We start from the raw sequence: 66,564 nt of genomic DNA, 5'->3' as shown, positions 1-66,564 counted from the left end.
GTGTGCGCACGCAGCATGCGCGCGCGTGTGCGGAGACACGTGGGTGCGCATTCGCGTGTCAGCGCATGGATGTGTGCAGTTTTCCCAGCGTGCAAACCCATGCACACACGTGTGCAGGTGTGCACGGAGCCGTGCGTGCGTGCAAACGTGTGCACGGAGACCACGCAAACGCACACGGAGGTGCGCGCGTGCCGCGCCGCACCCTACCGAGCACGGTGAGCCGGATGAGGCCGACGCTGGGCGCCTGCTGGTCGGGCGGGTTGGTGACGCTGCACTGGTAGACGCCGGCGTCGGAGGCCCGCGTGGCGTTGAGGACGATGGCGGCGCTCCGCGTGGGGGCCGAGGCGAAGGCCACGCGCCCCGTGTAGGGCGAGAGGCTCTCCCGCACCTCGCCCTGCTCGTACGCCAGGATCTGGGGTGCAGAGCGGGGCCGGACTGCCAGCGCGGGCACCCCTTGCGCCCGGGCACCCGCGCTCCCTGCTGAGGGGCTGGGTGGGGGCACCCCGCGCCCCCCCCTGCTGCTGCCTGACCCCCCCCCCCCAGCCTGCAGTACCTGGGGGGTTCTTGGGTGTTGGGGTGGGGGCACCCAGGGACCCCCCCAGTCCCTCCTCACCCCCCAAACTGCAGCACCCTGAAGGTTCTCTGGCACCGTGGTGGGGGCACCCAGGGACCCCCCAGCACCTCCTGCTCCCCCCAGGCCTGCAGCACCCAGGGGGCTCTCGGACACTGGGGTGGGGGCACTCAGGGACCCTCCAGTCCTTCCTGTCCCCCCCTAGCCCTTCAGCACCTGGGGGGCTCTGGGGCATTGGGGTGGGGGCACCCAAGGACCCCCCAGCACCTCCTGGCCCCCCCCAGCCCTGCAGCACCCAGGGAGCTCTGGGGCATTGGGGTAGGGGCGCCCAGGGACCCCCAGCACCTGCCCCCCCCAGCCCTGCAGCACCTTCCAGCACCCTGCAGCACCGGGGGGGTCTGAGCCACTGGGTTGGGAGCATCCAGGGACCCCCCAGCACCTCCTGCCCCCCCCAGCCCTCCCTACAGCACTGGGGGGCTCTGGGGCAGGGCTGGCCCCAGGGGTCCCCAGCCCCTTGCGGGTCCCCTGGTCCCAGGGGTCCCCGGGTGCTGCCCGGCCCCCCCCTGGCACCCACCTGCTGGGGGTGGGCGTGCGGGGTGGCGGCGGTGGCCGTCCAGACGATGTTGAGGTGCTGGGGGCCGGTGGTGGTGTGGAAGGAGCAGGGCAGGGTGACGCTGTCCCCCCGCAGCACCCGCAGGCTGCCGGTCCCCACGGACACCCGCACGGCGCCCGTGCCTGGGGACCGGCGTGAGGGGGGTGCATGGGGCACCCTACGCCCCGTCCCCCCGCCCCGCTGTGTCCCCCAGCCCCACGTCCCCCAGCCCTGCCATGTCCCCCTATTGCCACCACGTCCCCCCGCCCTGCTGTGTGCCCCATCCCCACGTCCCCCAGACCTGCTGCATCCCCCTGACCCTCCTTTCCCACCGTGTCCCCCCATCCCTGCTCTGCCCCCATCCCTCCCGTGCCCCCCATTCCCACGTCCCCCATCCCCATTGCGTCCCCATCCCCATGTGCCCAATCCCTGCCGTGTCCCCCATCCCCACAACGTCCCCCCATCCCCTCCGTGTCCCCATCCCCATGTCCCCCAGCCCTGAGCTGCCTCAACCCCTTGGGGACCTGGGGGGGGTCCCGGTGCCCCGGGGGTCCCCAGCCAGGGTGAGGAGGGAACAATCGGCCCCTTGTCCCCCGGCTCGTTCCCACGGCCGCTAACGAAGGGGGGGGGGGAGTCCTGACAGCTCCTCACCCTTAATTGCTGCTAATTGGGGACGGTTTGGGGCCAAGGCCATGTCGGGGGGCCCCGAGCCCTGTTGGGGGGCTTCGCCCAAGCTGGGGTCCCGCACACCCCATCTTGGCCGTGGGGCACTAGGACCCCTGATCCCCCCCCACCCCAGCTGGAGAAATTGAGGCAGGGAGCGGGGCACTGGCGGGAGGGCCCAGGCGTCCGGGCAGGCCCCCCCGTGCTGTCACCGCTGCCCCCCAGAAGTGTCCCTGGGGGTCCGGAGCCAGGGAAGGAGCAGAGGGATCCGTCCCCCTAACCCAGCCAGCCCCATGCATCCCCTGCGCCCCCCCCCCCGGCTCAGGGCCCCCTATGCGGTGCCAATCCCGTGCCCCCTCCCCGGCGAGGGCGCAGACCCCCATGGGGGGGGTCCCCCCCGGCCCCCAAAGCGAGGGGACGCGGGTACCTGTGAGCAGGCAGAGCAGGAGGAGCCCAAGGCCGCGGGGCGCCGCCATCCCTGGCCGCGCTGGGGGGGGCCGCGCTGGGGGGGCCGCGCTGGGGGACGTCCCCGCTGCGAGGCAGCACCGAACCCTCCCCTTGGCCGTGGGGCAGCCTGGGCCCCCCCCCCCCGCCTCGGCTGAACCCCCCGGAGACCTTCGGGTGCCCGGGATTGGGGGTGACCCACCCCCATTTGGGGACCCCCCCTGAGCCAGGTTGAGGGGGGGAGGGACCCGCAGCCCCACATCTGGGATTGGAGACACTGCCCCGGAGCCAGATTTGGGGTGATCTCTTTTGGGGGGGCCCTGACCCACAATTTGGGCTGAAGAGACCCCTCCAAGCCCAGGTTTGGGGTGACCCCCTTTTGGGGGGGTCCTGACCCTCAATTTGGGGTGAAGAGACCACTCCAGGCCCAGATTTGGGGGGGGGGGGCATTCAGAGGGCTCCAACCCACATTTGGAGGTGGAAGGTAACACCCAGGGAGGGGGGTCGCACACTTTGGGGGGGTGTCACACACGCAGGGGAGGGGTTGCACACTTTGGGGGGGGGTCGCACACCCAGGGGAGGGGTTGCACACTTTGTGGGGGGGGTCACACACCCAGGGGAGGGGTTGCACACTTTGGGGGGGGGTCGCACGCCCAGGAGAGGGCGCTGCACGCCATGCGCTACCTGCCCCCCCGCGCGTGGATTTGCCCCCCCCGCACTACCCTCTCCCCAGCCCGGGGGGGCCGCGGCCGCCCTCTCGGTGTCCCGGTAGCGCCGGGGCTGGAGGCGGCGCTGCGGCTGCAGCCGGCCACCCCCGGGGCCGCTCCGGGGCCGAGGAGCCGCCGCCGCCGCTGCCGCTGCCGCTGCCGCTGCCGCTGCCGCTGCCGCTGCCGCCGCCGCTGCCGCCCTGGTCTCCCGCTGCCAGGCGGGTGGCGGGTCGGGCGCGAGAGGGGACACGGGGACAGCGCGGCCGGGGGACACGGCCGGGGGCAGCGGGGGCAGCGGCGGGACCGGGAAACTGAGGTACCCCAGGAGCCGGGACCCTGGGGAGGCGTTGTGTCACCCGTGTCCCCGCAGAATCACCGGATGGTTGAGGTTGGAAGATCTCTGGAGATCATCTAGTCCAACCCCCTGCTCAAGCAGGGTCACCTACAGCACGTTGCACAGGATTGCATCCAGGTGGGTTTTGAATATCTCCAGAGAAGGAGACTCCACAACCTCTCTGGGCAACCTGTGTGACCACACCAGGATGGGGAGGCATCCCGTGTCACCCACGTCCCCACACAAGGATGGGACCCTGTGTCACCTGTGTCCCCACACCAGGTGGTGGAGTTGCTCTTTATGTGAGAGAGCACCTGGAATGTATCGAGCTGTGCCTAGGGGTGGAAGAAAAGCGAGTCAAGAGCTTATGGGTAAGGATCAAAGGGCAGGCTAGCATGGGTGACACTGTTGTGGGTGTTTACTACAGGCCACCTGATCAGGAAGAGGAAGTCGATGAGGCCTTCTACAGACAGCTGGAAGTAGCCTCACGATCCCAGGCCCTGGTTCTCATGGGGGACTTCAACCACCCTGATACCTGCTGGAAAGACAACACAGCTAGGCAGAAACAGTCCTGGAGGTTCCTGCAGAGCATTGGTGACAACTTCTTGACACAGGTGGTGGAGGAGCCAACAAGGAGAGGTGTGCTGCTGGACCTTGTACTAACAAACAAAGAGGGACTGGTGGAAGATATGAAGGTCGGGGGCAGCCTTGGCTGCAGTGACCATGAGATGGTGGAGTTCAGGATCCTGTGAGGAGGCAGCAGGGCACTAAGTAGGACTGCAACCCTGGACTTGAGGAGAGCAAACTTTGGCCTCTTCAGGGACCTACTTGGAGGAATCCCATGGGTTAGGGCCCTAGAAGGAAGGGGGGTCCAAGAGAGCTGGTTAATATTCAAACATCACTTCCTCCAGGCTCAAGATCGGAGCATCCCTATGAGTAAGAAGTCAAGCCTAGAGGACAGGAGACCTGCATGGATGAGCAAGGAGCTCCTGGCAAAACTCAACCAGAAGAAGGAAGTCTACAGAAAGTGGAAAGGGGGACAGGCCACTTGGGAGGAATATAGGAACGTTGTCAGAGCGTGCAGGGATGCGACGAGGAAGGCTAAGGCCCGTTTGGAATTAAATCTGGCAAGAGATGTCAAGGACAACAAGAAGGGCTTCTTCAAATACATCAGTAGCAAGAGGCAGACTAGGGAAAATGTGGGCCCTTTGCTGGATGGGGCGGGTGCCCTGGTGACGAAGGATGCAGAGAAGGCAGAGTTACTGAATGCCGCCTTTGCTTCAGTCTTTACTGCTCAGGCCGGCCCTCAGGAACCCCAGACCCTGGAGGCAAGAGAGAAAGTCTGGAGAAAGGAAGACTTTCCCTTGGTGGAGGAGGATCGGGTCAGAGATCATTTAGGCAAACTTGACACCCACAAATCCATGGGCCCTGATGGGATGCACCCATGAGTGCTGAGGGAGCTGGTGGATGTTATTGCTAAGCCACTCTCCATCCTCTTGGAAAGGTCATGGAGAACAGGAGAGGTGCCTGAGGCCTGGGAGAAAGCCAGTGTCACCCCAGTCTTCCAAAAGGGCAAGGAGGAGGATCCAGGGAACTACAGGCCAGTCAGCCTCACTTGCATCCCTGGAAAGGTGATGGAGCAGCTCATCCTGGAGGCCATCTCCAAGCATGTGGAGGAAAAGAAGGTGATCAGGAGTAGTCAGCATGGCTTCACCAAGGGGAAATCATGCTTAACCAATCTGATAGCCTCTATGATGGAATGACTGGCTGGGTAGATGAGGGGAGAGCAGTGGCTGTTGTCTCCCTTGACTTCAGCAAGGCTTTTGACACTGTCTCCCATAACATCCCCATAGACAAGCTCAGCAAGTGTGGGCTAGATGAGTGGACAGTGAGGTGGATTGAGAACTGGCTGAATGGCAGAGCTCCGAGGGTTGTGCTCAGTGGCACAGAGTCTAGTTGGAGGCCTGTAGCTAGCGGTGTCCCCCAGGGGTCAGTACTGGGCTCAGTCTTGTTCAACTTCTTCATCAATGACCTGGATGAAGGCACAGAGTGCACCCTCAGCAAGTTTGCCGACGACACAAAACTGGGAGGAGTGGCGGATACACCGGAGGGCTATGCTGCCATTCAGAGAGACGTGGACAGGCTGGAGAGCTGGGTGGAGAGGAACCTCCTGAAGTTCAACAAAGGCAAGTGCAGGGTCCTGCACCTGGGGAGGAATAACCCCATGCAGCAGTACAGGTTGGGGGTTGACCTGCTGGAAAGCAGCTCTGCGGAGAAGGACCTGGGAGTGCTGGTGGACACCAAGTTAAGCATGAGGCAGCAAGGTGCCCTTGTGGCCAAGAAGGCCAATGGTATGCTGGGGTGCATCAGGAAGAGTGTTGCCAGCAGGTCGAGGGAGGTGATTCTCCCCCTCTACTCAGCCCTGGTGAGGCCACATGTAGAGTACTGTGTCCAGTTCTGGGCTCCCCAGTGCAAGAGAGACATGGAGCTACTGGAAAGAGTCCAGTGGGGGGCTATGAAGATGATTAGGGGACTGGAACATCTCTCTTATGAGGAAAGACTGAGAGAGCTGGGCCTGTTTAGCCTGGAGAAGAGAAGGCTGAGAGGAGATCTTATCAATGTGTACAAGTATCTGAAGGGAGGGTGTCAAGAGGATGGGGCCAGACTGTTTTCAGTGGTGCCCAGCAACAGGACGTGAGGCAACGGGCACAAACTGAAACACGGGAAGTTCCAGCTGAACATGAGGAAAAACTTCTTCACTGTGAGGGTGACAGAGCGCTGGAAGAGGTTTCCCAGAGAGGTTGTGGAGTCTCCTTCTCTGGAGATATTCAAAACCCGCCTGGATGCGATCCTGTGCAACGTGCTCTAGGTGACCCTGCTTGAGCAGGAGGGTTGGACTAGATGATCTCCCGAGGTCCCTTCCAACCTCAACCATTCTGCAATTCAGTGACCCTGTGTCACCCTTGTCCCCACATCGGGTTGGGGTGGGACCCTGCGTTCCCACACCACGTTGAAGTCCACCTCATGTCCCCGTGTCCCCGCAGGGCCTGTAACTACAGCAGCAGCTACAAGGACCAAGCAGGAAGGGCAGTGACGGCACGCAGCCAGGCTGACCCAGGCACTGCCCTTGGCATGGGACACTGGCAGCGACATGGAGACAGGACATGAGGACACCAGGCATGGGGACACAGAACATGACACTGGATGGATACCTGCCATGGCCACCACTGTGTCGTGGCCCTTCTCCTTCCTGGAAAAATCATGTGAAAAAATACACCGTCACTCTCTGCTTTGGCTTGTTTGGGGTTTTTGGCTGGCTCCAGGCGCGGCGCAATATCACTGTGGTGTGATGTCGCTGTGGCGTGATGACATGGCAGCGTCACGTGACAACACCATGCCCTGACATCACCGTGACATGACATCACCATGGTGTGACATCACCACAATGTGATGTCACTGTGGCATGACATCACCATGGTGTGATGTCTCTATGGCATGACATCACCTTGTCATGATATTGCTGTAGTGTGATGTCATCAAGTTGTGATAACATGGTGGCATGACATCACCATGGCATGACCACACTATGGCATGTTGTTGCTACAGTGTGACGTCACCATGGTGTGGCATGGCTGTTGTGAGATGTCCCCGTGGTGTGACATCACCATGGCGTGACATCATCGTGTCGCAACACCCCGGCAGCAGGGGGCGCTGCCGGGTTTCCCCGGGAAGCTTCCCGCGGACCGGCGGCGATGGCCGCCCCGCGAGCCCAGGCCCGTCGCCATAGCAACGCCCGGGCGGCCCGCCTGCGGGGCCTCCGCGAGGCGCGCGCCCATTGGCCAGAAGTTAGAGCGCTCTTTCTGATTGGCCAGCGCCTCCCGCCCTCTCGACACCTGTCGCTCGAGCGTTTCAGCCAGTGGCCGCGGAGCCGCGGGTCAAACGAGCCAGTCAGGGGTAGCGGGGCGAAGCCGCGGGCCGCGCACGAGGGCGGGGCGTGACCCCGCCTTGACGAGACAGGAGGCGCAGCCAATGGAGCCCGGCACAGGGCGGGGCTTCTCCTTCACCTGGCTAACGGGGCGTTCCGGGTTGGCCTGGCTCCAAAGGGGGCGGTGCCGGGCGGCGGTGCCGCCCTATCGGCGGGAGGGGGCGGGGCTCACCTGGGCGGGGCGGGGCCGCGGCCGCACCTGCGGGCGGGGCGCGCGGGGCGCTCAGTGCAGGCGGCGGCGCGGCGGGAGCGGCCATGGCGGCGACGGTGGCGGCGCGGCGCGGCGCGGGGCTCGGCCCGCTGCCGGTGCTGCTGCTCTGCGCGGCCGCCGGTGAGTGCGGGCCCGCGGAGGGGGGGCGTGTACCGGCCGCGGGCTGCTCGAACAAAGGGGCCGTGGGCAGCCCGCGCCCGGCCGGGGGCCACTGGGGAGCCCCGGTCCCGGGGAGGGGGGGCGGTGGCGGGCACTGCGTCGGTCCCGGCGGGGGGTCCCCGGGGTCGGGCCCGGGACTGGGGGGCAGCGGGGGGCCACCGGGGTCGGTCCCGGGCCCGGCGGGTGGTGGCGGGCCCCCGGGTCGGTCCTGGTCCCGGTGATGGGACCCTGGATCGGGCCTGGGCCCGGGCCCGGGCCCGGGGGGGTGGCGGTGCCCGTCTCTGCCGCCGTCAGCCCCGTGCCGACCCCCGGGGCAGGTTCCCGTCGCGGGCAGCCCCCGCCACCGGGGCCGTCGTCACCCCCCAGCACACGCAGCCCCGGCGGAGCCTGGTTTCGTCCCGGGGGCGCCCCGGCGCCGCGACTCGTCAGCGCCGGCGATAACGGGATATTAATAACCCGCCCGGCGCTCTCCTGCGTCACCCCGGGCCTCCTCCCGCCGCGGCGGGGAAAACCCCCGGGAAGGAGCTGGCCGCGCTCCGTTTTGGGGTGACGGGGATAAAAGGGGGTCGCCCGCAGGGGGCCCCTCGCTGCGCCCCTCGAGCCTGCGCTGCGGGGGGCACGGCCCGATTCGGGGCGTTCAGGGCCCTTTGGTGGGACGCAGAGCCCGGCTGCGTCCCCTCCTCCGGCCTTGTGGCGCTCGCCGGAAGATCCCGGCCCAAACCTCCCGTATCCGATGTTTCCATCGACGGGGACATCCTGCCGGGACTGTAGCGAGCCCCTGGGGTTCCCGGGGTTTGGGCCCTTGGAAAGCGGCAGCGGGGTGCCGGGGCTGGCAGCCAGCTCGCTCCCCTCTGCAGGAGCCAGGTAACGTTCCCCTCTTACACCAGTGCCGGGAAAATCGCGCCTGGCTTCGAGATGCTCCGAGATAGTTGCCTAGTTCCGCTTTGGCGTTGCCTTCTGGAGACGAACGCTTTTTTTTTTCTTCTCCTTTAAAGAAAGAGGTGAATTTAGGTTCGAAGAGGTGCACGGCAAGAGGTCGGTGGGGGATAAAGTCTGCAGAGACTTTTTGGGCTGGTGGGGCAGTTTGGCAGCGCCTTAAACCCTGCTGGCCGTTCCTGCCTTTTATACCCCAAAACAGTCCCTCTGATGCCCTTGCGCCTCCTGTGTGGTGATGCCTGGCGGGACCTCGACAGTGTCCCGGCACGGGGAGCCGTAGCGGTGCCCCCTCTCTTGGGGACGATGCCCAGCCCTGGGAGGACACCGTCACGTGTCCCTGCCACGGTGATGCTGGGGGGAGCTTATAGAAATGCTTTGGCCAAAGGGTGACGTGGGAAGAGGTGCCGGTGAGCCTGGCAATAGCCCCCGGGTCCTGGATGTGGAGGAATTGGCCCCAAATATCATCTGGGAGTCGGGACCGCCGGAGGGGGGCTGCCAGCGTCACCGCGAGGTGTGACCGGCCCCATTAAATGCAGCTTAGCTCCTTCCAAACCGGTCATCACTCCTCTCTGACACCCTGCAATTTCGCATGAGTCAGTGACCCTGGGGAGGGCCGTGCGCTCCGGCGAGGCGCGAACGCCGGCCCGATTCACGTGGGAGCTCGGCCGGGGGTGACTGCCGGCCGCTGACCGTCCCCGATGTTCTGCACCGGGGAAGTTTGGTCTCGGCTTCACCCTTCTCCGCTGGGCGAAGGGCTGCTGGGACCGTTCCCTCTACGGGGACAGGGACTGCGTACGTGTAACCAAGGCCGATCGCGGGGACTCTCCGCCGTGGCAGGATGCCTGCAGGCTCGGGCTGACGTTTGGGGCTTTTCCAGCGCAGAAGGCGCTGCTGCACCCTCTTGCCCTGCTGCGGGCACGTTCCTCAGCTGGCCGAGCCGGTCTGGACACGCTTTTGATTTTGCTCTGAGCGGCCCGGGTTGAATCTTTGCCCAGGGTGAGCTGGGTGCTGCCGCAGGGCCGCGGCGAGGGCTGAGCCATGCGGGCTGCCGTGGGGAGCTCGTTTGGAAACCCACAGCAGGAACAAGCCCCATGTGGGCTTTTAGCCCTCAAGCTCTGCCCTTGGGCTCATTTCGAGGGTGCAGGGGGATGGGGCCGCCCAGGAAACCTGGTACAAACAACCCTGCTCGCTCTGCCTAGGTTTTAGCCCAGCAGCTTCTTGTTAAACAGCTTTTCTTGTGTTACAGATGTTTTTACATCCTTTAGACACGGGTCAGTGGAGATCCCGGCGCCGGCAGCTTTAGTCCCCGTGCTCTTCCGTCCTGCCGGCCTTTTGTCCTCTGTTTACCAATTCCAAATCTCCTCCAAATCGGCCTCGGAAACCAGCTGCGCCTCCTAACGGCGTTCCCGGCGGGCAGGATGGCAGCACGGGTGTCTCTGCCCCGGCTCGCTTGCAGCAGCAGTGAGAGTTAACTGCTGCTCCCGGTGTCTCGGGTTAATATGTAGCTGCTCTTACACTGCCCTATGCTGACAAAGGCCAAAGTTAAATTGTTACTTCAGCGTCTTTCTCGGCCGCCTTTGGAGGCCGGGTGAGAGCAGGCGCGTCCCAGCCCTTCTCCAGGGCCAGGCGTTGGCCCCGCCAGCGCCCAGGCGGCCATCCCGGTCCTTCCCAGTCGCACGACTGGCCGTGTTGGCCACGCGCGCTGCGTCTGCCCCGTGCCTGGGGCGCGGGCTGAATTTTCCTGGGGGTGGATTTGATTTCAAGCGTTGCACGCTTCGACGGGCACCCGTTGCTCTGCAGCCCGCGAGACGCGGGGCGGACGGCTACGAGTCGGCTCGGCGGTCGCGGCCTTCCTGTTGCCATGCCGTGCCGTCCCCTCCATTGTGCGGGAACAATTCTGAGAGCGGGCACAGAGTCGGCTCCAAATTATACAGGATAAAATGCTTTTATTCCGCGGTAGCCTGTAGCCGTCTCCATCCCGTGCAGTGGACTTGGGGCAGCGCCTGGGGGTGGACAGCAGCGATACCGTCCGCGTGAATTTGGGTTTTACTAAATCTTGGGGCTTGCTTGGGGGCTGAAATCCAGCCTGGAGCGAGCCTGCGTTATGGCTGCCGGGCCGGGAAGTCTGCTTACAGTGAGGCTCTTGTATTGCAAGGAAGGGGAAGTGGGGCTGTTTCCTGGAGGACAAGCTCTTCCTGGTGAGATGGGGAGGGTGGCTTGCTCCGCTCAACAGCGGATCGTTTTGCTGCGGCGCCGGCTGGAGGAGCCCACCCGGCTTCGGCAGCGGGGAGAGATGGGGACCGGCCCGCACCCGTGGGCCTCGATGCTGAGCTGCCCGTGCACCTCTCGGCCAGAGGGAAACCGAGGCAGCGTGGCGCCGCGGGTCTCCCCACGACGTCCTTGTGCCAGGACCGTCGGGTTGGGAAGTCCCGTTGTCTGGGCTGTGGCTGCCTGGCCAATCTTATCTAGGCTGAAACCAGCCTGTATTTACCGGACGTGATACCCATCTCGTGGGCCAGGTCGCTCCTGGGGCTCGCCGTGAGCAAGCCTGTGCGTCGAGGCCAGCGTCGCCTCTTCCCTGCTGGCTCGGGACCTGTCCCCTGTGTGGGATGGGGCAGGGACGTCACCTTTTTGCTCTTCCCTCCCCCAGGTCCATTGAAAGAAACCCCGAAGCGCTTCTTTCCTTCCTGCCCACCCGCGTGGCTCCTGCTGAAAGCCACAAAATGGCTTTGAGCGGCCACGCGGTGCCTGGCCAGCGCCGCAGGAGCGTTTCTGCCTCTTCATGTTGATGTTAAACCGGGCGGGCAGGGAGCCCTAAGGATGCGATGCTCCTTGGGGGGGGATTTCTTAATGCGACGGCAGCAGCGGCAAAAACATCCCAACGCTGGCGTCTGCCACAGCGACGGGAACATGCACCTCCCCAGGGAACAAGCATGAGCCTTTTCCGAGCTCGGCTGTCGCTCCGCTGCGTGGCGATGTCATTGCATCCGGCAGCTGAGGGTTTTTTCCTGTGCCGGGGCTTGAGCAGTGTCCTCTGAAAGGGCCGTGCCATGCGGGATGGGCTGGGGACCTGGCCGCGAGCCCGGGCGCAGGGTGTGTTTGGTCTCCCTTCCTCTCTCCGTTTCCTGCAGGAAGCCTGTGCCGGGCTCCGAATCGGGAGCTTCGAGTCCCGAAGCTGAGCCATCTCCGCACGACAAAAACGCAAGGGAGGGGAGCCAAAGCCACCAGCCCCCGGCCTGGGAAGGGAATGCATCCCGCATTGCTGGGGCCGTTCCCGGGTGCTCCTGCCGTGGCGGGTGCCCGTGGCGCGTGCCGAAGTTTCCAGCCCTTGCGCGGGAGCGGGAGGGTGTGCAGCCCTTCTCTTTGTGCGGCACTAATCCCGGCAAAGCCGCCCATAAATCATGTGGTCGTTCGCTTGGCATCGCACGAAGGTGATGTCCGGCCCGGCCGGCCCCGCTGCTGCCTGCTCGGCTTGCGTTTGCCCTGTGTTTTCGGGAGCCGGCGTTTCAAAACGCCCCCCCCTCCTCGATGCTTTGTGTTTGGGAGCTGCGGCCCCTGACGCCTGCTCTCGTGACTTTTTGTTTGTCTCCCACGTGTTTCACCTCCAAATCTCGATTTCTGGCGTCGGGCCCCGTCGTGCTTACGGAGGCCCTCCCTGGTTTTGGCAGGGGTCACTGGAGGCTGAGCCCTGCTCCCCGCTTCTGGCAGCGTTCGCCACCTCGGCGCGACTGGTTGAGGTGCAAAACGCGCCAAGGGCAGGCGGGGACGGCTTGGGGACTCCGCGCAGGGGAAGGGCTGTCCCCATGCACGCGCCAGCTCCGATTTCCGTCTGCTTCGAGCTCGGGGGGCCGTTCACCTGCCTTTCCTCGGGAAGCCAAGCCGCTCTGCTCCGACCTGCTCGGGTTTCATTTGGCAGCCGCTCGGGGTGCAAAGGTACGTTCCCCTCGAGCGACTCGAGGCCAAACCAGGTTCAGCTCCCGGTCGCCGCAGCCTGCCCGGCCTTTCCCTGCAGCGTGACTCACCGGCGCGGCCGTCCTCCCCCGCGTCCCCAGAGCCCGAAACCCCGGTGTGGCTCTCGCTGCCTGGCTGCCGCTCCGTGCTCTCAGCGGCGCTGCCTGTTGTGACATCGAGCCGGCAACCGGGGCTGGTTTTCAAGCCGTTTCCTCTGGCAGCGATTGCAGCCGCGCTGGCAGGCACGGCCTCGAGCCTCGCTCCCCGCTGCCTCCGTAAACAGCCTTGTTGACGAGGGAAAGGGGCTGGGTGTAGCACCTGGGCGTTTCGCTCCCGCGAGCCGGGAAACTGGTACCCCCTCGCCTCTGCGAATGCGCTCCCGAGGGATGGGCTGGTAGCACGAGCCCGCGCTGGCCGGAAGGACCAGCTGCCGGCTCTTGGTTGCCCCATCGCCAACCGCATCCCGCCGGCGACGTGGCAAAGCAGCGAGCTGGATGTCTTGCAGGGCATGGGGAACAGCCAGGTTTTCTTCCCCTCCTTGCCCTGCCGCTTTGGCTTGGGATGCTCCCAGGGGTCGGTCTCTGCCCGTGGCAGAACCGGGGTCCCCAGGGGAGCTGATGCAAAGGTCGATGCCTCGCGGGTCCTCTGCAAAGCCCATTCGAAACAAATGCCTCCATCTCACTGCACGCCTCCAGACAGGCGGTGTGGGATAGGAGGCTCCCCAGGATGAGCTCTTGCCCACTCCGGTGGGACATCCCTGTCCTGGAGACGTGCCCCGTCGCCAGGGCTGATCCATCCTTGCCGCGGCTCAGGTACAGCTCCGGACTGAGTGGGCGATGCTCGCCACGGTCTCTTCTTGCCTTGCGCTGCCTCCGGGGAAGACCAAAACCACCTGGTTGCTGCTGGCTCCCAGCGCCTCCGGAGGTCAGTCCTTGCTAGAAAATCCCCAGCGGGGGATTCATGGGATATGTGGGATCTCTGGGCCTGGGACTGTTGAAGTCCAGCAGCCCTGAGCCATTTCTGCTCTGAGCAGCCAGCGTACGGGCAGACGTCTCCCTCTGCGCTCTCTGTCGAATGGGGGGCAGCAGGGAATAGGACGGGGGATAAAGGGGGAATTTCTGGTGCTTTCTTTCTAGGGACAGCGCTGCCCGGCTCCCAGGCCCAATCTGCGACTGCTCCATCGAGGCGCTGGACAAAAACATGGGGGAGCCCAGAGCAGATGCCAGGTTTCTGGCCACGTTATGTCGAGCCGCCGGTTGTCACAGATGGGGGCTGCGGGCAGCCCCCGACGGGGTCTCTGCAGCCACGGTCTTGCTTTTGCCGTTAATCCGACAGACCGAGCGGGTTGGGATGCGTCGCTTGGGGTTTCCTCTTGGTATCTCCGTGTGTGCTGGGCCTGGAAAAAGCAGGCTTTAAAAGTCCTTGTAAAAGCAGCTAGAGGAGGGGGAGTGAGTGCGTGCGCGGGTGTAAACGGGAGCCGTGTGTGCGGACGGAAGAAGAGGTGTGTGCACGGGTGTCGAGGGAGGCGCATGCGTGGGTGCAGAGGGAAGAGGTGTTTGTGTGTGTGCGTAGAGGGCAGGGAGTTGTGAAACACCCTCGGAGGCCGTCCTGGCTGGTTTCCTGCGAAACTCGGGCAGGGAGTGACGGCAGGGGCAGCGCGGGAGCAGGTAGGACGAGTCTTTCCAGCTCCTGCGGCCCGTGACGCCAGGCAGTGCAGCACAACGTGCTGGCCTTCCTGCCCCGTTGCCCGTCACCGTGGCCTTGGGGCCATCACCTCTGCCCTGCAGCCCATCACCACGACCTTGTGGCTCCCAGTAGCCTCCCCAGCTTGGTGGTGGCAGCAGGGACCGGGTCTGGGCTCTGCTTTGGGACCCCAGACTGCTGCGTTGTGTGGTTGTCCCAACGTTCTCCCCTTCCCGTAGCGCCGGGACCTGAATGCAGGCAGGCCCCGAGGCAGCGAGATTTTGACTAAAATCTCCCTTGCTGCTTTGAAATCGCTTCCAGGATCTGCCTCCCAGATCCCTCCTGATCTCGGAGCATGCGGAAATTCACCCAGCTGGCACCATGCCTGCATCTTATAGGGGTGCCCTGTGCTGGCTCTTTCCCTGTGGATACCCTTCCTCGCCTCCCGGTGACCTTGTCCCGTCCAGCCTGGAGCACTGCCACCAGCCCCTGCTCCCCAAGGATGCCACACCGCATCCCGGGCCCATTTTTAGGGTATTCGAGAGAATCTGGAGCTCCCCAAACACATGTCCCTGGGGGACTTCTCGCTGCTCCACGCTTTTCTGGCACACGTCCTCTTTGCCCTGCACGCAGTCGCTGCCGGAGCCCACGAGCACCCAACGGGCAGCGCCTGGTGCGGGCAGCGCCGAGTTGGGCTGCTTCCGCCTCCGGCGGCAATGAGCCGCGCTGATAAACCCCGGGCCTCGAGGTCGAGAGGTGCTGTTAAAAGCTAACTACATTTGTAAACTGATTAACAAGCAAATCAAGCTAGCGCGAGGCGAGAGGCGAAACCGGAGTGCGGGGCGAGCTGGGTGGAGCGGCAGGCAGGGGGAGGCTTTGCCGTAGGGCTATGCCGGTGAGATAATTTGTCCATGGCCCTCCCCGGCTCTCGGTCGCTGTATCTCGGGCGCTCGCACGTGGGGATATAGCCCTTATCACCGGCGCTCAGCTGGTCTCCCAGGGAAGGGAAAGCTGCGGTGTCTGCACAGGCCCTCACGTTGCTCCAGCGGCCGGTGGCAATGGACCTCTCCATGCGGAGCGTCTCTGAGCATCTCGTGGTTGCGTTTTATCCCTGGTGCATCTCAGTTGTGCCGTTTTTTCCCCTTAGGGTCCCTGGTAGGAGCCCAGATAACTTCCGAGACGAAAGAAGTGCCTGAAAACCAACGTAAGTGCGGTGCCGGCTGGGAGGGCTCGAGGCTAAATATGGGGGCAAGGCACCCTGGTTTTTGGCTGTGAGGTACATCTGGAGCATGTTCAAGCTCGCGTACTGCAGCCTAGTTCTCCTGACACTTTTGGGAGACAGATGAGAGAACGTTTGCCCGTGCCTTGGGTTCGTCTTAAGGTCTCCGAACCCTCAGAGGATGCTTCATCCGATGCTCGGGGTAGATTTCCCCTGTGATGGGGCTTGACCCCGTCTTGGAGGGGTTTCCCATTTCGAAGCTGCTCCCAGAGCCGTGTGTCTGTGCACGTGGGGTCTGGGCATGCAGCTGCTCAGCATCTGCTCTCTCCTGCCAGCCGTGGACATCCCCTGCTTGGCGTATTCCTCTCATTGGAGCAACCCTCGCATCGAGTGGAAGTTTCAGAAGGGCTCCTCACTCGTGCTGTTCTACTATGGGGGTCAGCTCACAGGTACGTGGCTCCCCGCGTGTCCCAGGGTGTCCCCTGGTTGCCTGAGAGCCAGGCACCCTCAGGTTTGTGGTTTGCACCTGCTTTGGTTGGCACATCCCGTGGTTTTGCCGGTGATGCCGTGATGGCCGTCCCTCCATCCGCCAGAGCTCACTGCCTACGTGGCCTCTCTCCGCAGAGCCGTACAAAACCCGCGTACAGTTCTCGCGCACTATGATCCACTTCACAACAGTGACACGGGCCGACACGGGCAAGTACATCTGCGAGGTGGTGGGGGACAACAGCCAGATCGCCAAGTCGGAAGTGAACCTCATCGTCCAAGGTACGGACTGCTGTGCTCTCACAGCCACTGAGTGCTGCTTGTTCCCGCTCATCCTGCTGGGAAGATGTGTGGGTTTTGTTTTCTGTTGTGTTTTTTTTTTCCGGTTGGTGTTTTTTTTTTGTTTTTTGGGTTTTTTTTTTTTTTTTGTCCTGGAGAGCCTGTCCTGATACCTGTATTTTGACCTCCTGCCTGAGCTTGTCTCTGAAGGTCACTTGCAGGGGAGTCAACCTGGCCAAATGAAGGGAGGGGAAGATCCTAAAACAGCTCTTGCATGTTGGCAGTGGGCTCTGGAGCCCGCAGGGTCAGGTTAACCGAGCATTTCCAGTCCAGCGGCTCCTGCAGATGATGCTGGCCATTAGCAGAGCTTTAGGGAGCATTATAGCCCATGGCCCTTCTGAACCTTGGGAGACCCCTGAGTCTAGGGGTCGATATTGGGCCCGTGGTGGCTTGGTGGGGACACTGCTTTCGGTGACATGGGATTCAGCTGATGGGGCTGTCTTGGCCTGTTTCTCGGAGAGATGCTCCTGGCAGCCAGGACTCTCCTCCATTTGGTGCTTCTCTCCATAAAACACTTGTTCCAGGGGTGAACATTAAATGTGAAGGTGACTGTGCTCCAGGCTGTGTTTGGTTGATTCTGGGATCAGGGAGGGATTGAGCTCTTCTTCCCTCTTTTGTGTGTCTTTGGGCACCAGCTTTTGGTGTAGCTTTGGGTGCCTCGAGGACGAGACATGAAGCAGGGTGACAACCTGTGTCTGGTGACTGGGCTTCGAGCCCCCTGCTCCTTCCTGCCACCAGGGCGGCTGGTTGTCGCCTACCAAGCAGGTCTGAGACCTGCATGCAGCTGTGTCTCGGCATCGGGGCGAGCCCTCATCCGACCCTCTTCCGACAGTGCCTCCTTCCAAGCCTGTGGCTCACGTGCCCACCTCAGCCACCATCGGCAGCAAGGCCCTGCTGCGATGCACCGAGACGGACGGCTCGCCGCCCCCCACCTTCCAGTGGTACAAGAACAGCATGCTGATGCCCATAGACCCCAAGACCAGCCTGTCGTTCAGGAATTCCTCTTACACCCTGGACCCCACCACGGGGGTGCTGGTGAGTGCAGGGGGGGGTCCTGAGCTCCAGGAGCCCAAGCTTTTTCCCCAGGCTACCTTCATGTCTTCTCTCCCATCTAGACTTTCGAGCCCGTGAGCAGCTTCGACACCGGCGACTACTACTGTGAGGCGTCGAATAACGTGGGGTCCCCCCAGAGATCGGAGGCCATCCACATGGAAGCCAGTAAGAAGCAGTAGTGGGGGCAGACAGCGTGCGTCCATACCCACGTGGGGCCCTTCTAGGCCTTGCCCGATTTGAATGTCTGGCACAAATTGTATTCTGGGGTATACCAGTATCTAGGTTAAAATATTACCCCAAACTAGTTTATCTTTCCAGTGCTCAGGGTTCAGAGACACATTAATTAGCTGTGCTGTTAATGACGCTGCCGTATGCTGTCCTGGGCTGAAATGAACATTTGGAATGATGCTATGGAGGGGGAATGGGATAAAGGTGTCCTTGGGGAGAAACTTGCCTGAGCCAGGTTAGGGCAACCTGATCCAACTCTGAATTGGATCCAGCTTTGATGTTGGCCCTGCTTTGAGTTGGGGTTGGACCTGAGGCCCCCAGATCCCTTCTGACCCCTGTCATGGTTCTTAAACGGTGCTTCTGCGTGTTCATGCTGGGTTTATGAGTGTTAAGCTGAGTTTCCATGTCATGCCCAACATAAGCCAGTCTTGCGCCCCGGGCTGGGATCCAGCTGCCCTCCGACAGCCCAGTTCTCTCCTGCCAGGTGAAGTCAATGTGGGTGGCATCGTGGCTGCTGTTGTGGTCCTGCTGATGGTGCTGGCACTCGCGGCCTTCGGCATCTGGTTCGCCTACACGCGGGGCTTCTTCAGCAGTGAGTACTGCACTGCATGCTGATCTCCGGGCGCGCGGCGTTAGCCGTGGAGCCCTGGGGCTTGCTCACGTCTATGCCGGTGCCCGTTTTCTCTGCCACCCCCTGACAATCCTGTTCTGTTTCTTCTTTTCAGAGAGAAGAGAGTAAGTGAACCCATAATACTGCTGATTCCTTCCCTGCTGGTCCCTCTGGATCCCCGCTAATGGGAGTGGGTGGTATCTCTCTGGGGTTTGCCCTGGCACAGCGATTCCTCTCCCAACCTGGTGTCCCCTCGTGGGAGCAGGCATAGGGCTGTGCCCAGCGCTGGGTGCCAGCGCTCCTGCGGGCCTGGGAATGTGGCCTGGTGTCACCAGGTGCTTGGGGGCGGCTGAGGAGCTCTGGGCGGTGTGAGGGGTCCTAACGTTCTCTCTTCTAGCACCACCGGCAAGAAGGTCATTTACAGCCAGCCCTCACACCGGAGCGAAGTGAGTATGCCGACTGCGAGCTGTTCGCCCTGGCGACAGTGTTTGCGCGGTGTTGGGTGTGGGGTGTAAAGGATGGGTGGTGACGGGAACCGCATGGTTGTGTTGTGCCTGTGACGTGCTGTTACCCCAGAGCATGTTCCCCAGGGGGTTCCCCTCAAACCCTCCTTGGCGTCTGAGCCATCTGCTTCACTTAAAAACCCTGTGCCCAAAGGGACAAGCGGGAACCCCGGTGCTGTACTGGTCTTATGGGTGCCATCGCTGTCTGGGGCTCGAGGGCGACCGTGGAGCCTTTCTCCAAGGGTGCCCAGGAGCTACAAGGCTGCTGTGAGCCCCGAGCCGGCGGTGGGTCCCCCTGTGCTCTGTGACATCTCGTGCTGCTGGTGGCTTTTAAAGCATTCAGTGCAAGCTGGGCTCCTTGGGGCCCAGGAACTGGTCCCACTGGGGGGGGGCAGTGGCCAGGCCTCCCGCGGGCATCGCCTGTTCCTGACCCACCGCGGGGCCTCCCTGGCCCTCTGCCTCTTCCGCCTGCAGTCGCTGCTGCCAGCGCCGTGTCCGACGGCAGGGGCCCCTCGCGGGCTGGAGATCCGCAGCCTGAGGGTTTCCCCGGCTGCCTGTAAACCGGCTCGCTGTCCCCATCTGTCCTCAGGGAGACTTGCTCCTTCTAACGCTTATTATGCAAAGTACGGAGGGAGGGAAACTCTGCAGCATGCAAAGAGAGGAAGACCGGGTATTTTGGGTCGCTCGGGGTGATAGTGTGCAGCACAGCGAGCGCGGGCTGGGCGGAAGAGCGGCGTCTACGCGCTTCCCATCCCTCCGGCCAGGCCCGGCGGGTCAGTACCGCCGCCCGGGGTTCATTCCTGAGCTAGCTGTGGGGAACAGCCGCCAGGTAGCCGAACCCCCTTCTCCAAGCAAATCCCAGCAGCTGGGAAGGGGCAAATTCCCCTTGGGATGTGGCCAGGCGCCCACGGCCTTGGGGGTACCTGCGGGTATTGGGCGGTTTGCTGCATCTAGCAAGCATCGCGCTCCCTCATCCCACCTCGTGTCCCGTCCTTGTCACCTACCGCCGCTGACGTCCCCCATTTCCATCCACAGGGAGAGTTCAAACAGACGTCGTCCTTCCTGGTGTGAAGTCTGCGGGAGCTGCTCCTGCCTCACCAAGAACTGTTGTAAATGTTTTGGAATTACTGCAGCTATGCCATGATTTTAACTTTTTTTTTGTTGTTTTTTTTAAGTGTCACATGGTGTCTTTTCAGTGTCACTTCAGACCCCCCTGATTTTTTTTCAGGGTAGGTCTTGCCTTTCCCCCCGGCAATCCAATGCCTTATTCCCTTCCCCTGCGTCCCAGCTGGACCCATGTCCTGGCTGGGACCCAGAGGGGCCCGTTCTGCCTGTCCTCCGTACCCGGCGCTGGGCTCGTTCCTCCCGGCGCTCTGCTTATCGCAAAGCACCGGCCGCCGCTAGCGGCCTCGTTGCCGCTGCTGCGGGTTGAGGCCAGCGCCGCGGCCGCTGCGGGTTTCTCCGCCGTATTCTTGCCCCGCTCCCAGGAGAGCTCGGGGACTCCGGCCACCCTCGGCTCCCCCTGGAACGAGGTCCGAGATGCCCCTCGGAGGGGACGGATCTGGGGTTGGGAGCGGGTGTAACCCCGCGTCCCACCTCGGGGGCCGGGGCTGCGTCACCCGCGGCTGCTCTTGCTGCTCCTGGGGCTGAAACAGCCACTGGTCCCAGTTGCCCTCCGTTAACTGGGCGCACCAGGCCCTCCGGCCTGAGCTGTTTCCTCTCCTAAAATAGTCGTAACCACTTGTGTGATGACTTCTGGTTTCCGTTGCTGGCAATAAATAAACCTGTGTTCCTTGTACAGAGTCCCTGGTGCCCTTTCCTGGGGTGGGGGGGGGGACAGGGCCATGTCTTGGGGACGAAGTGGGACAAGGCTCTCCTGACCCTGAGCCTCCCTCGAGGACGTGGTTTGGGGGGGCTGAGCTGCAAGCAGGAGGGGAGCATGTGCCCTGCCAGCCACTGTGGGGACACTGGTCCTGGCAGCTGTGACGCACGGGGACAACCCAACCCGGACCCCTACAGCCAGGGACCCCCTGGTCCCCTCCTAGTGTCACCACCTGTCCGGACCCCGAGCATCCTCCGGTCCAGGAGCGAGCGGGTGCAGCAGAGCCCTTCCCGACTGCGAATATAACTTTTATTTAGTAATTCTGTTTTTCCCCCAAGTGCAGGAAAAAAAACGACGGGCCCCTGGCAGAAGCAGGGCATTTAGTGAGCAAGTCTTTCCAGTGGGTCAAACATTTCTTCCCAATTTATATATATAGACGTGGATATATATATTAGTGGAACTATATATATATATATATATATATATATGTAACGTGGACTCAGTGCAGCGAGGGATTAACAGGCCCTACAACCCAAGCCCCAGAGCGGCGGTGGTTTTCCCGGGGTAAGGACGCGTTAATAGGCAGCGGCTCTACGTTAGCAGCAGCGGGGTTGCTCGAGGGCCGCGGCGGCTCCGGCGTGGCCCCGTCCCCTCCCACGGGGCTGCGCCACGTTCCGTTTTCGGTGGCCGTCCCTGGGGAGGGAGGAGGGCCCCGCTCGGAGGAGATCCCGGCTCTGGGAATGTCCCTCGTTTGGCTCGGGGCGCGGGAGCCCTCCTGCTCGCGCGTGCACGCTTGCGTGCAACACCCCGGCCATGGGGACTTGCCCGGTGGTGCCCCGTGGTCCCCAGCGGCTCAGGTGTCCCCAACCCGCTGGGGGCTGGCAGAGCAGCCCTGTTCTCGCCCTGGGTGTGTGGGGTGAGACGGGACCCCCCCCCTCGGCCTCATCCTGCTCCGAGCCTGCTGGGGGCCGCGGCTGAGCTGCAGGGAGGATCCGGCACTGCCGACCTCAGCCTGTCCGGCTCTGCCGCAGGGTCCCCGAGCAGCGGTGGGGGCAGCTCCTTCTCTGCCTGGCCCCATGTGGAGCAGTCAGAGCTTCCTTCTCCCCGATGCACACGTGCAGCGAGTGGGTCGGGTCTCAGCACCTCCCAGCTCAGCCCCAGCCGGACCGTGGTGGGGTCCTGGACCTTCCTCCGGGGAATGAGGTGGCTCCGATTCAGCAGAGACCAACGGCCAGAAAGCGTGGCCATGGATGTCCCCAAGGGCCAGAGGTGTCCGTGTCCCCCTGGGGGCCAGCATCTCCCAGCAGGATTGTGCCCACCATCCTCTGAAGCACAGCACCAGTGCTGTCCCCGTGGCCATGGCCAGGGGCTGGGAATCTTTCTAGCTGGCATCAGCAGAGCATTAGGTAGGAGGGGGACAAAGACAGACCTGTCCCTGGCCAGGCTGGAGTGGGGGACACCGTCCCACCGGCTAGCGAGCGGCCGCGGGGCTCCCCAGCAGCCCCAGGCCAGGGCCTGAGGGAGCTGCCCCGTGCGATGAGGAAGGAGAAAGGCCTGGGAGGACGGTGAGAACCAGGATGGGGGGAAGAGTTGGCGGCATCTCCGGGCGCCGGCGGCTCAGACGTTGCTGATGCGGACGCTCAGCGGCGCTCCCTCCCGCTCCTCCGCCTCCCGGAGGGACTCCTCCAGCTTGATCTTCTCGGGGTCCCCGAACCGGACGGTCTCGTGGACGCAGCAGGGTGCCGACACCTTCACCACCTGGTCAAAGAGGCTGAAGTCGGCCACGTACTTGCCGCTGGCTGAGAGGGAGATGGCTGGCGTGAACTCGTAGCCCCAGAGGATCTCCTCGGGCAGGTAGGACGTGCGCACCTGGCATGTAGCGCTGGTGGACTCCACGGTGCCGCTGAGGATCACCACGAGCTCGAAGTCACCTTCGCCCGTCCGCAGGGCCATGTCCCGGAAGGGGCTGGCATCATCCACCACGTGGTAGAAGGTGAGGGGCAGGATGAGGAAGGGGCTGTCGGAGGATGTGTCCACCTGGAAGTCCACGTTGACCTGGTTGAGCCGGATGTTCTCACCCTCCTTGGTGAGGTGGGTCTGGAGGAGTTTGCCTGTCACCTGGCAGCCGATGAGGAGGCTCTTGCGCATGTTGGCCACGCGGATCATGAGGCAGGTCTTGCCGTTGTGCTGGGCCACCACAGCGTTTTGGCTGAACTTGATGGTCTCCGCTCGCTTCTTGGGCCGGGCGATCTTGGCCAGGAAGGTGCCGGTGATGAAGATCTCCATGATGGTGGTGAGGACCAGCTGGGTGATGAGCAGGACGATAGCAAACGGACACTCCTCGCTGATGTAGCGGAAGCCATAGCCGATGGTGGTCTGGGACTCAAGGGAGAAGAGGAAGGCACCAGTGAGCGTGTGCACCTGCATGACGCACGGCGTGTGGTTGGCCGGTGGGTCGAACTCCAGCAGGTCCCCGTGCATCACGGCCACCAGGTACCAGATGACGCCAAAGGCAAACCAGGTGCCGGCAAAGGTGGCGGAGAAGAGCACCAGCTTGTACCGCCACTGCATGTCAATGAAGGTCGTCCACAGGTCCTTGAGGTACAGGAAGCGCTTGTCAGCAATGTGCTCCATCCGCACGTTGCTCCGGCCATCCTTGGTCATCACCCGGCGCTTGCGCAGGCCCGAGCCGATGAGGGGGCGGCTGTCGGTCTGCGTGGTCTGGCTGTAGTACACCTTCGTGGCTGACGTCATCTGGAAGAGATGGCAATGGGGCACAGTGAGGAGCTGCCGTGAAGGAGTGGGGCTCGCTGGGGTGGGCTCGTGGGGACCTTGGGGCCATGGAGGAGAGGGAGGATGGATGGGACAGAGTGGTTGGATGGATGGATGGTGTGTATTGAGCGGATGGACAGATAGGTGGATGGATGGAGAGAATGGATGGCATGTGTTGGGTGGATGGATGGATGAAGATGGATGGATGAGCAGATGAATGGATGGGACATTGGGTGGATGGAAAGGCAAGGATGCATGGAGCATGCTGAGAGGATGGATGGGTAAATGAATGGATGGGCCTGGCAGAGAGGTGGATGAATGGAAGGTGAGGCTGGATGTACCGGGCTTCTTGAGCAGCTGGGGTGGAGTGAAGCGGATGGGCAGACGGCGAGGGAGGCCACGTGGAGTGGAGTGGGGGAAGGTTGAGCCACGGATGAACGGGTGGGTGCAAGGAGGGCTGGGCTGGATGGGCGAAAGAAGAGGAAGGAGGGGGTGGGAGGATGGAGCGATGAAGAGGATGTGGGGGGGGGGTGGATGGAGGGATGGGTGGGCGGATGGCTGGAACGGAGGACATCTAAAGAGATTCCCTGGGCTCAGCGGTCTGCCCCCTCCCCAGTGCCCCCCATTAGGTCACGCGGCCACGGCACTGTGGTGAGCACAGCAAGGGCCGGGGGGGGGGGGGGGAGGGAGGGGGCTGAGACCGGGGGACTCATCCCACCTTGGAGGGGCATGGAGCGGGGGGCTGAGACCAGGTGGATTCATCTCACGTCAGAGGCCCCCCCCCCAACCATGGTGCAGTCACCCCACAGCGTGGGGACACCAGGTCCCCGAGGTGTTTTTTTTTTTGGGGGGGGGGGAGGCAGTGTGGCCCAGCAGGTGGGAGGCCTGACGGACTCGTGGCACCTCAGTTACGGCGGCTGCTGTCGCTCCCGTTCCTCCAGCAACCAGCTGCTCCCCAGCTGTCTGTCTGTCCATCCATCTGCCCACCCACCTACCCAGCCATCCTTCTGCCCGCTCCTTTGTCCACCTGTCTGTGCATCCATCTAGCCAGAATCCATCCATCTGTCCATGCATGCATTTACCTATCCACCTGTCTGTCCATCTGTGCATGCATCCATCCGTCTATCCATCCATCCACCCAGCCGTCCATCCATCCATTTATCCACCCATCCATCCATCCATCCACCTATACATCAATCCAGCCTCTGTCCATCTATCCATCCATCCATCCACCTGTCTATCTATCCATCCCTCTACATCGATTTATCCCTCCATCCATGCGCAGAGCTCTCCATGTGTCCATCCATACGTTTATGCACATATCAATTCACCAGTTTGTCCATGCATCCGTCTGTCCATCCGTCCATCCCTCCCCTCCACTCATCCATTCAGCCCTACATACCTGTAGCCATCTCCCTATCCATTCCTCTGTCCATCCATCCATATGTGGACACATCCATCCGGCTGCCTGTCCGTCCATCCCCGCACACTTTCACCCATCGACTTATTCACCTCCCTCCCCAGCGCCCAGCCGGGTGCGGGTGCCGGCCATGGGTGCCCGGCGGGTGCGGGGGGGTCCCAGTTCCCATCGCACCCCCGACCCTGGGACTGTCCCCAGCTGTCCCCAGCCACATTGCTGTCCCTGCGCTGGGCGCCGCCGGCTGCTCCGTGCCTCAGTTTCCCCTGCAGGGGCTCGTGCCGAGCAGGGGCGGCACACAGGCTGTCAGGGACCGGAGAGGGGGCCCAGGCGTCCTGGCTTGGCTTTGCCCACGGTGTCGGGGAGGGCGAGAGGCTTGAATCGCCCCAGGGAGGAAGAGGACGGTGGCGGTAAATAGGAGGTGACAGAGACGAATCGCTGGTGGTGACACTGGCCCCTTTTCCGGCCCCGTTCCTGGCAGCACAAAACCCCGTGGCGGGTGCGGAAAAGGCCCTTGGAGTCGCCTCAATGCCTGGCCGCCACCGCGGTCCCCCCCATCCCGGGCGGGAAGGTGACCCGGAGGTGGCCGGGCCGGCGGGCAACGTGCCGGGGACACCGGGGACACGGTGGCACCTCCGGGGGTGCCGCCGCCGTGGGTGGCCCTGCCACCGGCACCGCTGCACTGCATCCCGTCCCGCTGCCTCCGGGCTGGTCCCCCCCCCTTCCCAGGACTTTCCCGAACAGGGGGATGCGGGGACAGACGGCACACGGGCACCGCGGCCGAGCTGCAGCGTCACAGCCACAGTGTCACCCTGGCCTGCGCTGGCCCCAGCATTGCTGTGGCCTGTCCCCCCCCCCCCCCTTGACCCGGTGTCCCCATCCCTGCTGGACGCAGCCCCGCGGGTGTCCCTGCCCATGCCACCTTGCCACCCCCGCGGGGACACAGGGCAGCGCGCAGGCTCGTGGAGGGGACGGTGGCAATGGGGACCTGGGGACGCTGGCGGCATGGACCTGCCGCATCTCTGTGCTGGCCTGAGCTGCTGTGTGTCCCTCAGCTTTGCATGTCCCCAGAGCCACCACGTGTCCCACAGCTACCATGTCCCCAGGGCCACCACATGTCCCCAGAGCCACCGCATCCCTAGAGTCACCACGTGTCCCCAGAGCTGCCATGTGTCCCGGGGGCCACCAGGTCCCCAGAGCCACTGCATATCCCAGAAGCACCCTCCTTGGGGTCCTTGCACCCATCTCTGGGGTTCTTGCACCACCCCCCCACAGATTCCCTGCACCCAATTCTGCAGGTCCTGCACCCCTCTTTGGGGTCCTTGGTCCCCTCTTTAGGACCCCTGCACCCTCTCTGGGGTCCTTGCACCCACCAGCAGCCTTGCACCCCTCCCTGCTGTCCCTGCACCCCTCTCCAGGGTCTTGGCACCCATCTTTGGGGTCCCTGCACCCCTCCCCAGGGTCCCAGCACCCTCCAGGGGTCCCGGCGCCCCAGCGCCAGTGCCATCTGCTTCATGCCCTCCGGCCCCCGCCGGTTCCCGCGCCCTGGACACAGGTTGTGACAAGCTGGCGCTTGTTCCCCGGCGCCCGCGGGGCACAGCCGCGCGGTTGCCACCCGCCGCCGCCTGTGCGCGCCGGTTGTACATTAACCCGCCGCCCGGCACGGCCCCGCCACTCCGTGCCTCAGTTTCCCCGCCGCCGCCCCAAGCCGGGTTCAACCCCGCGCACCCCCACCGCCGAGGGCCCAGGCGTCCGGCCGTGGCACCCCGACCCTGCGCGCGGGGGGGTCGGGGACGTACCCGGGCGACGTTCCCACGCATCGGAGCGACGCCAGGCGCGTCCCCCCCCCCTTTCCCACCCCCACGGCAGCCCCCAAAGCAGGATGCTGGGGATCAGCCCCCCTTTCCCCCTTTTAACTGGGGGTAACTGGGAAGGACCCCGCTGCCCATCCCCGGCGTGGGGCAGGTCCCGTGGGGCGGCGCGAGGGAGGGGGAGGCTGTGAAAGCAGCCGGGCGCTGGAGGGGGGGGGGGGGGTTGTGGTGGGGGGGGGGGACCGGGGACAGTGGCGCCTTTGTGCGCCCCGCAGGAGAGGCCTCAATGGAGCTGCCGGCGCACAAAGGCGCTTTGACGAAGGGCGCTTCGTTAGCATGCACGGCGCGCAGCCCGTGGCGAAACACCCCCCCCCCCCCCCCACGGAGGGTCCCGCCAGCCTTCGCCACCCACCCCGCTTTGCAAAGCCGCCAGCAGGCCCCCCCCCCCCCTCCCCCGGACGCCTGGGCCCCCAGTTTTTTGCAAAGCTGGGGGCACCCTGAAGCCCCCCCCCAACACGGCTCTGCGCCCTCCTCCCTCTGCGGCCCCCCCACGTCGGGGCCGGGCCAGTGGCCGCCGCGGGTTGGGGCAGGTCAGGGAGCCCCGAAGGTGGGAAAGGTCCCCCCGCGCCCTTCCCGCTGGGGTCGGCGATCCGGAGATAACTCCCAGCGGTTAACGGGGAAATGGGATGCTCCGCCCGGTGCACAACCCTTGTTAGACATCAGAGAATCCGCTCCGCGGTGTGTGTGGGGGTCCCTGCTGCGTGGATTGCCGGGACCCCGCGAAGGCTGCGGATTGGGGGAAAAAAGCCCCTTTTTGGTCACTTTTCAGGCACAACTTTCCTCTGCCCCCCAGGAGAGCCGCAGCGAGGCCCTGGCCGCTGCCGGCTGCGGATTCATCCCGGCGAGCTCGGGGCGACCCGATCCCATGGCAAATCCCGCCGCATCCCCCCCCGCAGGACCCGGTGAAGGCGGCTGCAGTCCCCGCTCCGGCCGGGACGCGTGGGAGCCTTCGAGGGAAGCCCGGCCGGAGCCAAGCGGCCCCACAGCCCAGGAGCTTTTCCAGGCGACTCCAGAGCCGTGGCATGGAGCCACTTGGCCGGGAGAAGCCAGGGACCCGGGTGGCTCCCACGGGCCCCGGCCGCTCCGCTGTGTCGCCGGTTCAGAGCCGGCGATTGGGGCGGATAAGGCCGGGGGGAGCCGAGCGCCGGCTCTGACAGATGAGAAACGGGCGCTTATCTGCCATCGCGGCGGCGGCGACAGAGCCGCGGCCTTGCAGGGCTCGGCAAAGCTCGGAGCCGCCGCGCTCCCTGGGGACGGCCGGAAAGGAGCCGGGACCGGTGCCCGGCGGCGCTCAGCCCCACGTAGCCATCAGAGAATCCACCTGGCGGCAGGTCGGTGCCGCGGCCCGGGGTCAGGGCTGGAGCCCGGCGGCAGCGCAACCCCTCTGCTACGGCAGATTAACCCGCAGCCTGGTTAACCTGCAGCTCAGCTAAGCCACAGCCCAGCTAACCTGGAGCCTGGTTAATCTGCAGCCTGGTTAACTCGCAGCTTAACTAACCTGCAGCTCGGCTAATGTGCAGCCTGGTTAACCCACAGCCCAGCTAACCTGCAGCCCAGCTAAACTGCAGCTCAGCTAACCTGCAGCCCAGTTAGTCTATGGCCCAGCTAACCCAGAGTCTAGTTAACCCATAGCCTGGTTATCCTTCAGCCTGGCTAACCTGCTGCCCAGTTAAACCCACTGCCCGGTTAACCCGCTGCCCAGTTAACCCACAACGGGGACGGTCCACATCTTAAATAACGCACAGCCTGGATCCCGCAAAGCCTGGACCCTGGACGGGGCTGCTAATCCGGAGTACAGGTAACCTGCAGCCCAGCTAATCCGGAGTACAGGTAACCTGCAGCCCAGTTAATCCAGAGTACAAGTAACCTGCAGCCCAGCTAATCTGGAGTACGGCGAATCCAGAATACGGCAAAACTGGAGCCCGGCTAAACCTCAGCGTGGCTAGCCCAGAGGCCACCTAATCCGGAGCCCAGCTAATCCGGAGTACAGGTAACCCGGAGCCCGGCTAATCCAGAGCCCAGCTAACCCTCGGCACAGCTGCCCCCAGCAGGGTCCCCTCCACGCACCCCCCCCCCCCACGTGCCCAGTCCTCACCACAGTGGGGTCGGGGACGTCCCAGTCCCTCCCAGGCGGCTCCTCGAATGGGGTCCTGCCTCCTTCGCCCCCCCCCGGCGGGTCAGGGATCGAGCCCAGGGCCTCGGTGCCCCCCCCAAGCGGGGGTCTGCCCCCCCCCCCGGGGTCAGCACGCCCTTGAAGTGCCCTTGCCCCAGGTGCCACCCGCGCTGCCGGGCCCAAACTCCCTGCGCAGGGGCAGCCCCGTGTCCCCGGCTGCCGTGGGGACAGCTGGGGGGTCACAGCCCCCCCCCCCCGTGCCCCAGGCAGGGTTTAACCTCTCCCCGTGCCAGGCTGAGGCCGCCCTGAGTCGTTACACTGGTGGGGGGGGACGCAGGCAGGGCAGGGTGCTCGGGGCAGGACCCCGTAACCCCATCGCGGAGCCAGGGTGACCCCCGTCACCACAGGGAGCTGGGGGGGGCATCCCCAATTCGGGACTGACCTCCTGGTGTGGGGAGGGCCCATCCCCACGGCCTCAGGCCTCCTGCCCAGGGCACTGTGGGGATGTCCACAGGGGCTCGGGGGTCCCGGTGCCCCCCTGGGGATGCCCGGGGAGGGGAGGGCAGAGGGGTGGGCAGGGTGGGGGATGCAGTATCCCTCCGTCCGTCCTGCCCTCTGTCCACCTGGAGCCCCGCTGGGCTGGAAGGGAAGGGGGGGGACACCAACAGGGACGGGGGACACGGGGACTCGTGACCGGGGATATGGGGGTCGTGAGGATGTGGGGAAAGAGGAGACGGGGGTATAGGGACACAGGGACCAGGGATATGGGGACATGGGACTAGGGGGATATGGGGCCACAGGGAGCATGGGGACACGGGGGGCACAGGGATACGGCAGCATGGGGACACAGGGATACGGGGACAGGGGGACACAGAACAGACAGCAGGACGCGTCCCGGCCGAGGGGGCCAGCCAGGGGCGATGCCAGGCGCCCCAGCCCTGCACGGGGACCCTGAGGGTGGCCTGGCTGGGACAAGGGGGACACCGGAGCGGGGGGGGGGGGGGAACGGGCACAGCGAGCGGGACCCCAACCCCTTGCCCCCTCCCGCCGCCCATCCCCGTGTCGTCGGGGCTGGAGCCGGGGCCGGGCCCCCCGGGCCCCCCCCCCCCCTTACCTTGCTCGGGAGGGGGCACCGGGGGCGCCCTGGCCTGGCTCAGCGCGGCCGCCGCCGGCTCCCCATGGGCTTTATGGCTGGCGGGGCCCGGCCGTCGGTGCGAGCGGGGCCCCCCCCGTGCCGGTCCGCCTCGCCGGGCCCGGGCGGCACCAATTAGCGGGGCCCGGGGAGGGGGCCCGGGGGGCGGGGGAGGAGCCGGCGCGGGGAGGGCCCGGGGGGGGGGGAGGTTAATGGGGTGGAAAACGAGCCGGCCCGGCCCGGGTCACGTTACCGGCCCCGGGGGGGCGGGCGCGCCGGGACCCGCCCCGCGGGACACCAGCCTGCCCGCCCGCCCGCCTGCCCGCCGCCACCGGCACCGGCACCGGCACCGGCGGCAGCACCGGGCATCGGGCGCCGGCACCGGGCATCGGCACCAGCATCGGGCACTGGCACCGGGCACCGGCCCTCGGCACCAGGCACCGGCACTGGGCCTTGGGCACCAGCACCGGGCACCAGCACCGGACTCCAGGCAGGGGCCCACTGGGTGCTGGCACCAGCACTGGGCGCTTTGCACCAGCACCGGGCACCGGCAGCGGGTGCCGAGCAGGGACCTGCTGGGCGCTGAGCACCGGCACCAGAACTGGGCAGGGTCCCACCAGGCACAGCAGCAGCAGCCCCCACGGACCGGCCGTGGGCAAGGGACCCCCCCAGGGACCCCCCCCGTCCCCTCTCACCCCCTTGGTGTCCCTGGTGCCCACACAGGGTGCTGTGGCCTGCGGGGGGGGGGGGGGTGAATGCGAGTGTCTGTGTGGGGGGGTGACAGGAACTGCGGGAGCCTGGGGGCCATCGTGTCACCCCTGTGCACGTACCGCATTCGCAGAGGCGCACACACATCCACGGAAACACCCCCCCCCCCGTGCACACACATACGTACACCCCTGCCCACCTGTAAAAGCACACCCAGACACTCACACACACACACACACACACACGTGCATACGTACACCATACCCATGTACACACGCACGCACGGATGCTCGTACGCACAGGCGCACACACCTGCGCACCTGCACTCACACTCACCCCCCCCCCCGGGTAGCCCCCCCCGTGGGCTCCGCAGACAAGGGTGCTGCCCCAGCACATCACTGGGGACCCCCCCCACCCACGGAGCCACAAAATAGGGCTCATTCCCCCCCCCCCCCCCAAAACATCCCTGGGCTGCAGTCGGGGCTGATGTGCTCCAACCGCTCCCAGTGGGGGACAAGCCCTGGGGGTCACCCGCCCCGGGGCCACCCCCAGCCCCGATGCTCCTGGGGAGAAGCCGGGGGGGGGGGGCGAAGCGGGGTCCCTACGCCCGGGCCGGCCCGCGGGAACACAGAGTGGCCGCGGGAGCCTGTCGCGGGGCGCAGCCGCACAAGGCCCCGCTGTTCCCGGGAAGAAGCCGGTTCCCCCCCGGGACCGGGGCACAAAGCGCCTTTGTCCGCCCAGGTCGGCCGGGACTCAGGCCGGGGAGGAGCCGGAGCCCGCGCAGGCCCCGTGCCGCAACGTGGGTTTTGCTAGGCCGGGCTGGGCTATCCGGGAGAGAGCCCTGGCTAGTGAGCAGGGAGCCTTGGGGGAGCCTGGAAGGCAGCGGGGCAGCTCTGGCTAGTGATAGGGGAGCCCTGGCTAGTGATGGGGGAGCCCTGGCTACTGATGGAGGAGCCTGGCTAGCTATGGGGAACCGTGGCTAGCAATGGGGGGGGGGCTCTGGATCTTGATAGAAGTGTCCTGGCTAGCAGCGGGGGGGGCCCTGGCTACTGATGGGGGAGCCTGGAAAGCAATGGGGAAGCCTGGCTAGCAATGGGGGGGGCCCTGGCTACTGTTGGGAAGGCCCTGGCTAGCAATGGGGGGGGCCCTGGCTACTGTTGGGAAGGCCCTGGCTAGCAATGGGGGGGGCCCTGGCTAGCGTTGGAAGAGCCGTGGCTACCAAAGCGGCACCTGGGCTAGTGGCGAGAGCAGGACCTTGCCCCCGCGGGAGCGTGGAGGCGAGCCGGTGCCAGGCGGGTGGGTGCAGGGCACCCAGGGGTGCTGCCAAGCCGCGGTACCCGGCATCACACGCGTGTGCCCGCCCAGGACCCGCGCTGCCCTGGCGGTGCCGGTCCCCGGGGACCACCCTTTCTAGGCCGTGCTGTTCCCGCGGTCCTGGGCACACGGATGTGGGACACCTGGAAAAGTGCCCTGCCTTGTCCCCCCCCCACTAAGCACCAGGCCGTGGCGCCTGCCCGGCTTGGCACGGGACCCAGGCGTCCGGGCACCGCCGCCTGTTGTCTAAGTGTTGGGACTCCCGGCGGCAGGGGCACGTGTGCGGGTGTGTGACACATGCGTGTGCGCCGGGTGTGCGCGCAGGTGGCGTGGACGTGCGTCACGCGTGCAGACGCGCCCCCCCCCACCTGGCGCGTGTTAAACACACGCGTGCGGGTGTGCAAGCGGCATCTTCCGCAGCGTGTGCGTGCGTGGGACACGCGTGCGCACGGGGGGGGCTGCACGCGCGACGCCGCGCTCGTGACGACACAGCCGGCGTGCCGCACGCGGTGCCCACGCGCGTGCGTGGCGTGTAAACCGTGCGGAGGCGACGGAGCGAGCCCTGCGCACGCCACGCGCGTGTGTGCGCACGCGGCTGGGGGTATGCGTGAGCCACGCGTGCGGACCCCGATGGCCGGTGTCACCCACGCCCGCGTCACCCGCCACGTGAACCACTCGCGGGCACGGGGCAGGGAGCGACACCCCCCATGGGCGACGCGTGTGCGTGGGACACGCGTGTGCAGCAGCCCCACACGCGTGACACACGCGTGTCCCCTCGCCGGGCGCTGGCCCCGCTCCAGGGCTGGATGCCCGCGGCTGGGGGGTGGTTAGACCCGACTCGGTACCGGGGGGGGGGTGGGGGTGGACCGGATCAGTACCGGGAGTGGACCGGGCCGGTACCGGGGGTGGACCGGGCCGGTACCGGGGGGAGTCGGGCCGGGCCGGTGCCGGGGGCGGGCGCTGCTCGGTATTTTTAGCCGAGCCGTTCCCGGTGCGCAGCCGTTGCCGTGGGAACGGCGGAGCGGGGCCGCCGGGAAGGGCCGGTCCCGGCGCCGCGCCGGGGGGGGGACCGAACCGAACCGAGCCGAACCGAACCGAACGGAGCCGAACGGAGCCGGGCCGGACCGAGCCGAACCGAGTCGAGTCGGGCCGAACGGAGCCGGGATTGGATAGAACCGAGCGGAGCCGAGCGGGGCCGGATCGAACCGAGCGGAACCGAGCGGGACCGAGCGGGGCCGGCGGCCCCCGCGCTCGCCCTGCGCCATGCGCGCAGCGCCCGCGGGGTGCGCGCCCCGGCAGCGGGCTGGGCAGCGGCGGCCGCGGGGCGCTCGGTGAGTGCGGGCCGGGGGGGGGGGCCCCGCGGCAGATCGGGGGGCCGGGGGGCAGTTCCCGGGGGGGGTGTCCCGCTGCCCCCCTTCCCCCAGGCTCTGCGCCCCCCCCCCCGCCTGCCCCTGCGCCCCTTTTCCCTGCCCTGCCCCCCCCCGCCCTGCGCATCTGCCCCCCCCATACCGTCCTGCCCCCCCCATCTCCTCGCCCGCCTCTGCCCCCCCCCGGGGGGGGGGTCCCTGCACCCCCGGTGCCCCCCCCAAGCATCCCTTCCCCCCCCCCATCACCCCCAGCCCCAGCATGTCGCAGGCTGGGAGGGGACACAGCGGTGGCACTGACAGAGGTGCCCCCCTCCCCGGATCGGGGGCCCTGGGGGGCACCCAGCCTGCAAGCACCCATGGGGGCCCCCCAGCCCCCTTCATGGGGGGATGGGCCCCCCCATTTGGCCTTGTCCCATCCCCCCCCAAGCCCATCAGTAAGGGGGTGCCCCATGGCAGGGTGCTGGGGGGCACCCAGGACTGGGGGTGGGCACTGCTGGGTGCCCCAGGGCCCCCCAGTCCGGGGGGATGTAAGGACTGGCTGAGGGTGCACGCGTGTGTGCGTGCATGTGTGTGCACGCATGTGCACGCGTGTGCGTACAGCCCAGCTCCGTGGGCACGCGCGTGTGTAGTGATCCCCCCCCCCGAGCGCGTGTACACACGGCGTGTGCCCGGTCCGGCGTGTTCCTGGGCGCGTGGGTGTGAGCGTGTCAAGCGCCGGGCGGGGGTGTCTGTGCAACGCCTGCACGCGTGTGCGTGGGCCTGCCACGCGCCGGTGCACGCGTGTGCACGCGTGCTCATATGTCCGCGCGCGTGGCCACACTTGCGTGCACGCACGTGAGCGCGGGTGGGCCTCAGCGCCCTGGCCTCCTCCTGTGCCTCGGTTTACCCAGTGCCCAAAACAGCCGGCGGCAGAGGGCGAGGAGGGCCCAGGCGTCCTGGCAGCCGGAGGAGCATGTGCCAGCTGGTGGCTTGGGGGGCAGCTGGCGGGCGCCGGAGCCAGGACCGGACGCCGGAGCCAGGGCCGGATGGTGCCACGGGGCTCTTAGCCGCGTCCCCCCCCCTCCGTTCCCCTGGCACGAGCCTTTCCCCTCCGTCGCCCCAGTCCCTCCCAGCCTGCCCAGTCCTGGTGGTGCCACTCGTCCCCTCGTGCTCCGCAGGCTCTGAGGGCGCCGGCGCGGCGATGGCGCAGGACAACGCGGCTTTCTGCGGCATGCCCGAGACGCCGGGTGGCGAGGCCAAGCCGCCCCCCGCGCCGCCCTGCCGCCCCGGCCCCGCCAGCCGCAAGCGCCAGCGCTACGTGGAGAAGGACGGCAAGTGCAACGTGCAGCACGGCAACGTGCGCGAGACCTACCGCTACCTCACCGACATCTTCACCACCCTGGTGGACCTCAAGTGGCGCTTCAGCCTCCTCGTCTTCATCCTCGCGTACGCCGTCACCTGGCTCTTCTTCGGCCTCATCTGGTGGTTCATCGCCTACTGCCGGGGCGACCTGGACCACCTGGAGGACCATGCGTGGACGCCGTGCGTCAACAACCTCAACGGTTTCGTCTCGGCCTTCCTCTTTTCCATCGAGACGGAGACCACCATCGGCTATGGTCACCGCGTCATCACGGACAAGTGTCCCGAGGGCATCGTGTTGCTGCTGCTCCAGGCCATCCTGGGCTCCATGGTCAACGCGTTCATGGTGGGCTGCATGTTCGTGAAGATCTCGCAGCCCAACAAGCGGGCCGAGACGCTGGTCTTCTCCTCGCACGCCGTGGTCTCGCTGCGGGACGACCGCCTCTGCCTCATGTTCCGCGTGGGCGACCTGCGCGACTCGCACATCGTCGAGGCCTCCATCCGCGCCAAGCTCATCAAGTCCAAGCAGACGCAGGAGGGCGAGTTCATCCCCCTCAACCAGACCGACCTCAGCGTGGGCTTTGAGACAGGCGACGACCGCCTCTTCCTCGTCTCACCCCTCATCATCAGCCACGAGATCGATGAGCGCAGCCCCTTCTGGGACGTCTCCCGGCAGCAGCTCGAGAAGGACGACTTCGAGATCGTCGTCATCCTTGAGGGCATGGTGGAGGCCACAGGTAACGGGGCCACCGCCGCCGGCTGGGCTGGGCTTTGGGGACCATTGGGGACCTCCCGCCGTGGTCCCCGTCATGCTCCTGCCTGGTCCTAGGCGAGAGGTGACCCCAGATCCAACCCCCTGCGCTCAGCCTGGAGGTGGGTCTCCCCCACCCAGTATAACCCTGTTGCAGGACCCAGGGGATCACAGCCACCTCCTTTTCCCCCCATGGGAAGCCTCCACCTGCCCTGTCCCTGCTGGGAGCTCGGGGAAGGGGGCTGCATCCTGCAGGGACAGCCCGATGACAGTGACAGCCTCAGCGCCCTGGCCTGTCCCCTGCTTACCGGGGCTGGTGGCATCGAGAACCTTGGGGGGGGGGGCCAGCTCGGCCTCGCAGGACACCTGGGTCCCCCTTAGGGACTGGGGGTGGCACTTCCCATTGCCCAGATGGATGCTGGTGATTCCCATGCTTCAGGACCTCTCCCCATGGAAAGGGGAAGCCTTGCCCCTCCCGTGCCTCAGTTTCCCCATTTAATACTAAGGCAGATACTAGCAGGGCTGCACAGACTGGGGGGGGGGGGAGCAGTGCCGGGCGCTGCACAGGGCTCCCAGCTGGGGTTGGGGTGCCCTGGGTGCTGCAGAGACCCCTCAGCCGGGATTGGGGTCCCTCCCACGCTCTGGGTGCCGCACAGACCCCCCCAGCTGGGATCAGGGTCCCGCTGCCACGCACCAGGCACCGTGCAGCCCCCCCAAGCTGGGATCGGGATCCCCCCCATGCTCCGGGCACCGTGCAGCCCCCCTAGGCAAAACTGGGTCCCCTCATGCTCTGGGTGCCATGCAGCCCCCCCCCAGCCAGGATTGGGGGTCCCCCACCATGCTCCGGGCATCGTGCAGCCCCCCCCCCAGGAGGGATCGGTGTCCCCCTGCCACGCACCAGGCACCGTGCAGCCCTGCATGATGTCCTGCATTCGCCACCCCCGATCCGTGATACTGATGGGGAAACTGAGGCACAGGAGGGGAAATCAAGGCACGGGAGGGGAAACCGAGGCACGGGAGGGGAAATCGAGGCATGGGGAGGGGGTTCCTGGGGGTGGCCCCCCGAGCCCAGCCCAGCACCCCGCTCCGCCGCGCAGGGATGACGTGCCAAGCCCGGAGCTCCTACCTGGTGGACGAGGTGCTGTGGGGCCACCGGTTCACGTCGGTGCTGAGCCTGGAGGACGGTTTCTACGAGGTCGACTACGCCAGCTTCCACCAGACCTTCGAGGTGCCCACGCCGAGCTGCAGCGCCCGCGAGCTGGCGGAGGCGGCCGCCCGCATGGACGCCCACCTCTACTGGTCCATCCCCAGCCGCCTGGACGAGAGGGTGGAGGACGGGACGGAGAAGGAGGCGGGCGAGAAGGAACGCAACGGCTCGGTGGCCAGCCCCGAAAGCGAGTCCGAGGTGTGAGGGGCCCGGGCGCGGGGCGGCCCCGCGGCGCGGAGGTGAGTAGGGGCCGGCGGTGCCGGGGGACCGGCCGGGATGCCGGGCGCGGGGGGCGCATCCCGCGGCGGGACGCAGGGTGCCGGGGGGCGCCGCCGCCTGTTCCGCCCCTGGCGCTGCGTTTTAATAAAATACCCCAAAACCCCGAGTCGGGGGCGCCGCTCCAGGGTGTGTGTGTCCGGGGGGGGGGGTACGCCGAATTTGGGTGCCGTTCCGGGGACACCTGTGCCCCCGCGGGATCTGGGGGGGGGACGCGGTGCCGCTGGCACTGCCACGTCACCCCATCCCTACCGCGGGGTTTGAGCCCCTCGCACCCCTCTTCCCGGACTCCTGGGCCCCTGCCAGCCAGCCCTGCCTCAGTTTCCCTCCTCGGCTCTACGGAGCCCCCCATGCCCCCCATGATGGGGCCGAGCCCAGGGAGGGGCGGGGGGCTGGCGGGAGGGGACGCGCTGCTGCCGGTGTCCCCCCGCGCCAGCTGGCCGTGCCCCCCAGCACCCCGCATGCCCCGTGTACGTGGGTCCCCCCCGCTCAGGACCCCCAAGTTGGACGGGGGCACCGAGAGCCCCAGGGCGGGGTGGCACCAAGGGCACGGGGACCCCAAGGTGGGCAGGGGGGCACTGAGACCCCCCCCCCAAGGCATGTTGGGGCCCCTGCCCCATAGCCCAGCCTGCCCCACAGCCCTGCCCCAGAGTGCCACATGGCCAGAGCCATCCCATAGCTCTGCCCCATGGCTCGACCTGCCTCATGGCCCAACCTGCCCCGTAAACCCTGCCCCATAGCCTGACCTGCCCCATAGCTCTGCCCCATGGACCAACTTGCCCCATGGCCCTGCCCCATGGCCCAACCTGCCCCATGGCCCTGCCCCATGGCCTAACCTGCCCTGTAAACCCTGCCCCATAGCCTGACCTACCCCATAGCTCTGCCCCATGGACCAACCTGCCCCATGGCCCGAACTGCCCCATAAACCCTGTCTCATAGCCCTGCCCCATAGGACCACATGGCCAGAGCCACCCCATAGCCCTGCCCCATGGCCCAACCTGCCCCATAGCCCATACTGCCCCATAGCCCTGACCCATGGCCTAACCTGCCCCCTAAACCCTGCCCCATAGCCTGACCTGCCCCATAGCCCTGCCCCATGGACCAACCTGCCCCATGGCCTAACCTGCCCCGTAAACCCTGCCCCATAGCCTGACCTGCCCCATAGCCCTGCCCCACAGCCCTGCCCCACAGCTCCACTCTGACCCAGACACCCCGACTCCCTCAGTTACCCCCGACCCCTCCGCCCCCCCATCGCCGTCCCTGACCCACATCATCCCCCCCCCCGGGCCCGGCCGAGCCCAGCTGGACGCAGAGGGCGGAGGCGCCCAGCGGCTCCACGGGGGGGCGCGGGGCCGAGCCGAGCCGAGCCGAGCCGAACCGGGCCGAGCCGAACCGAGCGGGGATGCCCCGCCCCGAACGCCCCGCCCCCGCCCTGGCCCCGCCCCTAACGCCCCGCCCCCGCCCCCGGCCCGACGCGCGCCCACGTGCGGGGGCAGCGCGGCCGAGCGCGGCCGTGGGGCTGCGGTGGGGGGGGGGGCGGCGGTGCCGGGCGCCCACGCGCAGGGGACACGCGGGTGCGCGCGCACGTGGCCGAGCGCGGGGGTGCGGGGGCCGCGCGCACGCGTGGGGCGCACACGCGTGTCGCGGCGGCAGGACCCGGCGCCCCCCCTACACCCCCCCCCCCCCCCGTGTCGCAGCCGGGCGCGTCCCTCCCGCCCCCGGGCAGCAGCTGCCGCGGGCGAGGGGGGGGGTCGGTCCGTTCCTCGGCCCACGCGTGTGCGTGGCGCCCCGCGGGGCCCGGGGGCGGGGCGGGGGGGGGGATGCCGGACGCCTGGGTCCCCCGCGGGGAGCGGCACGCGGCAGCCTGCGCCCGCGTCATCTGTTTGCTCAGCTTGGGGACAGCGGGGGCCGGGCGGGGGCGGCCTGTGCAAACACCCCCCCGCCGCGGCCCCCCCCCTGCCCGGCCCGGCCTCCTTCCTGCCCTGCCCCTGCCCCTGCCCCTGCCGCAGCCGCCCAGACTGGGGGCACTGGGGCAGCGGGGGGGGGCACGCTGGGTTGCACTGCGGTAGCCGTGGGGGGGGGGGGCGCACTGGGGCGCACTGGGTTGCACTGGGTTGCACTGGGACAGGCAGGGGGACACACTGGCTTGCACTGGGGCAGCCGCGGGGGCACGCTGGTTTGTACTGGGTTGCACTGGGACAGGCAGGGGGACACACTGGCTTGCACTGGGGCAGCCGCGGGGGCACACTGGTTTGTACTGGGTTGCACTGGGGCGGACAGGGGAGCACACTGGGTTGCATTCAGTTGCACTGAGGCAGATGGGAGCAACGTGCTGAGTTGCACTGGGACAACCGGGAGTGGGGGGGGGGTGCACTGGGTTGTACTGTGTTGCACTGGGTTTCCCTGGGGCGGACAGGGGGAGCAAACTGGGTTGCACTGGGCTGCAGTGGGGCAGACAGGGGGACACACTGGTTTGTGCAGGGGAAGCCATAGGAGCGTACTGGGTTGCTCCGGGGCGGATGGGGGCGATGCACTGCCTTGCACTGGGACAGCTGGGGGGGGGGCACACTGGGTTGTACTGGGACAGCCGGGGGGGGACACTGAGCTGTACTGTGTGGCACTGGGACAAGCGGGGGGGGGGCACACTGGGTTATACTGGGTTGCACTGGGACAGCCGGGGGGGGCCCACTGGGTTATACTGGGATGCACTGGGACAGCCGGGGGGGGCACACTGGGTTGCACTGGGGCAGCCGGGGGACAACACTGGGTTATACTGGGATGCACTGGGCAGCCCCCCCTCCCCCCCGCCCTCTGGCCGCCCTTGAGCACCGGCGGCGGTTGCCACGGCAACGGAGCAGCAGGGGGCGGGGCGGAGCGAGGGGGCGGGGCTAGGGGCAGTATGGGGGCTCGGGAGCCCTGGGGGCTGTGGGGCAGGATGGAGGCACTGGGGATATGGGTCTGTGGGGGGGCACTGGGGGGTCTGGAGGTCTGGGGTCTCACATGGGAACAACCACGGCTCCGGGCACAGCTGTGTCCGTGGGCACCGCCCCAGCACACTCTTGTCTCTGGGTACAGCCATCCATGGGCACAGTCGCACCCCTGGGTACAGCCGTCCATTGTACAGCCCCGGGCACAGTCGCACCTCTGGGCACAGTCGTGTTCCCAGGCACATCCAGCCTGGGCACAGCCGCCCTGGGGACAGCCATCCCTGGGCACATCTGGCTGGAGCACAGCTGTCACCCCAGGCACAGCCGTCACCCTGGGCACAACCACATCCCTGGGCACAACCAGCCCTGGGGACAGCCGGCCCGGGTACAACTGTCACCCCAGGCACAGCCGTCACCCTGGGGACAGCCATGTCCCTGGGCACAGCCACAACCCTGGGCACAACCAGCCCTGGGGACAGCCGGCCCGGGTACAGCCGTCACCCTGGGCACAGCCGCCCTGGGGACAGCTAGCTCAGACACAGCCAGCCCTGGCACAGCCGGCCCTGGGCATGGTTGCGTCCCCAGGCACATCCAGCCCGGGCACAGTCAGTCACCCCGGGCACAGCCGTCCCTGGGCACAGTCGTCCCTGGGCACAGCCGCATCCGGCAGCCGTGGCCTTTCCCCTGGGCTAATTTTAGCCCGTTTGCGTCCCCGTTGGCTCCTCGGTGGCACAAGCGTCCCCGGCCTGGGCCCTGCCAGCGCCCCCCCCGCTGGGGCCTGGCGCCGGGGGAGCGACGTACTGGGAGCACTGGGAGCACACTGGAGGGGCACCAGCAGGGACCAGCCCCCCCCCCCCCCCAGAGCTGCCCCCAGTTCAGAGGGGAAACCGAGGCAGGTGGGGCCCAGGTGTCCGGCTGCCCCCAGCCCTGGGTCACCCACTTGGTCTGGGGGGGCCCGGACACCTGGGCCCCCTGGCCTGCTCCGGCTGCGGGGGCAGCACAGGGCACCCTCCCGGCCGGGACACCGGGGTTCCCAGCGCTCTGCTGGCACCCCCCCCACAGCCCCTCTGAAAGGGGGGGGATCCGGTGCGGGGGCCTTGGCTCGGACGCCTGGGTCCCTCCCCCAGCTGCCCCTCAGCCTGTGGCCGGGGTCTGGAGACCCCCAGGACCCCCGTGGGGGGGGGTTAAGGGTGGCAATGCCCCCCGGACCCTCTTGCCCTGGTGCCTCCCGGGGTTGGGGTGCTCCAGGATGGGAACAGCTGGGGGGGGGCGTCGGAGTGCAGGGGGGGGAGGAGGGGACAGAGGGGGTCCGGGGCCAGGTCTGGATGGGACCGAGGGACTGGACCGAGGGGGGTCCGGGGGGAGAGGGAGAGTCCAGGGGAGGCGGACGGGGGATCCGGGGCCGGGTGGGAGGGATGGGGGGGTTTCCAGGAGGGACCGACAGTGCAGACCGGGGGGGTTGCGGATCTGGGGAGGGGTCCAGGGTGGGCTGGGGGGGGTGGTCCGGGAGGGACCGGGAAGATCCGAGCCGGGAGGGTCCGGGGGGTCCAGGGGGGTCTGGGAGGGACCGGGGGAGTCCGGGGGTCCAGACCGGGGGGGGGGCGCAGATCTGGGGGGGTGCAGGGCGGGCCGAAGGGGTCCGGGAGGCACCGGGTGGGCCCAGGGCGGTCCGGGAGGGACCGGGAAGGTCCGGGCCGGGGGGTCCGGGGCCGGTTGGGGGCGGGACCGGGGGCGAACCGGGGGGGGGGGGGGTCCGGGGAAGGGGGTCCGGGGCCGGTCGAGAGCCCTCGGGGGGGGTCCGGGAGCGGCCGCGCCGGCGCGGGGGGAACGCAGGGGCGGCCCGGAGGGGCCCGGGGGGGGGTCGGGGGGGCCCGGGGGGCCGGGCCGGGGCCGGGCCGGACCGGGCGGGGCCGCGGGAGGGTTTTTCTCCGCCGCCGCCGCCGCCGCCGCCGCCGTCCCCGAGTGCCCCGGGCCGGGAGCAGCGACGGCACCGCCATGGGCAGAGGGGTGAGTAGGGGCGGCCCGGGGCGCCGCCGCCCCCCCGCGACCCCCCCCACTGCACCCACTGCACCCACTGCACCCACCCCCCCCCGCGGCCACCCACTGCCGCCGCGGGGCACCCGGTGCCACCCACCCCTTGTCGCCTGGGCACCCCGCCGCCCCCCCCGCGGACACCGCCGCCCCCCCCCGCGCTCCGGTCCCCCAGCAGCGACAGCCACCCCCGGGGGTCCCCGGCAGCCCCCCCGACACCCCCCCGCTGCCACCCCCGTGTCCCACTGCCACCCCTTAATGCCACCCCCGTGTCCCACTGCCCCCCCCGGCTCCCCCAGCCTCCCCCCACCCGCAGCAGACCCGGACGGCGAGGGAGCCCAGGCGTCCGGGGCACGGAGGGGGCAGATCTCCCCCCCCCCCGTGCCTGCTCCCCCCCCCCCCCCGGCGGGGGAGCGAGCTAGCGGGGAACCCGTTGCCCGGACGCCTGGGTCCTTTTCCCAGCTCCGGGAGGTGGCGGAGGGCCAGGGCTCACAGTGCCACACTGGTGCTGCCCAGACGCCTGACCCCCCCCCCGCCCGTGTCCCCCCCCCCCCGCCAACCGCACACGGTGCCCAGAGCTGCCCCACGGGTGGGAGGGGAAACTGAGGCACGGCGCCGGGGTCGCCAGCCCCGGGGGGGGGGGGGGTGCCACTGTCGTGGGACCCAGGCGTCCTGGGCCGCTGCCCCCCCCCCCCCAAGCGCGACCCACCTGCAGCGAGGCTGGGCCCCGCTGTGTCCCCCCCCCCCCCCCCCGCCAAGGCCACGGTGGCCCGGTGCCCAGCTGCTCCCGCCAGGGTCCCCGATGCCATGGGAACGGGCACGGGGACCCCGCTGAGCCCCGAGCTGGCACCTCTCCCGGCCCCCCCCCGGCCCCCCCGGCCCGGCCGCTGGCTGCCCCCCAACCCCACCGTGGGCACGGCGTGGGCTGCAAGTGGGGACGTCCCGGGTGGGGAGGGGGGGGCTGGTGCCTCCCACCCTTGTCCTGGGGTGCTGTCCCCCCCCCCGCACCCGCACCCCCAAATCCTGGGGTGCCCCCAGCAGTGGGGCAACACTGGGGGGGGGGATAAAGCAGAGCAGCCCCCCCCCCAGCACAGCACGGGGGACCCCGATATCCAGGGGGCAGAAAGCAGAGATAGGCCCCCAAATTCAGGGGTTGCGGGCGCCCCGTTCCCCGCGCTGCAGCCCGGCGGCAGGAGGGTTGGGGGCAGCCCCCCCCCCCCCGGCCACCAGCCCCCCCCCGGCCCCCCGGCCCCGGCTGCCTGCGCAGTAACACGACCCCTTTGCTCCCAGCGGTTGTTCTTGGCACCGGGGCCATTTTCCATGACAGCATCGAGGCCGGGGCCGTCCCCGGCCCCCCGCCAGCCCCACGCAGGGGGACGGACGCGGTCCCCCCCCCCCCCCGGCCCTGCCGCCCAGCCCGTGCCAACCTCACCGGGACGGCGGGCAAAGCAGCCTGCGACGTGCCACCGGGCCGTGCCAGCGAGGTCCCCTGCGGTGCCGTGTGTCCCCCCCCTGCCAAGGACGGCTGGCACTGAGGGGGCTCCGTGGTGGCATCCATGCCCACAGGGATGTTTGTGTATACGGTGACACCGTGCTGGTGGTGACACCCGTGCCCACAGCGGTGCCTGTACCAGCGGTGACACTGTGCCCATGGGGACACTCTGTGCCTGAGGTGATGCCTGTGCTTGGGTGACACCCATGCCTGTGGTGATGCTTGTGCTGGTGGTGACACCATGCCCACCGTGATGTCCATGCCCATGGTGACATTTTGCTGGTGGTGACACCACACCTGTGGCAATGCCCATGCCCTCAGGGACACTGTGCTGGCAGTGACACCATATCCATGGTGATACCAGTGCAGGTGGTGACACTGTGCCGATGCTGACACCATGCCCTCAATGATGCCCATGCCTATGGTGACACCATGCAGGTGACAACACCATGACCACAGTGATGCCCACACCCACAGTGACACCGTGCTGGTGGCAACACCATGCCCACAGTGATGGCCGTGCCCATGTTGACACTGTACTGGCAGAGCCGTCATGCCCACGGTGACACCATGCTGGTGGTGACACTGTGCCCATGGTGATGGCCGTGTCCATGGTGACCCTGTGCTGATGGTGACGCCGTGCCCGCAGGCCGGCCGGGAGTACTCTCCCGCAGCCACAACCTCGGAGAATGGGGGAGGCAAGAGAAAGCAGAAGGAGAAGGAGCTGGATGAGCTGAAGAAGGAGGTGAACTTGGTAAGGACGGGGGTAGGGGGACTGAGCGGGTGTGGGGACACAAGGCGCAAGGCCAGGGGGGCCGGGGATGGGCACAAGGGTGGGTGTCGGGGCCCCTGGGAGGGCAGGTTGGGGGGGACACAGGTGCCACCCTGCACCAGGGACCAGGGAGCAACAGGGCGGCGAGAGAGGAGGGATGGGCGCACGGGGGATGGAGGGATGGAGAGTGGGTGAGCTGGACGGAGGGATGGGGGGATGGAGGGCAGGGCAAGCCCCAGCGGGGAGCTGGAGGGGGGGACAGGGGGGGACAGCCCCGGGGTGGCCCCTGCCCCGGGCCACTGTGACCCCGGTACCCTCTGCCTGGGCAGGATGACCACAAACTGTCCCTGGATGAGCTGGGCAGGAAGTACCAGGTGGATCTGTCCAGGGTAAGATGTGCCCGCTGTGCCCACCATGTCAGGCATGTCCCCCTGCCCCAGACACCCTGCCCCCCCGACCCATCGTGTCCCCTACCCCAGGCACCCTGCACCCCCGGAACCACCATGTCCCCCTGCCCCAGACACCCTGCCCCCCCGGACCCGCCGTGTCCCCTACCCTGGGCAGTGGTGGTGCTCAGAAGGGCATGAGGCCACCCGGGGGTGCTGGTCATCAGCACCCAGGCTGGCACCGTCCCCTCGCCCGCAGGGCCTCACCAATGCACGGGCGGCCGAGATCCTGGTGCAGGATGGCCCCAATGCCCTCACCCCGCCACCCACCACCCCCGAGTGGGTCAAGTTCTGCCGCCAGCTCTTTGGGGGCTTCTCCATCCTGCTCTGGATCGGCGCCATCCTCTGCTTCCTCGCCTACGGCATCCAGGCTGCCATGGAGGACGAGCCAGCCAACGACAATGTGAGGGCACCGCCGCGGTGTGGGCAGCCCTGGGGGGCACAGGCATCACGGGGGTGCGGGCACCACGGGGGTGTGGGTGTTGCAGGGGCTGTGGTTGTTGCAGGGCTGTGGGCATCGTAATGCCATGGGCATCACGGCAGTGCAGGCATCGTGGGATCCCGGGCATCGTGGAGGTGCGGGCATCACAGGGAACATGAGCATCATGGAGGTGCAGGCATCACAGGGGACAGGGGTATCGTGGAGGTGCAGACGTCGTGGGGGACATGGGTATTGTGGAGGTGCAGGCATTGCAGGGGACGTGGGCACCGTGGAGGTGTGGGGACCAGCTGGGCCACGTGTCCCCAGCATGGGGCGTGGGGTGCAGTGGGCACAGGGCACGTGCCCACCTGGAGTGTGTGCCAGGGACACCCTGACACGTTGCCTCCATCCCCAGCTCTACCTGGGGGTGGTGCTGGCTGCCGTCGTCATCGTCACCGGCTGCTTCTCCTACTACCAAGAGGCCAAAAGCTCCAAGATCATGGACTCCTTCAAGAACATGGTGCCACAGGTAGGACCCATGGGTGTCTGCACCCAGGTACCCCCCCCCCCACAGCACCCCTGGGCCCTCGTGGGTGCCCCACGGTGTGGCATTGCCGATATCCTGTGTAAAGCCCCAGGGGAGGTGGGTGCCTCGGGGATGGCACTGCCCGAGGGGTGGGCGCCCACCAACAGGGCAGGACTGGGGCGATGACCGCATGGAGCCCACGGCATGGGTGGGGGGGTCCTGGTGCCCCGCTGGGGGGTGGGGTGCCCGTGCCACCCCTCAGGGCTCCCCTGCACCCTGGCAGCAAGCACTGGTGATCCGCGAGGGCGAGAAGATCCAGATCAACGCAGAGAACGTGGTGGTCGGGGACCTGGTGGAGGTGAAGGGGGGTGACCGGGTGCCCGCAGACATGCGCATCATCTCCTCGCACGGCTGCAAGGTGAGCGGGCACCGGGCACCTGCGCTGGCCTGGGGTGGGCACTGAGGATGACATGGGTCCAGCACCAAGCCTGGCACTGGGTGGGAACCAGGACTGGCAGGGGGTGTCCAGTGGGACTGGGGGGGTCTGGCCGGCCGCGCCGGGGGCCGTGAGGTGGGGTGCAGACGGAGACAGCCGTGCTGCCCGGCACCCGCCCGGCACCCATGCCCGTGTCCACTGCGCCAGGTCGATAACTCCTCGCTGACGGGCGAGTCGGAGCCGCAGACCCGCTCGCCCGAGTTCACCCACGAGAACCCGCTGGAGACCAGAAACATCTGCTTCTTCTCCACCAACTGTGTGGAGGGTGAGGGCACCCAGCGGGCACTGGGCGTGGGGTGGGCACCTGGCACTGGGGGGCACTGGGCACCTAGTGGGAGAGGCATTGGGAGCCCTGGGAGTCCCCAGGCACCAGGTGGTGCCCCCAGACCCCCAAAGTCCTCAGTACCCCTGGGATGGGTGCATGTCCCAAATGTCTCTTGAGTCTCCTGGATAAGTGGGTGCCCCAGTGCCCTGGTGCCCCCAATACACCTGGGATGGGCACATCAGCTGATTCCCCTCATGTCCCCAAGGCCCCTGGGTCCCCTAGGTGGGTGGGTGTCCCCAGTGTCCCCTGGGTGCCCCACTGTCCCTGGGCAAGCAGGTGTCCCCAGGGTCCTTGGTGTCCCCTGGGCAGGCGGGTGCCCTCAGTGCTCCTTGTGCCCCCAGGGCCCAAAGTGGGCACCTGGCCTTCATGCCCCAATGTCCCCCGGGTGTCCCTGATGTCCCCTGGGTGGGCAAATGCCCCCAGTGCCCCTGGGCAGGTGGGTGCCCCTCGTGTCCCCTACATGGATGGGTGTCCCCAACATCCTCTGGGTAGGTGGATGGGTGCCCCCCAAGCCCCGGCACCCGGTGGGGGTGCATGACCCACACCCATCCCCACCAGGCACGGCCCGGGGCATCGTGATCTCCACGGGGGACCGCACGGTGATGGGGCGCATCGCCTCGCTGGCCTCGGGGCTCGAGGTGGGTCGCACGCCCATCGCCATGGAGATCGAGCACTTCATCCGCCTCATCACCGGCGTCGCCGTCTTCCTCGGCCTCTCCTTCTTCATCCTCTCCCTCATCCTCGGCTACACCTGGCTCGAGGCCGTCATCTTCCTCATAGGCATCATCGTGGCCAACGTCCCTGAGGGGCTGCTGGCCACCGTCACAGTAAGAGCACTGGGAGCACTGGGAGAGGGGACTGGTTATACTGGGAGAGCAGGGTGCTTGGGAACACTGGGGCAGCAGGTCACTGGTTATACTGGGAAGGTGCAGCAGAGGTACTGGTTATACTGGGAGGGAGGTGGGGCACTGGTTATGCTGGGCAGTGCTTGGCTGGCCCAGGTGCTGGTGCGCTGGGCAGCACCCGCTGCCGCCGGTGGTGCCCGGCGATGCCCGCTGACACCCCTGGTGCTCCCGACACCCATGGGTGCTGCCGTGCCAGGTGTGCCTGACGCTGACGGCCAAGCGCATGGCGCGCAAGAACTGCCTGGTGAAGAACCTGGAGGCGGTGGAGACCCTGGGCTCCACCTCCACCATCTGCTCCGACAAGACGGGCACCCTCACCCAGAACCGCATGACCGTGGCCCACATGTGGTTTGACAACCAGATCCACGAGGCCGACACCACCGAGGACCAGTCTGGTGGGCAGCCGGCACGGCGTGGCACCTGGGCACCCCTTCCCCTGGCACTGCCTCCCTGGGCACCCTCTTTTCCCTGGCACCCACCTGCCCTGGGTGTCCCTTCCCCCGGCACCATTTTGCCAGGCAGCCCCATCTCCACCTGGGCACCCTGCTCCTTTCTACTGCACCCGGATGTCGCTTCCCTGGCACCCTGAGCCCTGGGCACCCCCTTCCCTTGGGCACCCTAGTCCCTGGGCACCCTCTTCCTTGGTCCTGCACCTGATATCACTTCCCTGGTACCCTAATCCCTTGACAACTCCTTCTCCTGGGGTCCCCTTTCCCTTGGGCACCCTCATCCCTGGGCACCCTCTTCCTTGCTCCTGCACCCAAGCATCACTTCCCTGGCACCCTGACCCCTGGATACCTCCTTCTCCCGGGCTCTCCTTGCCCTGGGCACACCTTCCCCTGGGCACCCTGATCCCCGGGCTACCCCTTCCCTTGGGCACCTTTCCCTGGGGCACCCTGTCCCCAGGGGCACCCCCTTCCCTGGGCACCTCCTTGAGTCCCTAGGGCTGGAGGCACTGCCCAGGCTGAGCTGGCCCAGCCGGAGGAGGTGGGGGACACCATGGGGGAGCCCCGGCACGGCTGACAGGGACAGGGCATCCCGCAGGTGCCACCTTCGACAAGCGCTCGCCCACGTGGGCAGCCCTGGCACGCATCGCTGGGCTCTGCAACCGCGCTGTCTTCAAGCCAGGCCAGGAGAACATCTCCATTTCCAAGGTAGGCAGCCACCCGGGTGCCACCAGGGTGGCCCCAGCACCACCCGTCCCTGCCATCACCCACAGTGCCCGTGGCAGCACTCAGTGCCTCTCTGTGCCCCAGCGCGACACGGCGGGCGACGCGTCCGAGTCGGCGCTGCTGAAGTGCATCCAGCTCTCGTGCGGCTCCGTCAAGAAGATGCGGGACAAGAATCCCAAAGTCACCGAAATCCCCTTCAACTCCACCAACAAGTACCAGGTGTGCCCAGGGCGGGCAGGACCGTGGAGCCAGCCCCAGCGCCTGGCAGGATGCCGGGTGCCAGTGCCGTGGGTGCATTGCGTGGGGCTGGGAGTGGGACAGCTCATTCGGGGAGCGGGTGCTGGGGGGACTGGGGCGCCACCGCCCCTCCAAGCACCGTGCTCGCTCGATGCAGCCGGTGGCACCCCGCCAGCCGTGCCCGGTGCCACCCGTGCCCGCTGTGCCTGCAGCTCTCCATCCACGAGCGGGAGGATGACCCGCAGGGCTACCTGCTGGTGATGAAGGGCGCCCCAGAGCGCATCCTGGACCGCTGCTCCCGCATCCTGGTGCAGGGCCAGGAGGTGCCGCTGGACGAGGAGATGCGCGAGGCCTTCCAAAATGCCTACCTGGAGCTGGGCGGGCTGGGCGAGCGTGTCCTAGGTGAGGGCACCCGGCCCAGCGGGTGCCAGAGCCACGGGGGGGGACAGGAGCAGGGAGACCTGGTGGCACAGGGCCATGGGTGGTGTGGGGACATGGGGGACAAGGGGGCATGGGGATGAGGACAATAGAGGACATGGGGGCACAGAGGGTATGGGGACACGGGGGCATAGGTAGTATGGGGGGATAGGGATATGGGGACGTGGAGGCTTGAGGACACAGGGCAGAGGACATGGGGTATGGAGGACATGGGGGTCCAGGGCCATGGGGGCTTGGGGACACAGGGCCCATGGCGCACAGGGAGGAGGGGGGATAGGGGACATGGGGGACAGGGGACAAGGACGCACGGGGACAAGGAGAATGGAGGACATGGGGGGAAAGAGGCATGGGGACACAGGGCAGAGGGACATGGGGTATGGAGAAGCTGGGGACACAGGGCCATGGGGACTTGGGGGTATGGGGGACAGGGGACATGGGCAGACAGGGGGCATGAGGTGATACGAACATGGGGGCAGAAGAGACATGAGGGACAGGGGCCTGGGTGACATTAGTGAATAGGGGCAAGGGAGATGGGACATGAGGCACCTAAGGGGACATCAGGCCATGGTGGGGCACAAGGGACGTGGGGCTATGGGGGAAAGGGGCACGGAGGCTGTGGGGCAGGTGAGGGGAAGGTGAGTGTGTGTGTGGGGGGGGTGCCTGCCACGGTGCCTGCCCTCGCGTCACCCGCCGGCACCCACCAGGTTTCTGCCACCTCTACCTGCCCCCGGACAAGTTCCCCCGAGGGTTCAGGTTCGACGCCGATGAGATCAACTTCCCCACCACCAACCTGTGCTTCGTGGGGCTCATGTCCATGATCGACCCGCCCCGCGCCGCCGTGCCCGACGCCGTGGGCAAGTGCCGCAGCGCCGGCATCAAGGTACAGCCCCGCGGGCAGGGCGCCGCGCTGGGGGGGACCCAGGCGTTCAGGTCGGGCCCATGGGCTAGCCACCGCGGGGCCAGCGCTGCCAGGGGTGGGCAGGGGCCAGGTGTCCTGCTGCCCTCACGCCTGCCCCCTGCTGCAGGTGATCATGGTGACCGGAGACCACCCCATCACGGCCAAGGCCATCGCCAAGGGTGTGGGCATCATCTCGGAGGGCAACGAGACGGTGGAGGACATCGCTGCCCGCCTCAACATCCCCGTCAGCCAGGTCAACCCCCGGTAGGTGACAGCGGGCACGGCACAGCCCGGCACGGCGTGACATGGCACAACCTTGCACGGTGTGACATGGCACAGCCGGGCACAGTGTGGCATGGCCCAGGCCGGTGCGGTGCAGCCCCAGCGCAGCCCAGCCTGGTGGCCGTGGCCCCGCGGGTCCCGGGTTGGCGCCGCTGAGACGCGCCGTGCCCGCAGGGAGGCCAAGGCCTGCGTGGTGCACGGCTCCGACCTCAAGGACATGACGCCGGAGCAGCTCGACGAGATCCTCAAGAACCACACGGAGATCGTCTTCGCCCGCACCTCGCCCCAGCAGAAGCTCATCATCGTGGAGGGCTGCCAGCGCCAGGTGGGCGCCCCGCGTCCCCCTGCTCCCCTGGCCGTGGCGGGCCCACCACGGGGCTGGTGGGCACCCGCACTGCTCACCCCGGGTGGGCACAGCTGGGCCCCCCCATCCACGCACCCCCACGGCGCCCTGACCCCCCCCCGTGCCGTGCCAGGGCGCCATCGTGGCGGTGACGGGCGACGGGTGTGAACGACTCGCCGGCGCTGAAGAAGGCCGACATTGGCATCGCCATGGGCATCGCCGGCTCCGACGTCTCCAAGCAGGCGGCCGACATGATCCTGCTGGACGACAACTTCGCCTCCATCGTCACCGGCGTGGAGGAAGGTCGGTGCCCACCGCAACGGGCGACGGGGGCACCGGCAGTGCCGGGTGTCTCCATGGCCCTTCCCTGCCTGCCACGGGCCACCAGCCACGTGGGCCGGGTGCCACCACCACGCTGGCGCCCGCCCGCGCTGGGTCAGCTCTGCCTGTCCCTCCCCGGTGGCGTCCCCGGGGGGCACCCGGTGACCCGCCGCCCTGGGGCACCCCGCAGGGCGCCTCATCTTTGACAACCTGAAGAAGTCCATCGCCTACACCCTGACCAGCAACATCCCCGAGATCACCCCCTTCCTCCTCTTCATCATCGCCAACATCCCGCTGCCCCTGGGCACCGTCACCATCCTCTGCATCGACCTGGGCACTGACATGGTGAGGCCCCGGGGGGGGACGGCGGGGTGCGGGGACACCGGTGGGGCACCCCACTCACCCGCTGCCTGCCCAGGTCCCCGCCATCTCCCTGGCCTACGAGGCGGCTGAGAGCGACATCATGAAGCGGCAGCCGAGGAACCCCAAGACGGACAAGCTGGTGAACGAGCGGCTCATCAGCATGGCCTACGGGCAGATCGGTGAGGGTCCCCTGGGTGTGCTCACCTGGGTGCCCCGGGGGACATCGGGGACCCCCTGGGGACATTGGGGCACCCGCTGGTGAGACCAAGGGCACCCTGGGCATCCACTAGAGACACCAGGGCACCTGCCTGTGAAATCAGGGCACCCTCTGGTGATACCAAGGGCATCAGGTGGCACCTGAGGACCTGCTCATGACACCAGGCCTCCACCTGTGGCACCAGGGAATGTCCCCCTAGCTGACATCAGGGACACCACGTGACACCAGCACACCCATTCATGGACCAAGGGCACCAACTGGCACCTGAGGACCCACTAGTGACACCAGGGCACCCAGTGATGACACCTGGGCACCCACTGGTGATACCAGAGCCACCAGGTGGCACCTGAAGACACACTTGTGATACCAGGACATGCACTAGTGACCCCAGGGCACCCACTGGTGATACTGGGTCACCAAGTGGCATCCAAAGATTCACTTGTGACCTCAGGGCACCCACTCATGTCACCTGGGCACCCACTTGTGATCCCCAGGCACCCTGCGGCACCCAGCTATGTCCCAATTAGCAGTGTCCTGTCCCCATGTGCCCTGGGGGGACCCTGTGGGACAGCAGGGTACCAAGGGTACCAAGTGTCTCCAGGGACCTCAGGTGGCCCTGAGGTGCCCATGTGGCACCGCAGCCCTGGGGACGGGCCCAGCGGGGGCTGAGGCGCTTGGTGCCCGCAGGGATGATCCAGGCGCTGGGCGGCTTCTTCACCTACTTCGTGATCCTGGCGGAGAACGGCTTCCTGCCCTCCACCCTGGTGGGCATCCGCCTCGCCTGGGACGACCGCTCCACCAATGACCTGGAGGACTCCTACGGGCAGGAGTGGGTGAGTGCTGTGCCGAGCCGTGCCAGCCTGTGCCGAGCTGTGCCGAGCCGTGCCAAGCCATGCAAGGACCTTACCCCTCACACACCTTCTCTTGCTTGCTTGCCCACCTGCGGGTGCTCTCCTCCTCTTTTTGCACTCACGCACTGCCATGCACGCTCTCATGAACCTCCAGCCATGCCGCTCACCCGTTTCTGCACCCATGCACCCGTTTCTGTGGCTGTGCATGCACGTGCTGCCTGCACACCCCTGTGTGCACACTTGTGCGCTCGCACACTGGCCGGGCTGCGTGTGCCTGGGCACGGGCACCCTTTGCCATGCAAAGATTCGCACACTTGCACGGTTGCACGTGGTGGCCACCCACACTTGTCTGCACTTGTCCTGCTGTGCAGAGCTCTGGGTTCACCCACCCCGTTCTTGCACACTCACTGGCACACAACTGCCTCATGCAAAGCTGCGGGTGCGGGGGGGGGGGGGGCGGCTCCGGGTGCGCGGCCGTGCCACCGGGCTGAGGCCACGCCGTGTGCCCCCGCAGACCTACGAGCAGCGCAAGGTGGTGGAGTTCACGTGCCACACGGCCTTCTTCGCCAGCATCGTGGTGGTGCAATGGGCCGACCTCATCATCTGCAAGACCCGCCGCAACTCCGTCTTCCAGCAGGGCATGAAGTGAGTCTCAGCCGTGTGCGACGCAGGCTTCACCGGCTCCCGGCAGGGGCGTTTGGAGGGTGCTGGGCCCACGGGTGCTGGGTCTCCTGCGTCGCGCCAACGCTGCTGTCCTGCAGGAACAAGATCCTCATCTTCGGGCTGCTGGAGGAGACGGCGCTGGCGGCATTTCTGTCCTACTGCCCGGGCATGGGGGTAGCGCTGCGCATGTACCCGCTCAAGTGAGTGCCCAGTGGGGGCTGCACCTGTGCCCAGGTCCCCCCCCAGCTCCGTGGCATCACACGGGCACTGTGCACCCGGTGCACCCGCTGTGCCTGGTGTTCGGCCCCGCTGCACTGGCACCCAGGGCCCCTCTGGCTCCATGGCATCGCCTGGGCACCATGCACCTGCTGTGTCCTCTGCGGCCACCGCGCCTGCTGCGCCCGCTGCACCCTCTGCGCCCGCTGCACCCACCGTACCCAGAGCTCAGCCCCGCTGCGCTGGCACCTGGGCCCTCCCCAGCTCCATGGCATCACCTGGGTGCCGTGCACCCACTGCGCCTGCTGTGCCCACTGCACCCACTGCACCCAGTGCTTGGCCCTGCTGCGCCCACCCCCCAGGATCCCCCTGGCTCTGTGACACTGCCTGGGTGCCGTGCACCCACTACGTGCACTGCCCCCGCTGCACCTGCTGCGCCCAGTGCTTGGCCCTGCTGCGCCGGCACCCAGGGCTCCCCCGGCTCTGTGGCATCACGTGGGCACAGTGCACCCGCTGCACCCACTGCGCCTGTTGCACCCTCTGCACCCCCTGTGCCCACTGCGCCCGGTGCATCCGCTGCACCCAGTGACACTAACGCTGCCCCGCGCAGGGTCACTTGGTGGTTCTGCGCCTTCCCCTACAGCCTCCTCATCTTCGCCTACGATGAGGTGCGCAAGCTCATCCTGCGCCGCTACCCCGGCGGTGAGTGTCACCCGTGGCCCCCGGCACAGACCCCCAAGACCCCCAGGGTGGGCAATGCCCCCCCCAAGCCCCCCTTGTGCCCCCCAACATGGGCATCGCACCCCGGGGGGCACCCGAAGGTGGAGGGTAGGGGATGCCCACGAGAGTGGGGGCACCCAGGGAGCTGGGGGGACACCTGGGGGGTCTAGTGGTGAGGGACACCCAAGGTGAGTTGGAGTGCCCCTGGGTGGTTGGAGCACCCAATGGGGGTTGGGGACATCCATGGGGGTGGGGGGTATCAAAGGGGAAGGGAGCACCCAAGGGGGTTTGGAGGCACCCGGGGCTGGTGGGGGCACCCAAGAGGTGGGGGCACCCTGGGACAGTGGGGGATGCCCAAGGGAACGGGGCACACTGATGGGACAAGGAGACACCCAGGATAGGTGGGGGGCACCCACAGGGGCTGGGGGGCACCCCAAGGGGCTGAGGGGTGACCAAGGGGAATGGGGGACACCAGAGGGGTTGGAGGACACCCAAGGGGGATGGGCAGCACCCACGGGAGGGGGGATGCCCAAGAGAGGTGGGGGGGCACCCAAGGGGGCTGGGGAACTTCCAAGGGTGGGGGACACGTGGTGTGTGGGGGTGTCACCCCCATCTCACCCCCCCCCCCATTAACCTGCACCCCTTTCCCCAGGCTGGGTGGAGAAGGAGACCTACTACTAGGTGCCAGCGTGGGGCGGCCCCCACCAACGCTGGGGGCACCGGGACCCCCACCCAGGGGCGCCGGGACCCCGCCGCCCCCCCGGATGCGCTGCCCACGTTAACCTTTAACTGTGGCCCCGGTACTAACCCCAGGGCTGGCACTGCCCGGGCACAGCGAGGGGGTGTCCCCCCCCCCCCCCAGGCCCACGGGGACCCAGGCGTCCAGCTCTGCCCCTGGCCCAGGGAGTGTCCCACGTGGGGACCCCCCGACGTGAGCACCCAGAGCCCTGTCCCCCCCGTCCCCTCTTTTTGAGCAATAAAACGATTTAGGCCCTGCCAGCCGTGCCCCCCCCCCTCGTCTCTGTGCCCGGGGGCACATCCAGCCTGGGGGGGGCCAGGGGCAAGAGGGGGCAAAGGGGGCTGGGGGGACAGGGGCACCAAGGGGAGGGTCGGGGGGGTGGAGGGGTTTGGGGACGCAAAGGATGGGGGGGGACATGGGATGGGGCTTGGAGATGTTTGGGGAACAGAACCTGGCAACGTCCCCCACCTTCTCCAGGTCCCCCATGCCCTGATGCCCCCCATGTGCCCCATGTCCACCATGTCCCTCTTGTCCTCCATGTCCCTCTTGTCCTCCATGTCCTCCATATGCCCAGTCCCCCATGTCCCCCATGTCCCTCGTGCCCTGATGTCCCCCATGTCCCTGATGTCCCCCATGTGCCCCATATCTCTCTTGTCCCCCATGTCCCTCATGCCTTGATGCTCCCCATGTTCCCCATGCTCCCCATGTCCTCCATCTCCCATTTGTCCCTCTTGTCCCCCCATGTTCCCTGTGCCCCCCGTGTCCCCCATATCCCTCATGCCCTGATGCCCCCACATCCCTCATATCCCTCTTGCCCCCATGTCCCCCGTGACTCCCACGTCCCTATGTCCCCATGTGCCCCATAACCCCCATGTCCTCCATGCCTCGCCTGTACCCCATACCCACCATGTCCCCCCAGGTCCCCCATTCCCTCACGCCCCCAGCGAGTGGCGCCCCCCAGCGGGCCGAGCCCAGGGGCTGAGGGGGGGGGGCAGCACCAATTCCCCCCCCCGCCCCCCCCCCGGCATTTCTCACCACCCAAAATACCGGCAGCTGCCGGGTATAAATAACCCTGCCGCCTCGCGGCTGCCTGCCGCCACGGGCACCTGTCCGGCCCCGGCACCCCGACACCCCGGGGACCTGCCACCCCCCCAAACCAGGGTGCCCCTGTGGGTGCGTGTGCGTGTGTGTGTGCTCACCTATCCGCGTGGCCTGGCACCCCAGGGCCCCCCCCCGGTACCGGTGCCCACGGTGCAAAAGGGGGGGGGGGGTCCCGACCTGGGGGCCTGGCACGTCCCTCGCCCACCCGGACACCTGGGCCCTCGTCTTGCGGGCCGGGAGCCGCCGTGGCCCCGCTGGGGTCCGGGAGGAGGCGTGGGAGCTGCTGAGTCGGCAGCGCGGGTGGGGTTTTGGGGGGGTGGGGGGGGCGCAGGGTCCGGCCCCGCTCAGGTTTCACCCAGAGGGTTTCGGTATCCGCCGAGGTTTAAAAATAAGGAGGCTCCGACTCAGGGTCATTCGAAACCGGGGCTGGCGCCGCGGGGGGGGGGGGGGGGGGGGCATGGGGCACCGCACGGCCTGGCGTGACGTGGGCCAGCGTGGCCCTGGGGGACAAGGACCCCCCCCCCCCCGCCCCGCTGGTGCTGCTGCGCTGAGCGTGGGGTGCAGGGTTCTCGGCCAGCCCCGGCCCCTCGGGTGTCCCCGTGGGTATGGGGGGTCCCGGGCACCCTGCGGCACCTCCTCATGGGGTCCCGCACGTCCCTGGCCATGGGGGTCCTGGATGCCCCGCAGCCCCTGCGTGGGGGGTCTCAGGCACCCCACTTCCCCCAGACATGGGGGTCCCGGGAAGCCATAGCCCTTGCATGTGGGTCCTGGGCACCCATATTCTCCCCCCACGGGGGTCCTGGGCACCTCAGCTCCCCAGACACAGGGGTTGTGGGCACCCACAGCCTGACCCGTGGGGGTATGGGGCACCCCGTGGGGCCCCTGGGCACCCCACCGCCCCAGGCATAGGGATCTGGGCACCCATAGTCCTTGCATGGAGGGTCCTGGGCACCCACCTCCCCGTGCATGGGGGGTCTGGGCCACCCTGCAGCCCCCCCCCCAGGGGTCTCAGACACCCCACCTCCCCGGTCCTGGGGGTCCTGGGCACCCATAGACCATGCATGGGAGGGGGGGGCTCAGCCCCTTTCCCCCCTCCAGCTGCTTTGTACCTCCCAGTGCCCCTAGTCGGGGGTCTGCAGGGTCCAAGGCGGGGTGACACGGGGGGGGGGGGGCCCAACGCCCAGGTCGGTGCCCACTGAGGGGGGTGGACAAGCCCCAGCCCTGCGGGGGGGGTGAGGGATGGGGGTCCGGGCCCCCCCCCCCAACCCAGGGGGTATCTGCTTTTCCGCTGACCCAGTGGTGAGCAGGCCCAGCGGTTACCCGATACGAAGGGGACGGAGGTGACAAAATATCGTCCCCCCCCCCCCAACCGCCCGGCCTTTCCTGACGGAGCCGGGCAGCTGGGGGCTGTGGGGCTGGGGGCTGCCGGACCCCCCCCCCCCCCCAGGCACAGCACTCAGGGAGGGGGCACCCATGGGCCCTGGCCCCCACCCCCCTGGGTCCCCGGGGACGCTGGGGTTAGGGGCCTCGGGGATGCGCCCAGCTTGGGGGGGGGGGGGGGGCTGCCAAGGGCCTTGCCAGGGTGCTGGCATGGGGTGCCGGACCCCCATCCCGGTGTCCTCAAGGCCAGCCCCGGTGTGTCCCCATCCCCATCCAGGGACCGTGAGGGACCAGGGACCCCGAGGCTGGGGTGGGGACTGGCCACCCAGAGGTCCCCAGAGCCCTTTGGGAACAACCACCCATGGGGACCCCAAGCCTGGGATGGGGATGAGCCACCTGGGGGTCCCCCAGCCCCCAGCAGGGACCAGGAGGACCCCCAGGTCAGGATGGGGACCAGCCACCTAGGGGTCCCCCAAACCCAGTGAGCACCATGGGGACCTCAAGGCCAGGATGGGGACGAACCACCTAGGGGTCCCCATGTCCCGGTGGGAACCAGCCACCCAGGGGACCCCCGCGTGCCGGGGGCAGGATTCGGGAGCGGCAGGGAGCCCCCGGTGCCTGCGGTGGCCCCTCGCTGGTGGCTCTGTGACCCCAGGCTCAGCTCCTTATTTTTAGCCTCCCTCCTTCCCCCCCCCCGGCACCTTCTCTCCGGCTCCTTTTTCCTTTCTTAATATGGTGCTGGAGCCCAGCCGGCGAAGATGGAGGGAAGGAACCAGGCGGAAAAGGAGGGCAGCAGCCCCCCCCCCCACGGTGGCCGGGGTCTTGGGGGCACCCTGCACCCGCTGGCCCTGCACCCTACATATATAGGGGGGTGCCGGGGAGGGGGTAGGGGTGGGGACAGGGTGCCAGGCTGTCCCCGTGCCCCCCCCCCCCACCCCCAGCCCCTGTGGCCACATTGGCACCTGCTTTGGGGCCGTGTGTCTGTGCCCCCAGGGTACAGGCTGTCTCCCCTGGGCTGTGTCCGTCTGTCCCCTCTGCTCTGTGTGTCCATCCCCCCGGGCCGGAAGGGGCCGTGTCTGTCCGTCCCCCCTGGGGCTGACTGGCTGCTCCCCCCCCCCCGGGGGGCTGTGTCTGTCCATCCCCCCCCTCTGGGGCCAGGAAGGGGCCGTCTGTCCATCCCCCAGACTGGATCTGTTCGTCCCAGCCGGCTGTGTCTGTCTGTCCCTCCCGAACCAGGAGGGCACCGACTGTCCGTCCCCAGGGTTGTGCCCGTGTGTGCCCCCCGGGGACGTCGCCTGTCCCCGGGGCTGTCCGTCCGTCTGGTCCCTCCGTGAGTCTGCATCCCTCCGTCTGTCCATCGGTCTGTCCCGCACGGGCCATGCGGGGCTGGGGGTGGGCGCTGGCGGCGCTGGCGCTGGTGGCCTGGGCCCCGGCACCGGCGGGGGCCCAGGAGGGCCTGGACTTCCCCACCTACGACGGCGTCGACCGGGTGCTGGCCGTCACCAGCAAGAACTACAAGGCGATGCTGAAGCGCTTCCCCGTGCTGGCCCTGCTCTACCACGAGCCCGTCGGCAGCGACCGCGCGGCCCAGCGGCACTTCGAGATGGAGGAGCTCATCCTGGAGGTACCGGCGCCGCGCTGGGGGCACCAGCATGGTGGGGACACCGGGGGGACCTGGGGGACCGGGGAACACCAGCATGGTGGGGACACCGGGAGGAACTGGGTGACCAGGGGACACCAGCATGGTGGATGTGGTGGGGACCAGGTGACCAGAAGCCGCCAGCACAGCACTGGGGGCACCAGGGGACACCGGTGGGACAGGCACCAGCACTGTGGCACCAGGAGAGCACTGGGGGCACCAGGGGACACTGGTGGGACAGGCACCAGCACTGTGGCACCAGGAGAGCACTGGGGGCACCAGGGGACACTGGTGGGACAGGCACCAGCACTGTGGCACCAGCACGGCACTGGGGGCACCGGGGGGGTGACCAGCGTGGCGGACACCGTGGGAACCAGCATGATGACACTGGGGGCACCAGTGGGGACACTGGTGGGACAGGCGCCTGCACCGGGGACAGTAGCATGGCAGCGGGGGGCACCAGGGGGGGATGAGGTGACTGGGGACCACCGGCACCACAGGTAGGGACACAGGGGGGGACCAGAGCACCGGGAGGGTCCCAGGCATGGCACTGGGAGGGGGGGCATACAGGGACTGGGGGGCACTAGCAGAAATGGGGGCAGGGACCTGCCCAGGTGGGGGGTGACGGGCACCGTGGGCTCCGGGGGGAGGCAGGAACGGCGGGGAGGGTACCTGGCTGGGGGGGGGGGGGGCTCAGCCGGGTTGGGGGGCACCGCGATGGGGGTACCGGGATGCCCGTGGGTGAGGGGGGGGGAACCTCATCGCTGGGGGGGGGGGGGGGTGGCTGCGGCCTGGCCGCGCACCGGCAGCTATATTTGCCCTCTCCATACTTGGGCTGGGGTCAGGCAGGTGCCCCCCCCCCCCCCACCCCAGCACCCAGAATAGCCTCCGGCCCGGCCCGCTGCCAGCGCCACCGGCCAGGGGGACACGGGCCCCACGGCCCGGGGCCCAGCGGGGCAGCCAGAGCCCCCCCCCCCCCAAGGAGCCGGATCCAGCCGGGATCCCCGGAGCTCAGGCTTGGCCGGGGCAGGGCCGGGAGGGGACGGACAGACGTGTGGATGGAGGGGCGGGTGGGCGACAGGGCTGGGGGTGGCTGTGTTCTCGCACGGAGGGAGGGATGGAGGCTGGACTGGCGGATGGATGGACAGACAGAGGGGGTGTGTGGGGGGGTCTCTAACGATGGACAGACGGACGGACACCCTGGCCAAATGCACATGCGCACATGTGCATGTGAACGCAGGCGCCCTGATCCCCCCCCCCCCCCACAACGTGCCCACGGGCACAGCGCCGGTGGCAGGTTCCACCGCCACCACCGGTGTCACGGCTCTTCTCCCCCCCCCCCCCCGGCACCGTGTCCCCAGCCCTGACGCTGCGTGTCCCCCCCCCTAGCTGGCAGCCCAGGTCCTGGAGGACAAGGGGGTCGGATTCGGCCTCGTCGACTCTGAGAAGGATGCGGCCGTGGCCAAGAAGCTGGGTGAGCACCAGCCCCCAAACCCCCTGCCCCGGAGGGGGGGCTTGGGGTGGCCCTGCTGGGAATCCCTGGGTCCCCCACCAGCCTGGCACCGGGACCTCCCAGTATCTCCCAGTTTGGCACAAGGATCCCCTTTATCTCCCCAGCTTGGCACCAGGACTTCCCAGTATCCCCCCCAACCCGGCACAGGGACCCCCTTTACCTCCTCCAGCCTGGCACAGGGACCCCCCCCTGTATCACCCAACCTGCACAGGGACTCCCAGTATCCCCCAGTTTGGCACAGGGACCCCCATTTACCCCCCCAGCTTGGCACCAGGACCTCCCAGTATCCCCCAGTTTGGCCCATGCCCCCCAGCCAGGCACAGGGACCCCCCCAGCCCCCCCTTGCTGAGCCGGGCAGCCTCCCCGGCACCCGCTGACGCCGTGGCTGTGCAGGCCTGACGGAGGAGGACAGCATCTACGTGTTCAAGGAGGACGAGGTGATCGAGTACGATGGGGAGCTAGCAGCAGACACCCTGGTGGAGTTCCTGCTGGAAGTGAGTGCTCCTGCCACTGAGCGAGGGGACCCAAATGTCCTGGATGTCACCTCCTCGCCCCGTTCCAACCGCTGCACCCCACTACCCTCCTGCACGCCACCAGAGAACCCGGGAGTCCGGGCCCCCAAACCTCCTGTTCCACCCGCTCCCCTCTTGTGGCTGCGGGAAGGACCTGGGCATCCTGCCCCCCCCACCCCACCCCAGCTGTCCCTGACCTTGAGGGGCCTTTGGGTGCTGATCCCCACCCACCCCAGGTGCTGGAGGACCCTGTGGAGTTCATTGAGGGTGACCATGAGCTCCAGGCCTTCGAGAACATCGAGGACGACCCCAAACTCATTGGCTACTTCAAGAACGAGGACTCAGAGCGTACGTAGGGATGGGGCTGGTCACCCTGTGCCCCCTGTCTCCCAAGGCGTCCTGGCCACAGCCCCAGTCCCAGGCCCTCTCTCCATCCATCCGTCCACCCCACATGTGGCTTTCCATGCACACATCCCTCTGTCAGCTCTCCATACATCCTCCCATCCACACACCAACCATGCATTCATCCATGTCTGTCTGTCCCTACCCTCCGTCCATCCATCTCTCCTTCATCCTCCCACAGTGGCCCGGCCACGCACTCTTCCCTGTCCACCACCCATTCATGTGTCTGCCTGGGCATGTCCACATGTCCAGCCACATGTCTGTCTTTCCGCCCTCACATACATCATTCACATGCCATTCCTTCACCCATCTGCTTGCACGTCTGATTGTCCCTCCCGTCCTCCTACCCACATGTCTTTTCATTTGCCCACCCGTCCACCTGTGTGCTTACCCACCTGCTCATCCTTCCAGCCAACCATCCACTTATCCACCCATCCATCCATCCATCCACTTATCCAGCCAGCCAGCCATACAACTATCCATCCATCCAACCATGCATGCATGCATGCATCCATCCACTTACCCATCCATCCATCCATACATCTCCCTAGCTCTCCATCCCCACATGACCCCATCCATCCTCCCCATTCCTGAGTCAGGGACTGGCTGCAGGCCCTCTAGTCTGGACCGGGAGATGGGGACAGCAGTGAAGGGGACAGGGACAGCACCCAGAACTGATCAGGATAACCCTGGACATGTTCGGGACCGCAGGGTGGGGTGTCTATACTGGAGCCAGAGCCACCAGGATGGATCTGGGTTGGGGGTGCCTGGTGCCACCTGGTTCCCGGTGCCCGCTCTGACCCAGCACTGCTCCCTCAGACTTCAAGGCCTTTGAAGAGGCGGCAGAGGAGTTCCACCCCTACATCCCCTTCTTCGCCACCTTTGACAGCAAGGTACGGGGGACCCTGGGGGCAGACGGCAGGTTTCTGCCCCTCTCTTATCACTGTGGGAGAGGGTCCCAGCAGGGCAGGATCAGCCCCCGGTGCCAGCACCCGTGGGTGGCTCAGGGACCTCTGACCTCTGCCCAAGGTGGCCAAAAAACTGACCCTGAAGCTCAATGAGATCGACTTCTATGAGCCCTTCATGGATGAGCCGGTCACCATCCCTGACAAGCCCAACAGCAAGGAGGAGATTGTGGAGTTTGTGGAGGAGCACAAGCGGTATGGGGACCCTGGGAGAGCTGAGGGGTGCCAGCAGGGTGGCCCCTGGGGGGGTGGGGGGCTGTAGGGACCTGGTTGCTATGGGGAGCTAGTTGCCATGGGGATCTGGCTGCTGTGTAAGATAGTTGCCATTGGAGATGGTTACCATGGAGAAGTCATTTTGCTGTAGGGAAATTGTCCTTGTGGGGAGCTGGTTGATGTGGGAGGGGGCTGTCATAGGGAGTTGGTTGCTGTGGGGAGGTGGTTACTGTGGGAGGTGGTTGCCCTGGGGAGGAGGTTGCCATGGGGAGGAGGTTGTCATGGGAGGAGGTTGTCATGTGAGGTGGTTACCTGGGGAGGTGGTTGCCATGGGAGGTGGTTGCCATGGGAAATGGTTGCCATGGAAGGTGGTTGCCATGGAGGCGTTTGCCATGGAGGTGGTTGTCATGGGAAGGAGGTTGCTGTGGGGAGGAGGTTAGCACAGGAGATGGATGCCATTGGGAGGAAATTGTCATGGGAGGAGGTTGCCCTGGAGGCATTTGCCATGGGAGGTGGTTACCATGGGAAATGGTTGCCATGGGAGATGGTTGCCATGGGAGGTGGTTGCCATGGAGGCGTTTGCCATGGGGAGGAGGTTGTCATGGGAGGAGGTTGTCATGTGAGGTGGTTACCTGGGGAGGTGGTTGCCATGGGAGGTGGTTGCCATGGGAAATGGTTGCCATGGGAGGTGGTTGTCATGGGAGGTGGTTACCATGGGGAGGTGGTTGCCATGGGAGGTGGTTGCCATGAGAGGAGGTTGTCATGGGAGGTGGTTACCATGGGGAGGTGGTTGCCATGGGAGGTGGTTACCATGGGGAGGTGGTTGCCATGGAGGTGTTTGCCATGGAGGTGGTTGTCATGGGAAGGAGGTTGCTGTGGGGAGGAGGTTAGCACAGGACAGGGATGCCATGGGGAGGAGGTTGTCATGGGAGGAGGTTGTCATGGGAGGAGGTTGCCCTGGAGGCGTTTGCCATGGGAGGTGGTTACCATGGGAAATGGTTGCCATGGGAGGTGGTTGCCATGGGGACGGGGACTCCTGGGGCAAGGGTGGTGGGGTGGGGTCCTGTGCCCAGGCGGTCGCGGTGGCCGTGAGCCCCCACCCCAGCAGCACCAGCCTGACTCCTCTCCCGCCACCCGGGTGGCACCGGCCGAGGTCTCCCTGGGCGCCGGCCCCCACCCGGCCCTGCTCCACCCCAGAGGCACCACATTTCGGCCGCAGCCACCCAAATCCACGGGCGCCGGTCTCCCTCCTTCCCCACGAAATCCCCAGGCCTGTCGGTGGGGACAGTCCCCAGCTGGAGCGGGGGAAGGAGGGAGGGGTACCAGGCTGGCGGTTGGGGTGGAACGAGTTTGCGAGGTCTCAGCAAGCAGGGGCAGATCCTGCCTCTAAGGGGGTGGGGGGGGGGGCAGGAAGGGGTTTGTCCGGGAGCTCGGGCAGCTGAATCCCCTCCCCAATCCCCCGGGAATGGGGCCGCCGGCCCCCCTCAGCGGGGCAGGCAGCGCAGGGGTTAAGGCCCCGGGGATTGTGTCTCTGCAGCAATGTTCCCAGCCACCTCTTCCCTCTAATCCCCGCGGATCAACCTGCCCCCCCCACCCCCCCCCCCCCCCGCCCGTGACCTCAATACCACGGGGAGACCGGGAGCGTGGGGTGGCGGGATGTGGCCCCCCCCCTTCCCCGGACACCGCAGGGCTGGGGGGCTCTGGGCCCCCCCCGAGGCTGGGCGCAATCCTGCCGGGGCTGGGCTGCCTCCGGCCCCCCCCCGGCATGTGGGGCTGCCACCCTGGAGGTGACGGCCGTGCCGGGGGGGGGGGGCAGGGGGGGTCCCGGCTCAGCCCCCCCCCCGGGGTCTGTCACCCCACCCCACTGCGCCGGAGCCAACCCAGGCGTCCTCCTGCGATTGCACCCCACGTTTAAACAGCGGGGGGGGGGGGGCAGCACTGAGCCCGGGGGGGGGGGTCGGTCTGGGGGTGCCCCTCACCCCCTCGCCCCCCCCCCCCCCTTTGCAGGGCGACTCTGCGGAAACTCAAGCCCGAGAGCATGTACCAGACGTGGGTGAGTGCGGGGGGGCGGCAGGGCCGTGGGGACCCCCGGGGTGAAACTGACCGGGGGGGGGTGTGAAATTGACCAGAGGGGGGAAACGGACCGGGGGTGAAACTGACCAGGGAAGTGAAACTGACCTGCCTCCCCACCACCACCCTGCGGGGACCCTGGCGGGGAGGGCCCGGACGCCTGGGCCCCTTGGCACCCCAGCCCTCCCCCAGCTGCGGACGTGTCCTGCCCCCCCCCATCACCCTGGCTCCCACGGGGGTGGCCCCCCCCACACCCCATGGGGAAGGCTGTGGCCCGGCCGCTCCCCGGGGGTGACACCGGACCGTGCGTCCCCTCCAGGAGGACGACATGGACGGGATCCAGATCGTGGCCTTCGCCGAGGAGGATGACCCGGGTAAGGGAGGGGGGTTCGGGATGGGGGGGGGCAGCAGGGTTGGGGGGGGCCGAGCTGCCCCCAGGGACAGGGCCGGGGGGGTCCCCGGGCGCCTCTCACCCTGGTCTCCCCGGCCCAGATGGGTTCGAGTTCCTGGAGATCCTCAAGGACGTGGCCCAGGACAACACGGACAACCCCGACCTCAGCATCATCTGGATCGACCCCGAGGACTTCCCGCTGGTACCTGCAGGGCGTGAGGACGCGGGGCGCCCCGCTGTCCCTGTCCCTCCCCAGGGGTGGCACCGCACCACGGGCCCCCGAGGCCAGATCTGGCCCCAGGGGGTGACTCCACGGTGAGGGGGGGCAGCTGACCCACAGCCCCCTCTTCCCCTCCAGCTCATCCCCTACTGGGAGAAGACCTTCAACATCGACCTGTCCCGGCCCCAGATTGGGGTGGTCAACGTCACGGATGTGAGTGTCCCCCGCCAGGCCAGGACCCATCACCAACCCAGCCCTCCCCAGTGGGTGCTGCTGGCCCCCATGTAGCCCCCAGCCCCCCCCAGCACCCCTGGTCCTGATGTGACCCAGCCCTGGAGGCTGAGACCCAACGGGCTCATCAAGCACGTGGGCCTCAAAGGCAGCGCTGTGGGAGCTGGCGGCGGCTCTGTTCTCATCCCGCCCCCATCCCAGAAACCCCCGCTGTGCTGGGGTCACAGCGTGTCCTGTCCTGTCCCCTCCCACCACGCTGGTCCCATGGCCCCATCCTGTCCCATCCCAGGTCCATGTCCCCTTCCCTGTCCCACGGCCTGTGCCTCCCTCCTGCCCCCGGTCCCCTGTCCCCATCCCATGGCCAGTACCCCTGTGCTGTCCCCAGTCTCCTGTCCCCATCCCACAGCCAGTGCCCCCATCTTGTCCCCAGTCCCCTGTCCCCATCCCACAGCCAGTGTCCCCATCCTGTCCCCAACCCTGTCCCACGGCCGGTGTCCCCAGGCCGACAGCGTGTGGCTGGAGATGGCGGACGAGGACGACCTGCCCAGCACGGCGGAGCTGGAGGAGTGGATCGAGGACGTGCTGGAGGGCGAGATCAACACAGAGGACGATGACGAGGATGACGACGACGATGATGATGACGATGATGATGACGACGACTAGGCCTGGGGCTGGGCCGGGCTGCGGCCCCCTCCCACCCCGTCCCCATCCTGTCCCCATGCCGCTCGAGCCATTAAAGACCCCAAGGAACCAGGCAGCGTTGCTGGGGGGGGGGGGACAGGGTGCGGGGGGGGGGACAGGGCTGGAAAGGACCCTGGCCCCGGGCATGGTCCCCTGCAGGATCCCTGTGCCTGATCCCTCCTGAAACCCCTTCCCGTGAGATCCCTCGTGCAAGATTTCCCCGTGTAAATCACCCCCAAGCAAGATCCCTGTGCAACATCCCCTGAGAGATCCCCCCCCCCAATATGAGATCCCCCCCCCATGCAAAATCCCCCAGGGAGATCCCTGCGCAGGCTCCCCGGAGTGTGTGTGTGGGGGGAATCTCCCACGCAAGATCCCCCCACGCAAAAACCCTCCATGCAAAATCCCCACGGGAGAGCCCCTGCTCCAGCTGCCTCGCGCACGATCGCCGTGCGAGACCCCCCCCCCCCCCCCCGTGCAACGTCCTCCCTGAGAGATCCCCCCCCCACCAGATCCCCCTGTGTCAAATCCCCTGTGCAAGATCCCCCCCGTGTGAGATCCCCCCGTGCGACTCCCCGGTGCCGGGTGCCGGAGGCGCTGGGGTTTCCCTGGGTTTTCCCAGGTCTCGCTAAGGGGAAGCACCCGGGCAGGTGGGAGGGACGGTGACACCCCAGGGGACGGTG

At 67.3% G+C, this 66,564-nt stretch overlaps 5 protein-coding genes across 7 annotated transcripts; 4 read left to right on the top strand and 1 right to left on the bottom strand.

The window, feature by feature from the left end:
• The first annotated feature begins 7,533 nt into the window (after nt 1-7,533).
• F11R (F11 receptor) lies at nt 7,534-20,472 on the top strand. Of its 2 annotated transcripts, XM_067313572.1 has the most exons (9): nt 7,534-7,627; nt 15,384-15,440; nt 15,791-15,904; nt 16,080-16,223; nt 17,113-17,315; nt 17,396-17,498; nt 18,046-18,157; nt 18,569-18,617; nt 19,710-20,472. In XM_067313572.1, the coding sequence occupies exons 1-9, from the start codon at nt 7,552-7,554 to the stop codon at nt 19,743-19,745; spliced, it is 894 nt and encodes a 297-aa protein (XP_067169673.1). In that variant the 5' UTR covers nt 7,534-7,551; the 3' UTR covers nt 19,746-20,472. The 2 variants fall into 2 exon arrangements, with proteins under 2 accessions (XP_067169673.1, XP_067169672.1); XM_067313571.1 differs by lacking the exon at nt 19,710-20,472 and having other exon boundaries at nt 18,046-18,153; nt 18,287-18,590.
• Nucleotides 20,473-22,113: 1,641 nt separating this feature from the next.
• KCNJ10 (potassium inwardly rectifying channel subfamily J member 10) lies at nt 22,114-24,398 on the bottom strand. The gene is made up of 2 exons (XM_013961738.2): nt 24,381-24,398; nt 22,114-23,250 (listed from the first exon to the last, which is right to left on the bottom strand). The coding sequence occupies exons 1-2, from the start codon at nt 24,396-24,398 to the stop codon at nt 22,114-22,116; spliced, it is 1,155 nt and encodes a 384-aa protein (XP_013817192.2).
• Nucleotides 24,399-34,370: 9,972 nt separating this feature from the next.
• KCNJ9 (potassium inwardly rectifying channel subfamily J member 9) lies at nt 34,371-36,730 on the top strand. Its single transcript, XM_067313240.1, has 2 exons — nt 34,371-35,265; nt 36,377-36,730. The coding sequence occupies exons 1-2, from the start codon at nt 34,371-34,373 to the stop codon at nt 36,688-36,690; spliced, it is 1,209 nt and encodes a 402-aa protein (XP_067169341.1). The 3' UTR covers nt 36,691-36,730.
• A 7,110-nt stretch (nt 36,731-43,840) lies between these two features.
• Nucleotides 43,841-54,823, top strand: LOC106500059 (sodium/potassium-transporting ATPase subunit alpha-2). The gene is given in 23 exon segments (XM_067313163.1): nt 43,841-43,966; nt 44,314-44,373; nt 44,630-44,833; nt 45,267-45,380; nt 45,661-45,795; nt 46,021-46,138; nt 46,757-47,025; nt 47,300-47,498; nt 48,148-48,257; nt 48,360-48,494; nt 48,725-48,914; nt 49,655-49,830; nt 49,976-50,112; nt 50,305-50,455; nt 50,607-50,633; nt 50,635-50,776; nt 50,985-51,139; nt 51,213-51,336; nt 52,062-52,207; nt 52,740-52,870; nt 52,987-53,088; nt 53,715-53,806; nt 54,477-54,823. Coding segments are annotated over 23 exon segments (3,072 nt in total). The 3' UTR covers nt 54,506-54,823.
• Nucleotides 54,824-58,231: 3,408 nt separating this feature from the next.
• CASQ1 (calsequestrin 1) lies at nt 58,232-65,933 on the top strand. 2 transcript variants are annotated; one of them, XM_067313273.1, is made up of 11 exons: nt 58,232-58,668; nt 60,073-60,157; nt 60,590-60,690; nt 60,945-61,056; nt 61,930-62,003; nt 62,140-62,270; nt 64,296-64,341; nt 64,678-64,732; nt 64,851-64,951; nt 65,108-65,182; nt 65,702-65,933. In XM_067313273.1, the coding sequence occupies exons 1-11, from the start codon at nt 58,423-58,425 to the stop codon at nt 65,861-65,863; spliced, it is 1,188 nt and encodes a 395-aa protein (XP_067169374.1). In that variant the 5' UTR covers nt 58,232-58,422; the 3' UTR covers nt 65,864-65,933. The 2 variants fall into 2 exon arrangements, with proteins under 2 accessions (XP_067169374.1, XP_067169375.1); XM_067313274.1 differs by having other exon boundaries at nt 64,851-64,964; nt 65,702-65,904.
• The last annotated feature ends 631 nt before the right edge of the window (nt 65,934-66,564 follow it).

Source organism: Apteryx mantelli, chromosome 31 (assembly GCF_036417845.1).
Source record: "Apteryx mantelli isolate bAptMan1 chromosome 31, bAptMan1.hap1, whole genome shotgun sequence".
Lineage (NCBI taxonomy): Eukaryota > Metazoa > Chordata > Aves > Apterygiformes > Apterygidae > Apteryx > Apteryx mantelli.
This window is presented reverse-complemented; position numbering and strand designations above follow the sequence as displayed.

What these genes read in the sequence shown, in the direction of transcription:
- F11R (XM_067313572.1), top strand. Translation starts at nt 7,552, where the DNA reads ATGGCGGCGACGGTGGCGGCGCGGCGCGGCGCGGGGCTCGGCCCGCTG. An exon ending in ACCCCACCACGGGGGTGCTG is followed by an intron (nt 17,316 to 17,395) that starts GTGAGTGCAGGG and finishes TCTCCCATCTAG; the next exon opens with ACTTTCGAGCCCGTGAGCAG. An exon ending in AGCCCTCACACCGGAGCGAA is followed by an intron (nt 18,618 to 19,709) that starts GTGAGTATGCCG and finishes TTCCATCCACAG; the next exon opens with GGAGAGTTCAAACAGACGTC.
- KCNJ9 (XM_067313240.1), top strand. Translation starts at nt 34,371, where the DNA reads ATGGCGCAGGACAACGCGGCTTTCTGCGGCATGCCCGAGACGCCGGGT. An exon ending in GGGCATGGTGGAGGCCACAG is followed by an intron (nt 35,266 to 36,376) that starts GTAACGGGGCCA and finishes TCCGCCGCGCAG; the next exon opens with GGATGACGTGCCAAGCCCGG.
- CASQ1 (XM_067313273.1), top strand. Translation starts at nt 58,423, where the DNA reads ATGCGGGGCTGGGGGTGGGCGCTGGCGGCGCTGGCGCTGGTGGCCTGG. An exon ending in TGGTGGAGTTCCTGCTGGAA is followed by an intron (nt 60,691 to 60,944) that starts GTGAGTGCTCCT and finishes CACCCACCCCAG; the next exon opens with GTGCTGGAGGACCCTGTGGA. An exon ending in TCGCCACCTTTGACAGCAAG is followed by an intron (nt 62,004 to 62,139) that starts GTACGGGGGACC and finishes CCTCTGCCCAAG; the next exon opens with GTGGCCAAAAAACTGACCCT.